At 37.4% G+C, this 72,089-nt stretch overlaps 3 protein-coding genes and 1 long non-coding RNA gene across 4 annotated transcripts; 2 read left to right on the forward strand and 2 right to left on the reverse strand.

Moving 5' to 3' along the window:
* Window positions 1-7,978: 7,978 nt before the first annotated feature.
* LOC110704148 lies at window positions 7,979-10,378 on the forward strand. Its single transcript, XR_002507863.1, has 3 exons — window positions 7,979-8,315; window positions 9,239-9,440; window positions 10,064-10,378. It is a non-coding gene; the product is annotated as an uncharacterized LOC110704148 (long non-coding RNA).
* A 16,081-nt stretch (window positions 10,379-26,459) lies between these two features.
* Window positions 26,460-27,373, forward strand: LOC110704082. Its single transcript, XM_021881863.1, has one exon. It carries the CDS (start codon window positions 26,619-26,621, stop codon window positions 27,111-27,113), a length of 495 nt encoding a protein of 164 aa, XP_021737555.1. The 5' UTR covers window positions 26,460-26,618; the 3' UTR covers window positions 27,114-27,373.
* Window positions 27,374-30,070: 2,697 nt separating this feature from the next.
* On the reverse strand, window positions 30,071-33,320 carry LOC110704115 (glycine-rich protein DOT1-like). The gene is made up of 5 exons (XM_021881893.1): window positions 33,197-33,320; window positions 31,417-31,611; window positions 30,582-30,722; window positions 30,481-30,537; window positions 30,071-30,423 (listed from the first exon to the last, which is right to left on the reverse strand). Exons 1-5 carry the CDS (start codon window positions 33,318-33,320, stop codon window positions 30,071-30,073), a joined length of 870 nt encoding a protein of 289 aa, XP_021737585.1.
* On the reverse strand, window positions 33,084-50,220 carry LOC110704150 (eukaryotic translation initiation factor 3 subunit A-like). Its single transcript, XM_021881931.1, has 14 exons — window positions 49,970-50,220; window positions 49,224-49,291; window positions 47,803-48,287; window positions 46,703-46,918; window positions 45,605-45,973; window positions 45,479-45,508; window positions 45,131-45,358; window positions 44,855-45,016; window positions 43,188-43,409; window positions 42,891-43,088; window positions 42,593-42,799; window positions 35,267-35,347; window positions 33,986-34,187; window positions 33,084-33,846 (listed from the first exon to the last, which is right to left on the reverse strand). The coding sequence occupies exons 2-14, from the start codon at window positions 49,267-49,269 to the stop codon at window positions 33,470-33,472; spliced, it is 2,823 nt and encodes a 940-aa protein (XP_021737623.1). The 5' UTR covers window positions 49,270-49,291; window positions 49,970-50,220; the 3' UTR covers window positions 33,084-33,469.
* Window positions 50,221-72,089: the final 21,869 nt, after the last annotated feature.

Consider the following 72,089-nt stretch of genomic DNA (forward strand, 5'->3'; position numbering starts at 1 on the left):
ATTGAACAAGAATTGCTAGCAAAAACGTCAAGAACAAACCACATTGTTCTTCACGACCTTAAGAGGTCCAACAATGGCAAATTGCTCATTTCTTCACCAAATTGAGTCAAACAAGTCTCAAATTACTCCCAAGGCAATATATAAGCATAAACAAGCAATTTTATGGCATAAAACGTGATAAACGAAGCAAATTGAGCATCATAGAACTCGAATTTTCATGAAATTTGTGAATAAACATGCCAAGAATTCATAAAAATCGGTGTGCGTTTGAGGAAAACTTACATAGATCGGGAAAATAGATGAAAAGAGCTTTGATTTGCAACAAATTTCAGCAAATTCGGTTGAGAAACGAGTGAGCAATGAGAAATTGAAGCTTTCGGTTTCCTCGAGCAGCTTTCGCGACGAACAGAGCCAAGAAATGAACCGAAAACGGGAATTTAAAGAGAATCCCGTGCTGGCGCCAGTCTCTAGGCATTGGCGTCACCATCTGGGCTTGGCGCCTGGCGCTAATGCTATTAGGCTGGCGCTGATGGCTTTTCAGCGACGCCAAAGCACCCAGCCACTTGTTGGGGTGTGCTAGCCTTCTGCAATATATTTTTAGGTTCCTTGGTACGTCAGTTAGCCCCTCCAAGCAATTTGACATGATTAAGTAATCGGCTTGATTACGTAAAGTGATCGACCTGAAAAAGATCGTCTCACTTAGCTTAAAGCGCCTAAGCATTGGCTCATTAGCAAAAGGCACCGACATATAGATTCAAAAGCAAAAGGAACCGACATATAGGTTCAAGAGCAAAGGGCACCGACATACAGGTTCAAAGAAAAAGAGCGCCGACGTACAGGCATAGCAAAGGCAAAGTTCAGGCGAACTTTTAAAGATCGACAGGCGTGGATCTTCGGTAATTTCCTTTGGAAAATTATCGCATCAAATGAGGATGACTTCAAGAGAAGATATCTTCGACATCATTCCCTAGCTTGCGGAAAGTTGTTACAAACAACTGAAGGTAATTTCGGGCGAAGTTGTCTTCGATCATATTCCCTTAGGCATGGAAGATGATCATAATGCGGATGAGAATTATTTCAAGAGAAATAATTTTTGATAGTATTCCCTTGGACGTGGGATATTATCAATGCGGATGAGAATTATTTCAAGAGAAATAATTTTCGATAGTGTTCCCTTGGACGTGGAATATTATCAATGCGGATGGGGATTGTTTCGAGAGAAATAATCTTCGACGATGTTCCCTTGGACGTGGAATGTTATCATAGCGGGGAGGATAGTTTGGAAGCAGTTACAGGCGTAGCGGTTTTCAAGCGGGATGGCATTCTCTAGCTTGTAGGAGGTCATCACAGCAAATCGGTTACTTTCAAAGACGTGTGCTCGACGGTGCAAGATACGCGTTTCTTAACTCTTTTATCTGTTTAACTAACGCTATTTTTGCAGGTATCGGCGTTACAAGATTGATTTAGGATCGCAGAACGTTCAAAATCATTCTCCGTCCCTATCGTTACTTTGACTTTCGTTTTCGAAACTTGCGTTTCTCCAAACTCAGCCAAAGTTATGGCCAATTTACTAAACTGGGCCCGGTTTGAGTTTTATGTACGACCCAATGATCTAGGGGAGGGCCTAATATGATTTATCATTCCTAATGCAATTAGGAATGGTTTTAGTCTTCTAGAAGGTTCTTTTCATTCCTAATTCAATTAGCATTGAAAAGTTGACTTTGTTGATTTTTCAGAGTTTTAATCAAGATCAAATAGCATTTTCGAAGAAATTATATTATTTTATCTTCCAGTACGGGAAATTTATCAGATTTTCGAAAATGCGTTGAAATCCAGTTTGGCGTCCAACCCCAGGCCTTGTCGCCTGGAACTAGGATTGGCGCCAGGCGCTAGCCATTGGCGCCTGGCGCTAGCCACCAGTGCCCTACGCCAGCTAGCCAGGGTTGGCGCCAATCCTGTTTTGCGATCGTCAGACTCTGTTTTGTTAAATTATCTTTTTTGGCTGATTTTCTCTATAAATATTGTGTCGAAAACTCCGTTTTCATTCACCAATTCTCACGAATTCTCTTCATTCGCAAGCTTTCATTCACAATTCATTCATCTACAATCATTCATCATCTACATCTCTCATTCATCAATTCTCAACGAACATTAATTCTTTAGCGTTCTTTTCTTTCTTCAATTCTTTCTTGTTTTTTCATACAAAATTCCGCATTCACAAGATCTGGAAACACCTAGCCATATTCGAAGTTGCCTTCGCCCTAGACGTGAAAGGTTTTAATTTCTGAGGGTTTGGTCCCAAATCTCTCTTTCAATTATTTAATTTAATTGTTTTGTTTATTATTTTCCTTGAAGTTACTAACGTGTGTATTTTGTTATTAGAAAGAGGTACGAGGCATCAAAGTAAGTACTTTAATGGTTTAATTGATATTATGATGTAGACATCATGTTTATATTGTTATTATGATATTCCTAGTATCATGTCTAGGGTATTTTTAATATTAAATATGATTTTTATTATGCTTCTTATCTTCTTTCTAATCTTAATTCATGTTAGTATCATGTTAGGGCTAAAGATTTGATTTTTATTGCTTAGTGACATGCTAGGGTTTGTTATTAATCTTGTTAGTATCATGCCTAGAATCTTACTTTTATTATGCTTTAACATGAATATTATTATAATTATGATTATTATTAATTATGATTGCTATGATTATGATATTCGTTATTGTTCATGATTATGATTATTATTGATTATTATTATGTTGCTTGATATTTATTTTATTGCTTGATCACCTTTTATTGCATGTTAAAGGGAATTTGTACTTGCAATCATGCTTAATAAGATAGTTAATAATCTTGTTAGGTTAATATGATTATAATTCAAGTGATCGCCAATAATAGTTTGTTTGTGCATTAATATTCAACCAACATAGATTAAACAGGTTTAGGGTTAATCCTATTGATTGTATGTTAGTCAGAAAGCGCACATGAATACGAGAAGAATAAAGTAGAGGCCTATTATTAGGGCAGGTTCAATCTCTTTTAGGTTGGATTTGTACCTTCATCCCCGAACCCTTATTTGGTTCATGACCTTATGGAGTTGACGATCTCTTGGATCGTTAAGGGGTGTAACCTTCACCTCGTGAACGGTTTACAAGTTCCTTAAAAACTTGTTCGCGACTCTTTTGCTCTATCTTCTTCCCTTTTGGACGCCACCGTACTTTAGTGTATGATCACAGTGGGGTTCAAGCTAGTGGGATTTTAAAGGCTTGAAATTATTCCCTACACCTTGTAATCCTCAAATTTGTAGTTCAAGTAGCCCAAGGATGTGCTACCCACCGTGCAGGCGTACGGATCCTTGAAGTTGTCAACATTGGCAACATCCTCCTCGGCCGCCTCTTCGCCCTCTGCGGCCGCCGCTCCACCCTCGGCCGCATTTTCTGCTTCATCCTCCTCTCGTTGAGGAGCGCTCGCAAACTCGGAAGACAGCACCCTGTCCAGGTCGGCTGCCTCCGCTGAGTTGCGGCTCCTAGAACTATGGCCGCCTCAAGGAGAGGCAATATCTTCAAGCGGCCTTTTGCCTTTGTCTTTGGCACCGGCCGCCTGACTCCCCGAAGGAGTTGCTCTGGGAGGGGGCAGGTCGGACGGTTCGTTAATTGAAACCCCCGTTCTCGGTCTGTCCGACCTGCCATATCGGAGATAGAGTTCTGAGGGAGTGGGGACGGACGTATCAGCGTTCGCCCGAGAAGAAGAAGGAGGTCCTTCACAGAGTAGCAACTCGGCCCCATCCATGACCGAGCTGGCATATTGGGGGAACCTCAACCCCGGAGTTCGCCCGGACGTTCCCCCTGCAGTAGAAGCGCCTTAGGTTCTTTGACGCTCCTCGAACGAGGAAGTTACCTCCACGACCGAGCAGTGAGTGCCCGTGGAAGCGGTCGTAGGAGTGGTAGAAGGGGTCTCTATGTTAACATTATTTGGGTCATAAAGAGGCCTAGGGTTTACCAGACTTCCGTCTGGATTTCTGGCCGCATGACGATCGTGCGTTTGCATCGTCCGTGCCATGTTCGACTGCAGGGACAGAGAAGAATGGGTGGATGTGAGTTGGTACGCACTAGAAATGGACCCACTCCATGAAGGAGACAACTCGTCTCCGTCCACTCTAGACTCCTCAGTCCCAGGCGAATGGCTGGCCTCATGAGGAGAAACGGACGAAGCCGAGTGTTGAGCCAGCTTTTAAATAAACAAAGAAATAAAAAGGCAAGGAAAAGAAAAACAGGCGGCCTACCTCTGTACGTGTTGAAAACTTGAAAGCCTTGAAGATTGATCGGAAAATTCAACAAATGTCACCGGAAAACTCAAATGCACGGCGGAGCTCTTGAAGATTCAAAGGAAAACGCACTTTCTCTCTCTAGAAGTTCTGACTTCTCTCTAGAAAATGTAAAGTTCCAAAGTACCAAAATGAAGTCAAACCCCTTATATATATAGGGAAAATTTATGGGGGTAAGATAGTAAATTTATCTTTCCCGCTTAACTTAGCTGAACGGTTACAATTTGAAAAAGTGACCTAGAATTTGGAGGGACAAGGAGCAACTCCGTTAAATTAGGCGGAAAGGATGACCTAATAAACGACGCGTCCAAAGGGAAGTTGGCAGAACTAAAGCTCTCTCCGAAATGGCAAGACGGTCGCAAAAATCAGACGGCCTACCTTCGTCCGCGCCATTTGAATAGACAGGCGTTCGCCCTAAAATTGTTAGGCGGACAGAAAGTTGACAAAACTCTAATACATTTGTACGCACCAAGGCTATTCGAGGTCAGAGGAGCCGGCCTATAGGCGTACGAGCCATCCCCTCTGAGGGGCAAATGTTGAGGGTAAAAATACCTCGTATACGTGGACCAATCCCATAGTGACACGTGGCCCAATTATAGGGTGACATGTGTCACCACGGGAAGATGCCACGCGATCCAGAGTCCTTAAGGTCTCAAGCCAATCCCATAGTGACACGTGGCCCAGTTATAGGGTGACACGTGTCACCACGGGAAGATGCCATGCGTTTAGGCAATATGTTCCTTCTTTAAAATTAGCACGCAATAAAGCCCTAACAACGTCAGGGCCCAAATCCCGAAAGATATCAATGAAAGCCGCAAAACGGCGCCCCCAGAGTGGCACGTGGCATTCGCTGATTGCGCAGCCAATCACGTCACGCAAATCTAGGGTATAAACCCTAGAGAGGGGCACGAGTCCCACCCCTATAAATACCCCAATCATTTATGACGGGGGGGGATTCAGACAATTGAAAAACAACAGAGCATTAAATAGCTCCAACTTCTCTCTACTTTCTCTCTCTAGCCTTTTCCGTTCTGATCACTGACTTGATCGTCGGAGGCGAATATTTCGTTGATCGGAATATTCGTTGTTTTGCAGGTTGGACCGACTCATTGCCAGAAGAGCGTGACCAGTATCCCAGGAAATCCAAAAAATACCCGAAACACTTAGGGTTAGGGTTCGAAAATTTTGAACATTATAGGGCTAAATTTCGGTCCTCTTCATGGCTATTTGAGCATATAACTAAATCACATTTAATTATTTTCAAAATTTTAATCACATTAAATATAATAATGGAAAAATTGGTCGCAACAACACCAACTATGATAAAGGTGCGTGTACCACCACAACCTTTTAAGGGTGCGGTCCATAGCACAAACTATGTAATTGGATGAAAATATTAGCATAAATGACACTAATAAACTAAGGTTATATGGTAAAAAGTGGAATCTTTGTTATTTTATAATTGTCTAAACATTTTTGAAACTTACAATGATTTTCCATCACGCGTGACTAAATTAGCCTTCCTTTTTTTTTTTTTTTCTATTTCAGCATTTCTTATCCTCCACCATTTACGCGGATACCTTCAAGCTATTATTTTCCTTTGTTTTCTTCTTCAATTAATTTTTTCTAATATCGATCTCACATGATTGAATTAGTTTCCTTTTCCTCTCTATTTAGTCATATACTAAATTAATATATAAATAAATAAAAATCATTCGAAAATCTTTATTCTACCAGAGTTTAGGATACATAAGTAACTTTCTAACACCAAGCCGCACAAAATGATTCAAATATTTAATTCAAACAACAATTTTATAATTGGGTTTTAGAGTATGCCGAATTGATTTTCTGATTTGATGTACAACACTTTAATTGTGGAGATTGAGAGAGAATAATTTAAAAGGAAAAAAATTAGTTATAATGGAAGAGGAAACTAAGTCAATCACATGAGATGTAATAAATAAATAAAAAAAGTAATTGAAGAAACAAACAATAGAAAATAATGGCGATTTTTTTTCGAAAAATTAAATTTAATGGAGGAAATTGCGTAGTGTTTAAAGTAAAACAATTAACGGAAGAAAAGATTACTTAGTTACGTGAGATAGAAAATTAAGTAGAATGGAATTAAACAAAAATATATAAAAATAAAAAAGCATTAAAAATATTAAAGATTCCACTTTCTGAAGAAATCTAAGTTATTCCAATGTCATTTATGTTGTTGTGTGTAGGGTTGTACAGAGTGCGGTTTAGACCGCACCAAACCGCAATTTTGCGGTTTGGTACGGTTTGCAGTTTTAAAATTGCGGTGCGGGTTTTAAAAATTACCAAACCGCGGTTAGCGGTTTGGTGCGGTTTCCAAAAATATTGAGACCAAACCACACCACAAACCACACTTTAATGCGGTTTGCGATTTTTATACTATATTTTCATTAAAATTATATAAAAGAACTAAAATATATGAGCTAATCTTTAACTATTAGTTAATTAAAGGTTAATAAAAAGAGTTTAATATTTGAATTGTAAAAAAATAATTATAATATAAAATAAAAGTATTGGTGGCGAAATTAGTGGCTAGTAACGATGGTGGGTTAAGGCAGTGGTGGGGGATGGTAGCGATGGTGGCTTCTAGTGGTGAAACTGGTGGCTGGACGCCTTTTTTTTTTTTTGCAGCAATTTCTGACGGAATTCTTGTCGTAAATTTCCGACAGGTTTTGTATTCGTCGGAATTTTCTGACGGATTTTCCTGGTGCCGGAAAATCCCTTTCGACGAAAAATTTCGTTGGAAATCCTTCGTCGGAAATCCCGTCGAAAAATTGTTTCCAACGGAGGAAAAGGTGGTTTTCCTACTAAGTCGTTTCCAACAACCACTTCCGATAGAATTCCGCCGGAAACCCCTTATCCGACGGATTTCAAGGAGTTTCCGACGGAATTTTTTCGTCGAAAATGAGTTGTTTTCTAGTAGTGAGTTTTGTTTTAAAAAGAATAATTACAATTTTAATAAAATACAGTTAAACCGCAAACCGCACCACGTTAAACCGTATTTAGCTGTGCGGTTTGAAAAAATTACAAACCACACTTTTGCGGTTTGGTGCGGTTTATGATCCAAACCGCACTGCGAACACCACTAGTTATGTGCACCCAAGTGTATAGTTTGTAATGTTGAGTGCAACCTTAAAAGGTTGTGCGGCTACACGCACCTTCGTCATAGTTGGTGTTGTTGCAGCTAATATTTCCTATAATAATTGAACCATAATTTAATTAATTTATCCCTCTTAATTGATTATAAAATTAAGAACATGGACTTCAAATAATCGTATTATTATCATCATCAAGCGTGTTCATGCAAGAGGCTAACTGATACCACTGTAGGCAATGGCAGAGCCATAAAGTGTCTTGGTAGGGCACGTGCCCTGCCAGCACTACACCAAAAACTAGATTAGAGATCGCAAGATATAGAACGGTTACTAAAGGTAGGCGTTCTCCGGGAGAATATAGAATGTATTTATATAAGAGACGTTCTGTATGTCAATACATATGGAACGGTTAGCATAGTTAACCGTTCTCTATTTGTTTTTACTCAATTGATTAAAAAATAATAATTTATTATTATAAATGATATAGAGCGGTCATCTTGACAACCGTTTTGTACTGTACAGTAGTATTAATTACAAGTATTTTTTTTCTTTAAATTAAGAGGAAATTATGTACGGAGTACTCCTTACAAAAAAAAAAAAAATTATATATGAGTAATAATGTACTACCATTTACCCAAATTGAAGCATGCGCTCATCACTTTCAATAGAATACCTTGAAAAAAAACAAAGTACTTCAAAAAGTGGAACCTCCACTGTCGACATTCAGTATTCAAAAAACCGCCAGCCGCTTACTATTTCATTCCACCGCCGGACCGCTGCTCCACCGCCGGACCGTTGCTCCACCGTCGCACATCGTCTGCAGCACCACACCTGTTCGCTGAGCCATTGAGGTAGGCTCGAATTTTTTTTTTAAACAAAGGTTCGAATTTTTCTTGTCATAGAGAAATTGGATTTTGATAATTTGTCAATCTTATTGCATGAATCATTCGAATTATGATGGAAATAGAAGTAAATTCGTAGATTTCATCTATTAAAGGAAATTGCAATTCGAATTTTAGGTAACTGAAAAAAACTTCAAAGTTCTAGTTTTAGGGATAAATTCAGTCGATTGTTTTTATGCAAATATTTCAGTCATATTGCAGAAAATTAATCAAATTACCCTTAATTTTGTCAAATTTAAATTTATTTCAGTAGTAATCAAAATTATTTTAGCCAAATTAATCATACCTAAGTTAAAGTTAGAACCCTAATCAGATAAAGAAAAAGGGGTGGGGGGAAATTGATTACCACTGGATTATTGTGCTCTATTAATTTCAAATACTTTGCAAAATATTTAGAAATATTGATTCACTTTGCTTTCCTTTCATAAAAGGGTTGGTTATGAGATATTGTGATAAATATATTTCTAGTAATGTATAAGAGTAGTCATGGTTATTACTATGCTTACAATGATGAGTAAGGAGTGTGTAGTGTTTTTCTGAAATTTTTGAATGTGAAGAGAGAAGAGAAGGGAATCATAAATAGTTGTAGTGGTTAAGATTTAGATGGCTAAAACATTTCACAAGGGCTGGAAATTTTAAGTTTATTTACCATTAGCTTTGGAGGATATTGAGGCAACTAAATTTTAATTCTTTCTCTGTTTTACAAACTGAAAACTGAAATAAACATTTTCCAGCTAACTTTGCTAGCATCTCACACACTCACATTTTTTATGCTTCACATATTTAGACACAAAATAGTTTAAATGACCATTGCATCCAACTTTCTTCATCTCACCTCTCTCTTGCATCTCTTTTCTGACTTTATCTGCAAGGTCTCAATATCCTTCATCAACCAACCCAGCATAGCTGAATGCAGATAATACTGTAATGAAAGTGACTACATCAGGTTTTATACCTGGCCTATACATTTCATGCTAGACCTATTACAAACCTGGTTGCAGTGGTAGTGGATATTACGTTTGTCGCTACATGATTGAGACAATTGAATAAAGGCAAATGATCACCCCCGACAAGGTACGACATTTAGTTTGAATGTATCTTGAGTAGTTAATGTACATGCATCTTGCAAATTTTATATGAAGTTGTATGCAAACCAACTTGTAAATTGGAGCAAATGGGTTAAAGGTATATGTTGTTATGCATTTTCCATCTTTCTCTGAGCCCTGCTACTTGATATTATAAAAGTTAGAAATGCAACAAAAGCAGATTCATCATGCCCATCAAAAACAGCAGCACATTATGACGATGGTGCCTCAATAGCAATAGCAGAACATTTCAATGATGATCTCTTTGTTGTCTTAGCTTAAAAGTATGGGGTTTTTCTTATTAGTCTTAAAAGCAGAATTAAAATTGTTTAATCTGGTGATTAGCAGAAATAGCTATTGGCTAAGTAAAGCCATTAATAGCAGATTTTTTTGTAAAGATGCAGGCATAATTAGAATTGTTTATTATGCTTATTATGCTCTTAGACTGTTTATATATTTTGTTGGGATGGGATGTATTCTATGATGGAGGTTTCTTGTGTACTCAAATTGAAAACTACGGTTTAAAATGTTATATTTTGATATACTTAGTTTTATTTAATAAGATGAAATTATTGTACATTAACAAATAGGCATGTATTTTACATTGTTTAGCAATATTTCAAGCAAGTTCCCCTGCATTTTCTCAACAAATGATCGACGAGCTTAGGGAAAGGTGGATTTCGTATGTTACTGGATACCATCAACCAAATGACGTCGTCAATGATTTATGTGAATTGTAGATCAATATGGTATTGGTATATCTAAGCATAGTCTTTTTTTTTTTAATAACCATTAATTAGAAAGGTGTTTTGATACTTAACTCTCGTATTTGTTGTATAGTACAAATTTCGGGTGAATGATTTAGTTTAATTGTGGTTGGATATTTTAAATTATATATATGAAATATATTTTGATGGTTTTGTTGTATTTGGAAATATATTTGGTTAATTTTATAATATTGGAATTTATATTGTACATACAGGATCATAATTTATTTTATACTGGAACTGTGGAATTTTTCTTACAGGGTATATGTAAGAGATAAAATACAGGAATAATCTCTGTCAAAAAAAAAATACAGGAATACGAAAAATAATACAGGTATACAGGAAAATAAAGGAATAATACAGTAGCAATAAAATGTAATGTATGGCTGGATTTTTTTTTTTATTTAAAAAAAAATTAGAGAACTGTTATCTAACTTGACCGTTCTATAATGTAATGCAATATAGAATGGTTAAGTAGCCTAACCTTTCTTTTTTCCTTCCTTAATTTACGTTTTTAAGAAGGGAAAAGAGAACGGTTGTGACTAACAATCGTTCTCTATTTAGTAGTATATAACACGCCTCACTGACCTGTTCTCTATACTTTATACATCGCTTAGCAGAAGAACGCCTCTAAGGCGACCTATAAAGTCTATTATAACAGTTCTCTAAGGCCTTTTTTGTAGTAGTGCAGGTTTTTTAAAAAAAAATGTTTGTCAAAATTTTGTTTAAATAGATTATAAAGTGCGAGCTTTACCTTTCCAATCAAAGGTCATTGGTTCTAATCTCTTGCCCAACATTTTGTTATTTTTTTCCCTCTCATTGTTTATTCTTCTTAATGTCCCCCCCTTTTTTTTTCCTTTTCTATTAATGTCCTATTTATCCAATTTCCTAAATAACACAAAAACTTACCAACATAAAAGTTTGATCACATTGAACAAGATTACTTTTCAACCTCGAAATTGATCTGATGATATAATAATATGCTTTCAAAACTTGAAAACTAGTCAAGTTTACTTTTAATATTTCTTTTTACATGTATGAGTATACTTGAATTATTAGTTATATAAATTCTTATAATTAGTATTTTGGATAATCCTATTTGATACGAAAGATCTATCTGATTCCAAACCTATTATAAAAGATCTAAGAAAATATGAGCGAGGTTATTATTTAAAGCCTTGAATAGGGGTAGTATTTGATGTATTTTTGAATAATAAAGGTTAAACAAATACGATTGCTAAGTAATTTTGAGTCTTCACATTATGGACATTCTTTGATAAAAAGGTTTTAGATGATACAGTGCCCTACCGTTGTAAAAATCCTGGCTTCGCCAATGACTGTAGGAGTTTATAGGTACTATAAAGCGGAAAAACATGAATCGTATTCATAAAGCACCTAATCCCAAGTTCGCATGCATAACACACAAGACACATAATCATATTTTTGAAGCGTGAATACCAAGTAGCAATTTGAGTGGTAAATCAGGGAGAGAATGGAGCCCCAAGCGTCGCTCCTCTACTTAGTCCACGAAATTCGAATGAGTCGTCCACCAATACTAGCTAGATTGGTCGAGTGAAAGAAGAAAACCACGATCACCACTTTTAATGGACTAAACCGACCACCATGAACCACCACACTGGCGCCGAGGGAGGAGGAGAGAGCCATGAAAGAGAGAGTGAGTGAGTGAGAGAGATAGAGAGAGAGTTTGAGAGGGGTTGGGCTCGTGTTTGCTAATTAGGGTTTGATCAAACTGATCACTCAATTGCACTACTAAAAAACCCTAGGCATTTAGTCTATTTATAATCCTATTCCTCCATATGGCCGATCATACTAGGGGATGAGGCCCGTCATGGGTCTCGTCCTCTCGTGTTCGATCTAGGCCCTTTGTGTGACCTTATAGGATCCGTCCAATTGGGTTTTGGCCTATTTTACTAGCTAGCCCAATGATCGTTAGCACCTCTAGTTATGATATAACGACGACCCAAATGTACAAACTTAATTATCTCAATAATTTGATCCATTTATATATCTAGTAATGCACATGACGAATACATAAATCCTTTAAAGAACATATAGTTATAGCCAAAGTATACAATGATCACACTCAAAGAACATAGGAAAATTTACACGAATAATCCCACCTTTGGGGCGTCCGCTAATAAAAATAATCCCACCTACGAGTTATTTTTTTAATAATCCGACCTTTATACTCAATCTACTCTTAATAGTCTCCAATGATCAGTCATCGTTGAAGAGATAATTTTATTTTTATTAAATTTAATTTACATGTGTCACAATTTGATTTGTCCAAAATAAAAAAATAAAAGTAAACTCAAATAACAAAAAAGTCACAACCACCACCTAAGTTTCAGCAACCATTATCCCTGCCATCGCCCAAACCCAGACCCAGAAGCACTACTACCACCAAACCAAACCCCAGCTAACCCAGGAACCACTGCCACCAGACCTGTAACACCCCAATAATTCTCTCTTAAAACTTGTAAATACCCTGAACAAAATCCAAGAGAATTACTGGCGTGCTACCGCCACGTGTTCAAACGTTAAGGCTTTTTCAGAAAATAGCAGCGGAAAACTAAATCAAGTATATATAAGTTTCAAAACCAACAACCAAAACCAAATTAAATCTTACATCTTGGAACCCTTAAGGCCCTTATTCAAAACCCCACAAAAGTAATAAATAAATAAAACCATAGTTTAAATAAATTCAAACTTATGAAAAGAAATAAACTGTGAATAATAACCAACTCTCTACTCAAAACCCCACAACCATGATGCGAATGCTGCGTATGTAAGAACCTGTGGTTAATCTGCTCCCCAATACTACAAGTGTAAAAATTGGATCGTCACAAGGTCATTGAAAGGCGAAGGCCATGACCAAAGAAAGACACACACAAAAACACGCAATCAGCAAAGCTGAGTACATACAAGCTGCGAAACAAATAATAAATCCATAACATGCTACTAATAATCAATCATCATGCATCATTAAATTATAAACTCAACACATGACTCAACTATTTATATTACTAAGACTCCATTAATTAATAATAGGTAAATCATTATTTTTATTCATTGGATTATGCAATAGACAAGGTTGTCCAACCCATGCTCCATTTGGAACATCAATAAAAGAAAAACCCCATGCCTCCTTTCGGAAACATCAATAAACATCCAACGACCACGGGTGCGACTCCGTGACCGTAGTTAGTACGAGATCTCACCTAACTCCTAGTTTTAGAAAAATAATATTTGAAATAGGAGACTCGTAGATCAGACGGCCTCGATAAAAGTACACGGCTAATACCCCATGTACCCCAACCCCTGATTGTCATTACTCCAGATGTGCACCATTCCAGAGTTTTATTGCTCATCCATCTTGCACTTAACGTGATTTACAGGTTTAGACTTGGTGACGACTCATATACATTACAATACAAACATTCCAAACACAATTCAATCAAACATGACAAATTCTCAATTTAAATTCTTGATTTATTAGTGACAAACAACATTTATTAATTATTCCTTTACTACCTCGGTGTATAAACACCTTGAGTGTATAAGGAACCCCAAAACCTTAACCTTGTCTTATAAGACTTGAATTTTTCCTTTACTCATCCTGTTTGCATAATTATGAATGAGTAATAAATTAACCTTTACACCAATCACATACCTTTGCCTCTAAGCGCACCTTGCATAATTAGAGCACAAATAATACTTGCAATATAAAATAGTGCACATCATATAAAATCCACAATGTATAACCAAACAATTTAACCCATTCATCCTTATACATGATACTAAGTTCTCGATCCGTCCTTAAACAAGCACCTACAAGCAAGGTTTCGTAACTTGTGCGTACCTTGAGCAAACGAATTAGTATGCCACTTTACTAACTAGAAATCACCTTCAATAAACTCCTCTCCTAAACCAAACAATAACATCTCAATCAATACCCAACCAATTAAATTTACAGCAATACTAACTTACTTTAAAACCTTCAAAATCCTAATCAAACAACACTTTAAAACCTTCCCTTTAGTTAAAATTAAAGGCTTATATATAGTTCTTTAAATTTTCATCATAAAAACTTTAAAATACACTCTTATACGTGAAATTACAGCAAGTTTAAAGTTTAATAAAAATCTTAGAGTTATTTTAAAACCCCTAATTACCTCCCTTTTTAATGGGTGATTAAACCCTCTTTATAAAACATCAAAACTAATACTTAGAAACTATTTCCAGCACTTAAAACTTCAATAAAACATATATTTATGCTTAATTAACTTTAAACATAATTAATTTTATTAATCAAACTCAAGGATAATATTTTAAGTATAAAAAAACTTCGTTAAAATCAAAAACTGCCCGAAAATCATATTTAGAGGCTAAATTTTATTAATCAAACTCAAGGATAATATTTCTTAAAACGTTGTTTACACATGAAAAAACTACTTTTTTGTCAAAATAGGATGAGTTCATAATCTGATCGGTATTAAGACGAGATTAATATTAACGTACGAAAATCTAAAAATTAAAACACGAATTTACATGTTCAAAATAATCTGGAATTAAGTTAAACTAATCATTATTTACAATCACCAAAATTACAAAACATCATTACTATAAAAGCCTAAATCAATTGTTCACAAAACCCTAAAATCATGATTTTCAATAATTAAAACCCTAGGTTAATAATTCATAAAATATGAAAATTTAAAACATAAATATAATCTGAAATTTATAATCTTTATACCATCAAAATATAATTTGATACTAAAAATATAATCTTTATACTAAAATCAAAACCCAAAACAATTAAATTAACATTAAGCAAAATAATGAAACAAAGGAGGATGAAAATAAGACTAACCTTTTTGTGTGGGAAATTTTTGGGGATTCATAGGGTATTTATAGGAAACAATTGTAGGGTAAATAGGAATATTGGGCCTCATAAACATAATAGGTCAATTAAGAAAACAAATGGGTTAGGCTTGTTTGTTGGACATAAATTGTAAAATAGAGGTGCATAAAATAATTTGTTCAAATAATTTTCGATCGAAATTAATAATTTAAAACTTTTAAAATTAAATTCCGGAAAATAACAAATAAATAAATAGAATTTGATTTATAAAATATTTAAAAATACGGGGGTTTACAAGACCAGACCTAAAACCAGACCTTAAAACAACCGCCATCAAACCAGACTCCAGCCAAGCCAACCCCAAAACCCACTTCAAATAATCCAAAACCCACCAAACTAGACCCCATATATAAAACTGGTTCGGGAGGCCGGCGCGGCCAGAATCGACGTGGGTGAGGACGACACGGTCCGAATGGAGGACAAGAAAGGTAGGCGTGGCCTATTGAGGGACGGGGGATGATGAGGGGGCTGGGATCGGGACGGGAAGACGGTTTTTTAGTGTAGGGGATGCTGGGTGAGGGAGGGGGTTTGTAGTTCTAGAGAAGGGATCAGTCGCGACGCCGACGCCGTTGTTGTGGTTAGGGGCTGGGTGGCCGGAGCCGCGGGAGGGAATGGGCTCAGGATTTTAATTTTTTTTATTTTCTTTTTTCTTTTATGAAATCTAACTTTTTTTTTTGGGGTAATCAAAGGTCGCCATGTGTCAAGTAATAACTTGTTATAGCAAGTTACATGATCGATTGGGACCATTTAGAGCGAATTGAGTATAAAGTTTGGATTATTTAAAAATAACCCTACAGTGGTATTATTTTGGGAAAACTCCCAAAGGTGGGATTATTCTTGGCAATTTTTTAAAGAACATATCAAAGGTCTGTTCTTTGTTTAACATAGGGTACCCTTTCTCAAACATTGTTTGTTCTTTCCGCCTTTTTTTGTTTATCGAGGTGCACCATGCACATGGTACACCTGGGTGTATTATATTATAAGGTTTTTAAGAGTAATTTTAGTACTCATTTGTGCTACTGATTTAACTCTATTCACCAACTTTAATATTTCCGAAATCTCTCTCCTTCTAATTATCCTATTTTATTCTTCCACCAACCCAACTATATTCATATTCAAAAACTTTTGCATGCCCCCGGTTTACATTAATTTTATTGTACATCGAACATTTTGTGAGAAGTGACCTTTTTTTATTACAAAAGTGACCCCTTTTTCACAAAACTGACCCTTTTTTCACAAAAGTTACCCCTTTTATCCACAAAATGACTCCTTTTTTCACAAAAGTAATTAAGTTACATATGAAAAACAGAGTATCAAAATCAACAAAAATAAACACAAAATTAACAATAGTCATGAAAAAATAGTATAATCACTCAAACAAATCAAAATAATAAAGATCGACATCACATAACAACAAAATTAGAAAAATAAAAGAGAAATTGGATAAACTTACTGAAAAAACTTCATCAGAAATTGTACCTGCATTTAGATAAACTTCATTAGAAATTGGATTAGTCTTCTTCATTGCAGTGTTCACGAATCAAAAATTACCGAAAAACGATAACATCAATCGATATAAAATTTCTACAAATAAAACTACATAATACAAAGAAAAACACAAAAAATTAAGATAACAAACTTGGATAACAAAGGTAGATCACAAATGGAAGAGCGAAAGCTTGAATCGCCAAAGAAATAAAAGCAAATTGAAGAGAGAGAAGCTTTGAGCAATGGCGAGGAGACAGAAAAATGCGAGGAAGATAGAGGAAAGAAAATGAAAGAGAATGAGGAGAAAGAAAACTAAAACTATAAAAAAAGAAGAGGATTTGGAAATTGGCGGCTTAATTTATACCGATTTACATTAGCAATATTGTACATCGGACTTTATTAAACATTTGTCACTCATATTTTATTATCTATTTATCCTAAGCAAGTAATAAAATACATAGGGACTAATAGACCTGTCAATTTAGGTATTCAAGTTGGGTTCGGGTCGGGTCAAATTAGGTTTCTGGTTGAATTAGGATCAGGTCATGTCGGGTCAATCTAGCCTCAGATCAGGTTCAGGTTCAGGTCGAGTCAATTTCAGTTTAGATTGTTCTGGGTCGTTTACCTTTTTGGGTATAGGTGGGGTTCGATTCGAGTCAAATTCAGATTGGGTTCAATTTCAGGTTCAGGTGTTGAGTCGGGTTTGGGCGGGTTAATAGATGGTACATTCGGGTTCGGGTTAGGGTTGGGTTAGATAATTATTTGGTCGGATAATCTTAAAGTTAGATCGTTCTTGGTTTTGGTCCAAATTCAATTCGAATAAATATCGATGTGGTCAAGCTGAACCTATATAATAACGCCTTTTATAATTTGATCAAACATTATCAAGATTTTATTAAGCATATATGCCAAGTAATAGAGAGCAAAAGGTATATAAGCTGAACAAATTATACCAATATATTGTTAAGAATTGAGTGTTTACAGAACTGTACCAGCTGAACGAAAGGTGTTTAAAATTTTATTAAACCTTTCGTAACTCCGGTCAATAACAGGTTGTGTTGGGTTATAATCGTTTTTGAGTTCTAAATGGGTCAGGTACTAATTCGGGTTCGGATTGTTGTTAGGTCGGATTAAATCGATTGACGATTACTATCAGATCGAGTGCAGGTTCGGATTTAGGTCATAAATCATTGGATCAAATTGGTTGTCGGTTAATATCAGGTCGATTCAGGTCAGGTTAAAGGTCACTAGTTTCAACCCATTAATTGGGTACAGATCATTGCCGATTTAGGTTGGGTTCTCGGGTCGGGTCAGTTTTTAACAGCTTTAGGGACTAATATACAACTCTATAACCCTTCTAAAAGCCCCAAGCACCCCTACTGTAGCAATTTTACTGTTCCTTATGAACAAAAGATTGAAGATTTTACCTTCCCTGGCCCTTAGCACCCTTCTATGATTGACCAAGTTGACTGGGCTATTTCGGTCTTTTTCCTTTTACATTGCATGTGCTCTCAGCGGGCTGACACATGGCTATTTCTCTTTCTTTGTCGGTGTTCTTGCAACTTACTCTCTCTCTTTCTTTCCTGCTTTCTTTCTTGATTAGCTATGTCTTCCTTCCTTTCCTTTGTTTTTATAAAGCTAAAGTATTTCCTTTTCGTTTTTCCTTTTTCTTTTTTAGTAGATTAATTGTTGTTTTTTATTGTGTATGGGTGTTGCAGCGGCTGTGTCGATTGCGCAATTTCAAGGAGCTGGTGGTGGTGTAGTTGCGCGATTTCGAGGAGCTGATGGTGGTGTAGTTGCGTACTTAGTATTTAAATACCTATTTTAGGATTATATTTGACGCCCTTGCCCTTAGCCCATGAACTTGATCGGAAAAGAATACATCAGCTTCTGAGGTAAGATTTTTCTTTTTCAAATACCTATTTTAGGGTTCATCATTAATTTTATTGTCAATTTAGTGTTCTTCTAAGCTTGATCATTTCTGATTTTATTTTTGGGGGGATTTTGTAGGAAACCCATATGTTCAAATTGAATTAAAGAAGATATTCTTGATTGAGTTGTCAATGTATGTGCCAAGGTGAGTTCATTCGAATCTAATTTAAATGTTATATTATTTGCTTTTTTCATGTATATATGCGATCTTAAAGTGTTCGATGAATTGCTTAAATGAACATAGATTGTGGGTATTTTCTCATTTAATCTAGGGGTTTTAGTGTTTTCATATGACCCTTAATTATGAATTGCAGGTGATTGATGATATAAATCTAAGGCTCATCGCCAATTTACTTGGTGTTTGAGCTCTCCATTAAATTCTAGCTTCTCCTCCATCGAAGGGTAGTTTTGAGGTAATAACTAGCTTTTTGGTCTAATTATCAGTTCTTTTTAATCACTGAATATGAATTTCACATTTTAGGTTTATTTTGTTTTGGGGAAAAATTCAATTCTGACTTGCTTCTTCTTGCTGCTGCTTTCAATATTGTGCACCAATGTACTAGGTTTGGTACGAAAAAGATTATTTAGTTTTGCTATTTGGTTAATTTAAAGTGATTGTTTTCAGAAGTTTTTACATATCTCAAGAGTAGTAATATTATTTATAACATCTTCTTTGCCAAGATTTTATAGACTTGAATCCTTTTTGGAATGTACAAGTGTAGGATTTGTTATGATGTTCATAAACATTTCTTATATGAGTTTGTTTATTGAATTTTGTATCTGGTATGCAGCAGGTCAGGACACGAGAGATTTATGAACACTTGAAAGTAATCAGAGTAGATAAAGATTGGGGCCTTTTGCTTGAAATCCCATCGTCTCCGACTCCTACACCTCCATATGTGACGGTATGTATTTCTTTTTTCTTATATTTCTAAAAGCTATCTATGTATACATTGGATGCCAAGGATGATTCATTTCTACAGATTTCTGACGTGGCTGATAAAGACGTCCATAAGCTTGAGTAGTCTTATAGAGAAGGAATTGATGTTTGAGTAAGAATACTTGGATTCAGGCACTTAGAAGGGCTTGAGATGGGTGTCTTGAAGGTTTGATTTTATCTTTTTGGCTTACATGCTCTTATCCAAATCAAGAAGAATTCTGGTTGCTTTAATTGATTTTGCTTGTACATTTTTGTTTTTGGGATTTAACCTTGACTGGGATTTAGTTTATGCATATAATTATTTTGGCATCTTTTTGTTTAGTTGGACTTTTTATTCCATTGCTGGCCCCTTCATCCCCACCATACACCCCCTCAAAAAAGAAATTAGTAGTGTGAGTGTGTGAGTCATCAAGTAATGATGTTGTCACAATGATATGAAGGGGTTCTCCTCCTTTAATTGTTCTTTTTCTGAAATCTAAGTGAAATCAATCAGACTTGTCTTTGGATGTTGTAGTAGCAAAGTTGGTATATGTAGCCAAGCATTAACCTATTACTGTTCTGATAATTGTGCAGGTTAACTGGTGGAAATTATAATGGTAGAATCCCTTGCTCTTCAACTTTCTATTAATATTATTGTTTTTTCTTCAAATTTAAAGCACCCATTGGTTTGGAATTTTGCGGCAATTATTAGATTTAAATTTACTACTATTAGTGATTATTAGATGCTTTTAGCTTTTCATTATCATATTTATCTATTAACTCCCTCTTTTTTTTACTCCTAAGGTTTGGTCTTATGTTTTTGGGTTTGGTCTATAGCTCTAGCAGTTTGGGATTGATTAGGTTTGGTATATAGCTCCTAGATATGGGCAAAATTTGCTGATTTTTTAATACTCGTACGATTTCAGTGACAACAGTTGCCCCCATTGACCCTGGTTCGTATTCTCTTCCCGTCTTCCTTCCATTCCATATCACTCTTTCTCCCTTTCTCACTTTCTCTCTGTCCTTTTCTCTATATTCTAAGTTTGCACAAACCAAAATATATCATAACTAATTAACCATATACTTCACCTATGGTAGTCGCTTTGAACTGGTGAGCTAATGAGACAAAATTAGGGTCCTGCTCTGCTTTGTCCATTTCTGAACCACATTGAAACCGTATAATTCAACATCCATCATAGACAAGATACGAAAACTATACCTCTACATATAATATTAAATTAGAATCATACATACACATGTGTTATGTAAAATCATGTTAATAAGTCAGTAAAATCTATTATGGAGATAGAATCTGTTTTTTTTTTTCCTTTTAAATTTTTTTTTTGTTCAAAAAGTATGCAGTTAGGTGATAAACTTATGCTTTCATGTCTTCAGAAACAAAAGACTGGTGGGAAGACAAAAAGTTCTTCAAGAATCTGTCACTGAACACAAACTGGCAGATATATTTGTTGCAAAGTTTTGAAATAAGCTTCGAGGAGCGGCTACGTATGTTGGATTCCATTGATCTTAAAGTTAGGCTATCAAAAGCCATTAAATTGGTTGACAGGCATTTGCAGCCTTGCAGGTATGTCCTATGGTGGTCTGTGTAATCAAGTCATATATATTTTTTAATATTCATGTGCTTATCACCTTATCCTTTGAATGACATTGTCCGATCAAAATTGGATTGAAGTAGGCATCTCATATACAAGATTGGGACTAAGTTTCATGAGAATGTTGTGTGGTTATATAAACTACCACCTCGTGTATGAAGCTTGGCATGTTTGTAACACTTTGCAGCAACCAACCTAGATTTATCGGTTGGAAAGAAAATCTGCTTAACTTAAAATGATGTTATTAGTTGGTTATATCTAATGCATGATTTTGAGTTAGTTTGAGAGAATATGGCGACACTATTCATATTATAACTACCATATGTATTCATTTTTTAGGGAGGAGTTGGAAAAATAGAGAGGGCTCATGAAAGATATAGGAAGCTGCAAGAAGAAGGGAAAACTAAACAAGTAGAGAAAGACTTAAGTAAGTTTTAGGACTATATTCTCACCTTTGATGTCAAATACTTATATTGTTTGTGTGTTTTGTACTGTCTGCACTTCTTATTAAAGCAGGAACCTGATGATTTATAAATCTCATGATGATTTGATGACATCCTTTATCCTTTTGACTGTTCCTTCTTAATTATTGAATTACCTTTTTTTTAGCTGAAATAATAGAGATATAAGATTATCATAATAAGTTGGGTTAATAATAATATGTTTGTGCAGGAAATCAAGATAGTCCCATTTGCTTTTTTCAAGTACCATTAATATCATATTTTTATGAAAATTCCCTCCAATTAAACGATATTTGTGCAAATTTAACTTTCCCATGTAAATTTTGTTTTTCAATATACTTTTATTACTTTCTCTCTCTACTATTTTACATACTATATTTATCTTTTCAATGTAATTTTACTACTTTTATTTAAGTTTCTTAATTCCCGTGATTTTTGCCCATAAGAGACTATCATTTGGGGATGGAGGGAGTATTTGATTATACAAAGGTCACTTATTTTGAGCGGGATTTATTTTCATGTAAAAATCCAATTATGATTGTTTTTTTCAGATGATTTTTTCTTTGTTCGTGAAAAGAATAACCAGGGAAGATGGGAAGTAAATGGAAACTGAGGTAAAAAGGTTCAGAGCTGAAATGAAAAGGCTAACAGCCAGAGAAAAAGCAGCATTAGGCGAGTTTCTTGTTCTTCAGGCCTTCAGTTTTCGGTATCCTTGAATACTTTGAGAGGTATCTTACTTTGTTTATTTATGTTTAGTCCATTAATCTTGTTTTTTTTTTGTATTTATTTTGGTGACTTTGCATTTTGGGATTTGGGTATTGTTAATATATGCACTTAGACCGATGCATTTAATATTTAATGTGAATTCAGCTTAATTTCCATTCAAGGGGTTTCCATTTCATTGAGAGGCGAGGGACGATGTCACGATGGACTACAATTACTAAAAATGTTAAAACCATTAAATAGTACAAGTATTGTTTATTTATGCACTTAGACTGAAATTTTCTGTGCATTTAGCTCAATTTCCATGCCATACACGGGGTTTTCATTTCATTGGGGGGGTGGGGGCGTAGGACTATGATTGCAGAAAAAATGTTAAAACCATTTAAGAGTTTGACAGAGATAGAGAGTGGGCGAGATAGGGGAGGAGAGAAGAATAAGGATCAAGAGAAACAGGAAAGGGAGAGAATGAGAAAGAAATAAGGAAGAGAGCAAAAAAAGAAAAAAAAAAAGAAATTAAAAAAGGTGACTATGTGATGGCTAAGATGTTAAAGAAAGATCGAGGTCCTCAAGGATACTAGGGAGAGAAAAGTTGTGACAATTACAACTTTTTTTGAAGACTGTTATACGACATAATATCTTTTTAATGACATGACAAAAATATAAATTATGAAATTGAATATCTTAATAACCATATAAGATAAATAAGGGGAGCGATGAGGAAGGATGAGAGAGCGATTAAGACAAACTTTAATAACCATGACATATAAAATAAATGAGAGGAGAGATGAAAAAAAGGTGCGAGAAAGGGTGAGGGAGCAACTAGGACGAACTGAATTATCAAGACCACAATAGAAGAGTGAAAAGAGAGAGAAGAATAGGAAGCAAGAGGAGGTAAGGTAGTAGCTGATGATGAGGGAACAAAAGGAGTAGAGGGAGATAAGGCTCAATATGTGATGGTGACAATGTGAGAGATAGAAGACAAAGAGATAAGGAGCACTTGAGGAGGTCAATTATATAACCAAGAAGCAATAAACAAAAGTGTTAAAAGACTTAAAATTTGCAACACCATAAAGACTTGAGTGATAGAAAGAGTACGGGGAAAGAGAAGTAAAGCTAGTAGGGAGAGCAAGTGATATGGAGTGTATATGTGTTCTCTGTGTGTTAGATGAAAGTGGTAGTAACATATAACTTTCTCAAAATCAAGTGATATGGGCGTAGGACTATGATTACAAAAAAAATGTTAAAACCATTTAAGAGTGTGACAGAGATAAAGAGCGGGCGAGAGGGGAGGGGGGGAGAAGAATAAGGATTAAGAGAAACATGAAAGGAAGAGAATGAGAAAGGAATAAGGAAGAGAGCAAAAAAAAAAAAAAAAAAAAAAGGTGTTTCGGGGTTTTCTGATGTCCTGCGGGAGAGTTACAATTCCGAGACTGGAACCGGACGCCTGTACCTGCAAAATAACGGAGACTCCTGAGAGCTCCGCCTCCAACGGTCAAGTTAGTACCTGATTAAGGAGTAATTAATACGGAAATTAAAGTAATAAGATCTCTCTAGGTGAGAGTGCTTAATGTTGATAATCTGCGTCGTTAGCGAGATTAGCCGGTTATTAGTGTTCCGTAATATTTCTGTTCTTCTCTGCTTGATTTCTTGGTCTCCTAATTAATGAGGATTAATTAAGTATTTATAGCCTTGAGAAGCGTGCCACTCTCTAGGTTTAGGGTAAACCTAGAGCTGAGCGGGCCTCTAGACAGGATTGGGCCTTGATGGCCGGTTTTCCCATTTGGCATGGGTGGACACGTGGCGTGTCTCAATTGGTCCGTAGAGGACGTATCTGTGATTGACACGTGGCAGGCTCCTGTTGGCCTTCGTGAAGGACACGTGGCGGAACCTGGTTGGTCCACTTGTCAGACGGTGATTGGTGGATAAAAATCCCCTAATCAAAAGGTGACTATGTGATGGCTAAGATGTTAAAGAAAGTTCGAGGTCGTCAAGGATACTAGGCAGAGAAAAGTCGTGACAATTACAACTTTTTTAGGAGACTGTTATACAATATAATATCTTTTTAATGACATGACAAAAATATAAATTATAAAAGTGAATATCTTAATAACAATATAAGATAAATAAGAGGAGCGATGAGGAAGGATAAGGAAGCAATTAGGACGAACTTTAATAACCACGACATATAAGATAAATGAGAGGGAGATGAAAAAAGGTGCGAGAAAGGGTGAGGGAGCAATTAGGACGAACTCAATTATCAAGACCACAATAGAAGAGAGAAGAATAGGAAGCAAGAGGAGGTAAGGGAGGAGCTGATGATGAGGGAACAAAAGGAGTAGAGGGAGATAAGGCCCAATATGTGACAGTGACAATGTGAGAGAAAGAAGGCAAAGAGATAAGGAGCACTTGAGGAGGTCAATTATATAACCAGGAAGCAATAAACAAAAGTGTTAAAAGACTTAAAATTTGCAACACCATAAAGACTTGAGTGATAGAAAGATTACGGGAAAAGAGAAGTAAAGTTGGTAGGGAGAGCAAGTGATATGGAGTGTATAAGTGTTCTCTGTGTGTTAGATGAAAGTGGTAGTAACATATAGCTTTCTCAAAATCAAGTGATATGGATTCGACACTAATCATACTCACACAGTAAGTAGCAAAGGTCTAAAAATTACCCGTCATCAAATATATATGAAGGTCATCAAATTACCCAATTTTATTCTTTGCTCTCATCTTAGTGGAAGATTATGATGCTATGCTGTTCACTAATGATGAGCCTAACCCTGTACAGACTACAAAGCTCTCATTAAGCCTAATGTTTATGTAAGCAGTTGTTGTGAATTATCAATTTTTCATCGAACATAATGCCTTGCGCGACCTAATTTTAATTTAGATACTTCTGGTTGAAAATATGTGCTCTATAAAAAAAATAAAAATGAAAATAATGATAGTCAAATTGTTTTGTGAATAATGTCCATTTTAATTTTTTTGGCAACACCAGGTATACTTTTTTTTTTTTTTTCTCAAATCCTAGCTTTAGCAAGTACTTAATCTTGATATTGACATGATTTATAAACAATGTGGTTTTGTTCCGAATGATTGGTCCTGTTAATAACTTGTGTATCCTGTTGAATTCAACGTTTTTTTTTCTCTTCAAGCGTGTATTTTTACTACCATAGTTCCTACCTATAATTTATCTAACAATTGTTGCTTATTATAACAGGATGTAATTGAGAAAGAAAGGAAGCAAAGCAGGTAATCCCTTTGCTTTTCTAATAAGAAAAGTTTTTAATGGCCTCATTATTGTCATGAGTTATGATTGTTAGAACTAGAATGCTAAAAAAGGGATGATTTAGCGTAGGCACTGTGTTTTGGGGCAAATTTTGGTGATTTACTCACCTTGTTTAATTTTGGCCAAGGTCATATTCGTTTTTCTAAGTAGATTATTATGATTGGTTATTAATGATATACTTACTAACTTTTAGCTCAAGTTGGGTCATTTTTTGTTCGAGCCATGTAATTTTGGATATTGTTTGAGATTGGTTCAAATAATTCAGTAGGGGTCATTGTTTGGAGCTATTAAAAATTGATCTTTGACAACCAATTCATCGTGTTGTTTTTGTTTGTGGTTGCAGTATCACGAGGAGCAGAATTTACAGGCAGTACTAAGTAGGGCATAGGAAGAAGATAAGCTATGAACAACGAGGAGTCGTTATAGCTGCACCCTTTAGATTAGTATTTAGTAGTAATTATGTAATCTGATTCTCATAGATCAATAATTAAGTAATTATAAAGCAATTACAACATTGTAAATATATTAATAGCTAATAGACAAAGTTGTACTAGAGATTGTGCTGCACCTAATTTTCCTTCTGTTGGGAGTCGAATATCTATTCTTTTAGTTTGCTTTTGGAGCCAACTCAATGCTCCATGATTAACCAATGCACATAAACTTACTAACATGTGCATATGCCTTATGCAAGCCTTCTAATAATCCCCACTCTAACTTCTATACCTACACATTATATACTATAACTCTATAAGCAAATTCACTTACATTAATAAATACACTACGACTAATTACACACTAATTACCTAAACAAAATCACGTTGGGGGACCGCGCCCGTATTGCGCGGGCCAACAACTAGTTTACGCAAATACGCAATATCTTTTACTGTAGTTAAAATCTGTGTATTGTATGGACACTAACCAAGTCATCTTATGAATTAGGTATCTTCCCCCAAAAAAAATGAATTAGGTCATCTTCCTCCCTTAGTTCTTTACTTCTCTTTTGCACCCAAAACTTTGAATTCAAAAAATCATGCATAAAAAATCATCGATTTCAATCTACAACCTACTTCGCAAAAACCCCTTTACCCAATGTACAAAACCAAAAAATTCTCTTTTCAAATCAATTGCACCAATTTCTACCCACAAATGTTCTCTCTCAAAACCCCCAATTTCTTCCAAACCCACTTCAAATTTCCCCCATTTCAACCACCCATCATCCTTAATTTCTCAATTGAGGAGTTACAGTGGAGATTCAGCTGAAAATTTTGACAAAAACACGATAGTGGATGAAATTAATTTGAAATTTGCTGAAGCAAGGGAGGAAATTGAGGCAGCTATGGAGTCTAAAGAGACTGTTTATTTCAATGAGGAAGCTGAGTGTGCTAGAGCTGCTGTTAAGGAAGTGTTGGACATGTTTCAGGGCTTGTTGGGGAGGTTGAAGGATCAGGAGAGAGAAGCTTTGCAAAGGTCTATGGGACTCAAGATTGAGCAGCTTAAGGCTGAGCTTCAGCAGTTGGATGATTGATTTCGATTCGATTTTTGAGGTTCGAGTTTTTATTTTTTTAAAAATTATCAATGACAGTCTTAATTTTGTTGAGATAATCACTTTAGTGTTAGTTATATTGAGTATAATACCGCAAGGAGTTACTTCAGTAGCTGAGGAAATTGTAGTATGATTCTCATCTCTTATGTTGCAGTTTTAATAAGGAATGTTGTGGAACATAAACAGTTTTGTGTTGTATATCATTGATTAAGAATTAATGACGTTTAATTTAACAGAGTTTACTGATTTTTTTTTTGTTGTGTACTTGTTTAATTGATGTTGGTATATCATTGGTTTCAATGACTGGTTCGATTAGATTAAAGTCTTGAGTGCTCGTGTTTGTTTATAGTCTTAACACGCTCTTGGGATTGATAATTTCGTCATTTGAGGGAAGACATCATGAATTTTTGTTGAATGTGTTCTAATTCGAGCTTATGCTTTCGGATAATTTGTCATGTCTATATGACATCTGAAGTTTCCATAATTTTTTATGCTTGGATTTACTATTAGCGGTTTTCTCTGATTGTCACCATAGTCATGAATTGAAGTAGCAAATCCTAGTACGTTTTTCTGCTGAAATTTGATGGGATCCTCAAGAGCTCCCTCAGTTTAAGTTCATCTGAATTCAAAGTTAACTTTAATTTAGACTGTAGTTACCAGTTAAGATGATAAATTGAGTAATAATTTATCACAGTGCTTATGATCCAAATTAAAGTTAGTCATCTGATATGTAGTGGCAAGTGCCATTGTATTTTTGAAAATAAATAATATCTTCTCCAGCCAATAATACTTTGTATCTCTGAAGTTATCTTGCATTCCAATATCATCTTGAAGGTTTACCTGCCTCTAATATATAGACATCACTCTTTGCTAGTCTTTGCTACTTACTGATGCCTGATGGGCTGAAATGATCATGTTATTCTTTAGTTGTTCAAGATTGGACAATTCTGATAAGTGTACTGCAGTATGAATAAAACCGGTAGATTCTATATTCTCGAGGTAAATATTTCTCTTCCATCAATATAACTTCCTGATATGATCTAGGAAACATTATACGACTAATTGATCACTTGCTTGTCGATATGAGCGGAATTGTTTGGATAAAAATGCAACCATCTTATGTAACTCTTTGCAGAAGAAATAATTATATATACATAGCTTGAATTGTTTAGATCCAGTGACAACATTATCTTCTAGTGGAAATGCTGTTGATATTTTTTTGTGTTCCTGATACTGTTGGAAACAGGGTACTTGATAAGTATGTAATGTATCATATATTCTGCGAAATTTATTTGCCTAATCCACCATCTCTTCATAGCCTATAATGTTTTTGAGCTTTCTACCTGGAAGGTTCCTTCTTGGATTTTCAGTTTTGTAATTGAGTTTGATGAAAACAAGGGTTATGCTTTATTGATGGAGGAAAAGAGAGGGAGTGAAGATAAAAGACAACTACCAGTGAAAAGCTGTTATTTTGGATTATAGGATAAGAAACACTCTTCCTCTTGTTTTTCCTTTCTATCTGTGCTCCATAACCACCACCTCCTTGATCTAAACTGTCAACCAGCTACTCTTATTAGTCCCTCCTCATTAAGTTCCCTTAGCTTACCATATTGGTGTCTCAGCTTAAGTGACTTCATTTGCCACACGATGGATTTAAAGCCATAATAGCAAAGTTATTAATCTGAATATGGTGACATTGCTAGATTAGGTCATTAGGACATTCTCCGTGTAGCTTTTTGTTTTTTTTTTTTGGTTTTTTTTTTTTTTTTTTTTTTTTTTTTTTTTTTTTTTTTTGTCATAGTTGGGGTACATCAAGGGCCGTTCGGGGATTTCCTGATCAATTAAGAGGCAGATTAGGAATACACGCCTGATCTCCGATCAGATCATCCATTCCTGGAGAGTGGTCAAGATTTCTGTCATCAACAGTAATTTCCTTCTCCCTCAGAATCCTATTTGTGAAGTGTGAATTCCCTTAGAATCCTATTTGTGAATTCTGAAGGGATGTAAGTTTAATAAGCATAAAGTAGGGATTGTTAACGAACTATGGAGTATATATTGCCAATGACTGGTGACATCAATGGTATATAGATATCCTTAGGAAGAAATGTGCTGAACTGAGCTCATTCTCAGTTAGGGCTTAGCTTGAAATTCACTAAACCTCAATAGCTTTAACCGAGACTCAGACTAGTCACTTGTAACTCAGCTGGAATCGTTAAGGGATCTATTAAGTCGGTCTTTTCTGACTTCTCTGGCTAGTCATCTACATATTAGGTTGACAGTTTGGCTCAGCTTGAGGCTAGGGTTGGCTCAGGCTTTGGTCAATCTGAGAATTTTTCTTTTGTAAGTACAGTTCCTGGATCATTTTTGGCAACCTATCCTTATCCTTTACCACCTATCAAATTAGCTTTTTGGATCTCACTGGCACCATTTTCAAGTTCTTTAATTATTTCCTTTTTTTCCTATAAATTGCAAAATATGACTTTTTATTATTCATATACAAGTACTAAAATTTAATTTGACCCACGTATTCTTACTAAAAACAATGGTCTTTCTGCAAAATATGTTGAATTCATCTCTATTTTTACTTTCAATGTATTCATTTTTTTTAATTTTTATTAAGTAATCTTGGTCAAAAAAGTTGTGCATTGACAAATATGTTGGTGAAGCTATTGTATTTTTAAGAAATTGGAGGAAATTATAAATCAACACAAATTTGAGTAAATCCCATGCAGGATGCTCAAAATCTTAATCCAAAATCTTGAAAAATGATTACCACAATTTAACATGTAAAACAAGTTTTTCCTGTCTTTTTTTTTACTTAAAAATCACAACTTCCATTATTCAGTAGATGAGAGTGAGATGCAACAACCGTTTGAAGTTTACCTCTCCCCTTTCACCAAGTCCTTTCCATCTCTTAAAAGTCGATCTTTACTTGGTATTTAAACCCATCTACATAGCTTTGAGATCCTAACCAGAATAAAAATGGCTAATAGGTGTGTTTGCATGTTATATGGCATGTTTCTTGCCGTAGCATTAGCTAAAGCACAAGCGCCAGCAATGTCACCAACAAATGCATCACCAGCACCACCCATACCTCCGTCAAACCCGACAACTACAACAGCTCCAATACCCTTGTCTACTCCACCAGTGTCGAATCCAACTTCCCCACCACCTCCCAAATCTCCTCCAGTTAGTCCGCCACCTGCACCAGTATCGCAGTCACCACCACCATCTGCACCAGTAACCCAGTCACCGCCACCACCTGCACCAGTAGCCCAGTCACCGCCACCACCTGCACCAGTAAATCAGTCACCGCCACCACCTGCACCAGTAAATCAGTCACCACCACCTGCACCAGTATCCCAGTCACCGCCACCATCTTCCCCAGTAACCATGTCACCACCACCTGCACCAGTAATCCAATCACCACCCAGTCACCACCACCTGCACCAGTAATCCAATCACCACCACCTGCACTAGTATCGCAGTTACCGCCACCACCTGCACCAGTAACCCAGCCTCCACCACCACCTGCACCAGTAACCCAGCCTCCACCACCACCACCAGTAACCCAGCCTCCACCACCTTCCCCTGTAACCCAGTCACCACCACCAGTACAACAGGCAACTCAACCACCAGTACAACAGGCAACTCAACCACCTGTACAACAAGCAACTCAACCACCAGCCCAATCGCCAGCTCAGGGATGAAAGATTCAAAGGACTCATTAGCTGCTCTGCTTTTTGTATTGTAATCTCCACCTCGGTTTATAAAAATAAACAATAGATTCTTTTTCCTTTGACTTATTTACTGGCCTTTTGTTACGAGATGAGAGTTTTGAGGAAATTTTTGTTATCGTGTAGGAAAGATGATATGAATGAATCTCATGAACTGTTCTAGTTCAATAGCCGTCCTTTCCTAGCATGTTTTATAACCATTTTTGCTACATTCTGATCTATATCTGCTATTTTCGATGTTTCTTTCGCGCTGTATTTTCTCACTCTTTTGTTATATTGGAATTATGACCTTCTGGTCCTATTAGGTTTAAACCTTATGTAATATATGCTCCTTTCTTGTGTTAAAATAGAATATACTAGTAGTTGAGTACTTTTTTTTTTGTTGATAGTTGAGTACTTTAACGCACGAAACAATATTCCAATTACATGCAAAAACAATCTTATCATGAATTCAATTACATACAAAAACATTCATCCTAATCTTCTTAGTATCATTCCGGAAGTCATACTCAAGCAAAAGACCCAGGTTGTCAACTAGTTTGTGATACTGGAGACATCCTGCACACTGATTAAAGCAGGTCTAGTTGACGAATCAGCAAAAAAATGCAGGAACATTTGACATATACAGCTTATACTCTGATTTTGCGAAGCTTTCTGAAAGGTGAAATCATGCAGCTTACAAGGTTGATCAAGGCACAACGCGTAACTAGATGACAATGTAGAAACTGAATACTTACTGAAACCTTTCACAATTACCATTACAGACATTACTAAAAGTATATATCTCACTAAACACAAGTTCAAATAATGAAGAAAAAGACACCTACGTATTGTTGTAGCATTGAATGAAATTTGATATAATTTTAAGCAAATTATGTTCACACAGAAATCCTCAACTAAATACACAGAAGTCTTGGGAAAATAAATTTGTTCAAGATAACTGGACGAATACAGTTCCTTCTTCATAGACTCTTCTATTTACCAGTCGTTTTGTTCTTTCACCATAAGCATCACCTAGGGCGCTGTATGCATACTTGGTTTACATCAAAGAGATGACCTTGATCATAAGAACATAAGTAGACCTAGTAATGGTTCATGGTTGTGAATGAACGACAGTCTACCAAAAGATGAACCACTGGTATCATTTTCATTCAATAAGAAATGAGATCACGACAGTAAACCTTTATGACCGATGTCGAAATCAAATCAAGTGCTCCGTCTTCCTCCTTGATCAGTTCCAACTTACAGACCAAAGTGGATAGCTACATTTGAGAAGCAACCAATTTATAGCCATGTCTAATGACTGTTAAAACATTCTCCCTGGTTAGATTTTAAAGCTTCCTTGTAAGAGCATGTACAATCTTATCGCATTATTCAATAATGAAACCAGCTCGTCACTGGGATGGCTATCAAGAAACTGTCAAAACTTCCTTCATAGAAGTGCTTATATACACCACACGAGATGAACACATTGACATACATCCGGAAGTCAAATTACAGAACCATACTTCATTCACAAAACCATATTTCATATTATCTAGTATAGACTTGGCGTTTATTATGTAAAGCGATTTTGAAATGGCTTGAAGAGATATAGGCTTGTCCTTTTTTGTAATTATTGGCTTGGATATGTGAAGTATTCCGTATAAAAGCCTTTGTTCCAGCCTAAGATAGCTTGAGTTTTGAGAGAAACTGAGAGAAGATCATGGTTAGGATTAAGTAAATATGGAAGACTTAGGGATAATAGTTTCCTAATAGTTTCGAGTTCTATTTAGTTTGATTGACAATAAGTTCACTTAACTCGAATAAAAATTGGAAGAACCATATGATAATACGGTTAATACCTTCATACTAATGATAAGTCTAGATAGGCAAGAATTTGCTAATACTCCCTCCGTCCCCTTTTGATAGTCCCTTATGGCTATTTTTCACGGGAATTAATAAACACAAATAAAAATAGTTAAAGTACATTGAAAAGGTAAATTGACATTGGATATGCAAAAAGGTAGAGAGATAAAGTAATAAAAGTACATGGAAAAACAAATTTTACATAAAAAAACTTAAATTTACAAAAATATTGTTGCACATTAGAGGGAATTTTGGTAAAAAAATAATATTAATGGTTGTTGGAAATAGCAAATGGGGTGAACATTTTGGGATTAAAATTTGTCCATAAGGGACGGAGGGAGTAGTTTGAAGAAAAAAAATGTTCAAATATCCGAAAAAAAAAGTTCTCCATCCTCCAAAAAGGTAGGCATCAAAAAGCTCAATAATAAAAGAAAGCACGTCAAAGTCGTCTAATTGTCTGAAGAAGTTTTACAAAAATACATTTCATAGTCTTAACACTAGCAACATCCCTCTTAATACTCTGCTGCTCGTTAATACAGTATAAAGCAGCATAAATACGAACATTGAAAACAAAATTGAAAGAGTAAACTCTGAGAATGGCCATTTGCCACAAAGAAGTTTCAAAGGAACAAAACCATGCACTGTCTGGCCTGTCTAATTGCAACAGAAGTGGTCAGAGAGCTTAAGAACCTTGAGCACGAATTGATGACCAAATGGGCCTTGAAAAACCCACACTCTAAGCCACACGGATCATCACCAAGTGGGCCTTGAGCTGCCCCCACCTGAACCACGGCGATCAGTACTTCGCCACCTGTCAGCAGTTGGAGCTGGGGCTGGCACAGCAGCTTTCTCCCGCAAGTGTCTCGGAACATATTTCGTAGGTGCTGGAGCAGCAGCAGCAGCAGCAGCAGCCGGAGCAGCAGAAGCTGCTGCTGCAGCAGGTACCGCCTCTGCCTGAGGCCTGGCAAGAGGAGAAGCCTCAGAAGACCGAGCAGCCTCACCAGCAAGGATCTGCTGTCTTCTTAGCCTCTCCTTTTCTTCAAGTTCCCGCTCTCGTTGCCTTTGCTTCTCTGCAATTTCATCCAGCTTAGCTTGGCGCTCAGCATCTTCCTTTCTTCTTCTCTCAGCCTCTGCAGGTTTAAATGCATAAAATGGTATATAAGCAACAAGTGTTCAGTACATATATATCAACAAGGTACTAGGTTAGCAAAAAAATTAAAAAGGTTGTAAGCTGAGAGAAAATTGTTGTGCCATAAAAGCTGTTCAGACCTTCACGCTTCCGTGCTTCCTCCTCTTCACGCAGCCTGTTCAATCTTTCCTCTTCTGATCTCAAATAGAAAAGCATCTTCCGCTGAGCTACCCTTTCCTGTTTACGTGCCTCACGAATTTGACGGAAATGCTCCTCCCGTTCTTGTCTCAATCTTTCGAATTCAGACTGGCGGCGACCCACCACTCTTTCTTGGAAAATTTTCTGAGGATAAGAGGGATGATGAGAAACAATCATTAACCTCATATAATATAAATGACAATATAAGACAAGTACATCTCATTTACTTCAATAATACTTCCTCCTTTTTATTTAGTAGCCACGGTTTTAACTTCTGCATTATTCACAATCCATTTTGACTCTATAACTCTATTAATGGTTATAACTTTAGAAAAAATATAATCACGTGGGGTCTTGAAAGATTCAATTTGTAACTCTCATAATATCAAATTTTATGATTTCCACACACCGAAAATTAGAGATATACTCCCTCTGTATTTTATTAATTGCTCCACTTTCCTTTCGCGGCTGTATTTTATTACTTGTTCTATTTCCCTTTTTAGAAAATTTTTGACAACATTTTACTATTTCCCTCCCCACTAGTGACCCCCCTCAAATCATATTTTAATATTTTTCATATTATCTCTCCTCCTCATTTACACTCACTTTTTCTTTTTTAGATTTTTTTTTTTCTTCAACAAACCCCACTTCAATCATATTTTATTACTTTCTACAATTCCTTTAAAACTCCACGGCTCCACGCATGGACAAATGGAGCACGTAATAAAACACAGAGTTACTCCCCTCCGTTTCATAATTAGAAGCCTGTTTTCCTTTTTTGGGTATTCAAAATTAGAAGTCTGTTTCTATTTATAGATAGTACTTTTTGACAATAATACCCTCTTTTTTATGATTTGTCATTCCTTTTTTTTTCTTTTTTTTTTTGTTTTTTTGTATTTTTGGCATCAATTCCCAACAATTTCTCTTTCCATCTCTTCAATAATTCTCAATCACTTTTTCTTTTTCTCCATCTCTCTCTAACCACACATGCATATTTGTACTCCCAACCAACTTCCTTAATTCCCGTGAAAAATGGGAAATAGACTTCTACTTATGAAACGGAGGAAGTATTAAAATTAAGCATTGGAAAACATGAAATGTGAAACCTTGCAATTAAAAAAAGAGGAACTGAGGAGTATCTAAGGGCAAAAACCAAGTTTGCCTGACAAGTGATAACAAGCACATAAATAAATCAATAGCATTTATTATGATGAGCTGCTAACCTTGTTTTCCATTACACGAGCAAGTCTGTTCTTTTCCTGAAGGTCGCCATCATGACGCTGCCTGCTGAGCTCAACCTCAAGCTGTAACATTATATTCAAGACTAATTAGATTATCTGAAACTGGCCAAAATAGCATACGCCCTTTGAGCAGTAAAGAAGAATTAAATATAGTAAGGCCACTAAGTAATTTTTTGGGCATCTTAGCATACAGATATCATAAGTCTCCAAGACTGGTGTGGCACACTAACTAAAATTGAAGATATGGACTGAAAGAACACAGTCGAATGTCTGTCCCATACTAAACAACATATATTCCCACAATCCTTTTTTTTAACCAAAGGAAGATAAAAACTAAGCACCAAAAGACCTGTGTTTCCCAGGATTAAAGAGAGCATAAGCACTTCATAACTTTGACTATGACAAACACATGATATATCTATACAGTTATATACATGTCTGCTGAGCGCATAATTAGACATAGCAAAACAGACTCATACCTGACCCAAGACCCAAACTTTACCCGAAATTACTGTTTCACCCTGACCTATACCCAATCCAACCTGCTAATGAATGTTTCTAAAAATAATTACTATATTAAAATAAGCATATCGGCAATAGAACCGAAAATGACCTGACCCGAACCTGAAATCTACCGGAAAGTCATATCAAAGAAAATCACCCAACCTGAATTAGACCCAAATGCCACATAAACTCATCGTTCAGTGTAAATCTTAGCTTCGCCCACCCCCCCCCCCCCCCAAAAAAAAAAAAAAAAAAAAAAAAAAAACCACCCACTACCGCCATATGACAAACAGGTACAAGGCCTACATGCTCCCCAAAATGTTTGTTGCCTACACGCCAACTATTAAACTGCTTGCAATCTCTTGAATTCTTCGGAAAAAATAAAGGTTTAACAGTAATTATATGAGAATTTAAATAAAATTAATAATAATAATAATAATAATCAAAAAGAGAATAATTATATTGAAGATCAAGATTGACAGAGTTGGTGGCCCCCAAAAGATAATTTAACCCCCGACACAGGTGAAAGGACTTGCAATACAATATCTAAATTTATGTTAGCACAGGATAGGCAGGCCCCTATGTCCAGACTTGAGTGTCCAAATTGAAAAGCCAGAGTTTGTTCAAATTCAAAAGATACTTGATGCTAAACATGTACATACATATTCCAAATCTTATTTAAAAGTAGTTTAAGGAAACACTGCTTTCATAACTTTGAATTATTAAATAAAAATGAGAAACTCAAATCCAGAAACATTTCATAAATTGATTTCTCATACTATGTTTCATGTCATGGTAATTTTCGAAAGGAAAATATGTTAGCTTCTAGGCAGTTAATTCTAAATAGGGGGTGAGCTATAGGCCTGCGAGAATTCAAAATTCTGATAATCCGATCCGATTTTTTGGATATCCGTTCCAAAATTTCAGATCGGATCGAAAATCTGATATGTAAAAAGGATATCGGATGCAGATTCGGATATTGATTTTCAAATTTTCGGATATCCGGTATCCGGAAAAAAATTGGATATCGAATATCCGAACCAATACCCAAAAAATTAAGCCTGGAATTTATAAAATTTTCAATAGAATAGTCATTTGATGATTGAACTTAGGACTTTATTATGTATTATCCACTGCCTACTAGACTTCATGTGACAATTGGATGGTCATTTGATAATTATTTTTTTTATTGCAAAAAGACTATTTTTTTGCTAAAATATAATGTGCAACTTAGCGATAAAAAAGTGAAAAAATTAGTGAGAAGTATTAAGTTATTAACCAACTGTGATTATGTAACACACTAACTCAATATAACAGATTTATGGAAAGAAAGCAATAAAAGCAGCAATTTTTGAGGGAAGAAGGCAGTAGATTGATTGATAAGAACTTAAAAAATGGAGTCTTGGATCTGAGTGACTTCAGGCCACCACTCTCTAGGGAGCACCTTTAGGGTACAAATCTCCTTAACCTAGGAATTACAAAATGATTGCCTACCTACACACTCCCCCTTCCCCTTTCTTATATTTACACAACAAGCCAAGAACAGAAAGGACAAAAAAGCAGCTGTCACTGATTGTTAGGAAAATTCCCCTGCTCCTGCTGTGCTTGAGGTATTTGGTGTGCTTGTGTCAGTCCTCTCCTTCCCTTACGCTTGTAAGTGATCCATTCCCTGTGCTTGCTCTTCCTAGCATACCCAGCACTCGTTACACCTCCCCCTCCTTCAAAATTCACCTTGTCCTCAGGGTGAAATGAGGGAAACCTTTCGTGAATTACTGCTGCTTCTTCCCAGGTTGCATCAATTAGGGGCAACCCGTGCCATTTAATGAGTACCTCCAAAATGTCAGGGTCTCCCTTGGCAGCTCTCGAATCCAGCACACTCTCAGGTTCTGTCTTGAACTCCAGCTCTTCTGTCAGCTGCACAGGAATGGTAGGACTAGCCACTTGCTCCCCTAAGGCGCGCTTAAGCTGAGACACATGAAACACGGGGTGAACCTTACAAGTCTCTGGCAGCTCGAGCTTGTAAGCCACCTGACCAACCCGTTGAATCACCCTGAAGGGTCCGTAGTAGCGCGGAGACAACTTCTCATTGGGTCTTCTTGCAAGGGATTTTTGACGGTAAGGTTGAAGCTTTAAATAGACTGAGTCCCCAATTTGAAACTCTTCTTCCCTCCTTCTCACATCCGCGTGATATTTCATCCTTTGCTGTGCTCGAACCAGATTCAAGTGTAGTTCATCCAACACCCAATCTCTTTCTTGTAACCATTCCTCTAACTTGTCCACTGGGGTCTCGGCCTACCTTGACAGCTTGGGTGGATCTCTCCCATACACTACCCGAAAAGGTGTAAAACAAGTAGAAGCATGATAGGATGTATTATAAGCGTATTCTGCCCAATGTAGCCACTTACTCCATGACTTGGGCTTGCCATTAACAAAGCAGCACAAGTATGTTTCCAAGGTTTTGTTAACAACCTTGGTTTGCCCGTCGGTTTGGGGATGGTAAGCGGTGCTTCTCTTAAGGTCCGTACCTTGTAATCTAAACAACTCCTTCCAAAATATGCTTAGGAATATACGATCCCTATCCGACACAATTGATGTGGGCATCCCATGTAAACGTACAACTTCCTTGGTAAACACTTCCACAATTGTCAAAGCACTAAAAGGATGCTTTAACCCGATGAAATGTGCGTACTTGGATAGCCTATCCACAACTACTAAGATCGAATCAGCCCCTTTTGAATTTGGAAGTCCCTCCACGAAGTCCATTGAGATATCTTCCCAAATAGTCTCAGGAATTGGTATTGGTAAGGGCTGCAACAACCCAGCCGGTTGCAATTGCGAGTGTTTGGCTTGTTGGCAGACGGCACACTGTTTCACATACGCTGCTACCTCTTTCCGCATTCCCTTCCAATACCACTCGGCAGCCAACCTTAAGTAAGTCTTCGTCTCTCCTTGGTGTCCACCCACCGGGCTGTCATGATACTCTCTCAACAATTTAGAGATCATGTAGGATCCCTTAGGAAGCACTGCTCTTCCCTTAAAGAGTAATCTTCCTCCCTCGAGTGAAAACCCTCCTTGCGGCTCTTGCCCCGCTGACAGCTCTGCCATTAATTTACCAAGATCCGAGTCTGCCTTTACTTCCTTTTCCACCTCCTCCCAGTCAACTCTCGAGGTAGTGATCATGGCTGTGAGTTCCCCCAGCCTTTCTCCCTTCCGAGACAAGGCATCTGCTACTCGGCTACTCGCTCCGGGTTTGAATTGAATTTCGAAATCAAACCCCAATAATTTTCAAACCCATTTTTGATAGTCGTCGCCCACCTCCCTTTACTCCATGATATACTTTAAACTTTGTTGATCGATTCTCACCACGAAACGGCGCCCAAGCAAATAATGCCGCCATTTCACCACGGCCAAACAAATGGCCATTAACTCTTTCTCGTAGATGGCTTTGGCTTGTGATTTCGGCCCTAGCAACTTACTATAGAAGGCCACAGGCCTAGAGTCTTGCATTAATACCGCACCTAGCCCATAGCCGGAAGCATCGGCCTCCACTATGAACATCCTGCTGAAATTAGGCATGGTGAGAACAGGGGCAGAGGTCATGGCTCCTTTCAACCTCTCAAAGGCTGCCGTGGCCTCCAATGACCACCCAAAATTATCTTTGCGTAGCTGCTCGGTCAGGGGACGTGCTATCTGAGCATAGCCTTTAATAAACCCCGCAACTCCTTCAACGTCCGAGGAATAGGCCATTCCACCATTGCTCTAACTTTTTCTAAGTCCACTGCCACTCCTTCCTTCGACACAATGTGGCCCAAATAGGCTACTCTCGGTTGGCCGAACTCACATTTTTTGAAATTCGCCACCAGTTGATGCTCCTCCAATGTCGAGAGCACCCTTTTCATGTGCCCCAAATGACTCTCCTTATCGGGGCTGTAAATTAAAATATCATCGAAAAACACGAGCACGAACTTTCTTAAGAACGGCCTAAACACCTCGTTCATAAGTGCTTGAAATGTGGCTGGTGCGTTAGTGAGCCCGAAGGGCATTACCAGAAATTCGTAGTGCCCTTCGTGGGTCCTAAAGGCTGTCTTATGTGTGTCCTCCCGTACCAAAATCTGGTGATATCCCGACTTAAGGTCGAGTTTCGAGAAAACAGCAGCCCCGTGAAGCTCATTGAGCAATTCCTCGATTATGGGAATGGGGTATTTGCCTGGTATTGTCTCTCGATTTAAAGCACGATAATCCACACAAAATCTCCACGAATTATCCTTTTTTTTAACCAACAAAACAGGGCTGGAAAATGGACTAACAGACGGTTTGATTATTCCCGCCTCAAGCATCTCCTTGATTAATCTCTCAATTTCATCTTTCTGAAATTGGGGGTATCGATATGGCCTCACGCTCACCGGATTGCTGCCCTCCTTCAATATTATAGCGTGCTCATGCCCCCGCTTTGGTGGCAATCCTTTCGGAGCTGCGAAAATCTTCGTGTTGCAGGGTGCGAAGCATGGCTTTGAGGGAGATCTTAGTCCGCTCTAAGGCTGGATTTCCCTTCAAAGTTATCCTTTCCTCTCCCATCATGAAACTCATAACGTGAGTCTTCCCGTTATGCACCACCGAACCCAATTTCTCCAGCCACTCGATCCCCAAAATTAAGTCAGCATTCCCCAAACGGAGTGGTAAGAAATTTTCCACCACCACATAGCCTTCACGCAAAACAACTCTAACTCCTAGGCACCTCCCTCTTCCCCGTATGACATCCCCGCTCCCTAGAGACACACTGAATTCTCGAGCACCATCCACGGGCACCCCCACCTCCGCCACCAACCCTTCCGAAATGAAATTATGGGCGGCTCCCGGATCTACTAAAATCACCACCGATTTAGGCCCAACCTTGCCCTCGAGTTTCATGGTGCGAGGACTAGAAAGGCCCACTAGAGAGCAGAGCTCCGGGCGTTATCTCTTCGTCGCTAGAGCCGCCGTTGGGTGGCTTGGAGGGCCTAGCGTCTTCATCGTTTGCGTCGCCGAGGAGCAGCACGCTGAGCTCACGGTTCTTACACCGGTGGCCGGCACTCCATCGCTCGTCGCAGCGAAAGCAGAGGCCCTTTGTTTTCGTCGAAGAGGAGCCGGTGGTTTTTGGGAAATTAACAAAGGCTTGGGATTCTGATGGGGCTTTAGGCCAACCCTTGAAAGAAGCCGAGCCTTGGGTCGGAGTCCCATATGTGCTTATGAGTCCTGGCCCAGTCGAAGTCGGCCCACTTGCAAACTTAAGCCCACTTTGGGCTCCAGTGGTCTTGCCCAATCCAAGAAATCCGGACCCCCTTCTATATCCACTTACCCGATTCCTTTCTTCGACCCGACCCGCAATCTCCATGGCTTGCTCCAGATTAAACGGGTTCAAGATCCTTACTTCAGCCTTAATCTCCTCCTTTAGGCCTTGAATAAAGTGGCCCATCATTAGTGTTTCTGGTATATCCTCTAGAGCAGAGAGTTCAATGAATCTTTTGCGATACTCGAGGACGGTGGTCTCCTGGGTTGTCGCCAGCCACTGCTCGTGGAGGCTTCCGGCGTGGGTCGGCCGGAATTGGCGCAAGACACGGACTTTTATGTTCTCCCAGTTCGGTATGGGTCGGCGCCGATTCTCCCATTGGAACCACCTCAACGCGTCGCCTTCCATGGCGGAGATGGCGGATTGCAGCTTCTGGTCCTCCGTGAGTTGGTAATGTTGGAAGTACTTTTCCGCCTTCAAGATCCACCCATCGGGATCCGTACCTTTTCCAGCGGTGGTCGCCGCCACCATTGGTGTCATTGAAGTTACGCATTCCAAAGTTGCTACCTTGCCCTTGCTCGTGATTCCTCTGATTCACCAGGTTGCGCAACTCCTCGCTGAGCTTGAGTGTTTGTATTCGCCGTCATTTGAGCCTCTTGCTGCTGTCGGAACAGCTCGAAACGGTGGTCCAACCGTTGAACCGCATCCTCCATCGACTTCTTTAGGGTGTCCTCCTGAGCCTTCATGGCCGTCTCTAGGGCTCCCAACTGATTTTGTACTCCGGTCATCTGCTCTTCTAAGGTGTCGCACCTCTGAGTTGCCGAGAGAACCATGTTTTTTTTTTTTTTTTTTATCGGAGTTGGTGCAGGGGTTGGTGGTTACCGGCTCTGGTGGTCGCAAGACCGCCGCTCTGATACCACTTGTAACACACTAACTCAACATAACAGATTTATGGAAAGAAAGCAATAAAAGCAGCAATTTTTGAGGGAAGAAGGCAGTAGATTGATTGATAAGAACTTAAAAAATGGAGTCTTGGATCTGAGTGACTTCAGGCCACCACTCTCTAGGGAGCACCTTTAGGGTATAAATCTCCTTCACCTAGGAATTACAAAATGATTGCCTACCTACACACTCCCCCTTCCCCTTTCTTATATTTACACAACAAGCCAGAAAGGACCAAAAAGCAGTTGTCACTGATTGTTAGGAAAATTCCCATGCTCCTGCTGTGCTTGAGGTATTTGGTGTGCTTATGTCAGTCCTCTCCTTCCCTTACGCTTGTAAGTGATCCATTCCCTCTGCTTGCTCTTCCTAGCATACCCAGCACTCGTTACAGATTAATATCAATATCCAATCTGAAAATTTTCGGATATCCAAAATTTTCTGATTGCAGTTTTTGTCTTTCTGATATCCAAGGATTAGGATATTCAAACTAAAATCAAATTTTGATTCGAATATTCGATCCATGCACAGACCTAGTGAGCTATGTATCTACATAATACAGTGCCAAGTACGAAGAAAGAATTCAAGTTAAAATCTACCTGTTGCTCACGCTCATGAAGAAGCTGCTCCTCAACCAAGCGTTGTTGATATGCAGATTCAATTAGTGGAGCTGCCTCCTCTCTCTTAGCTCTCTCAAAATAATCCATCTGCTTGCTCAACTTCTGCAACTTTTTCTCCATTTCTTGTTTCTCCTTCAGCTGCTCATTGAGAGCCAACTCCATCAATTGTTGCTTTGTCAAATTATCCTGAAATAAAGTACATAAAACACAAATTAAACACCAATTTGCACACAACATCATGAAGTCTTATCAGGGGAGGGCGGGGAGGGGGACTCACCCCTTCAATAAGTGGTTTCTTCTTATTTTTGGAGAATTTTTCCTGAATCAGAGCTTTTGTTTCTTCCTTCTCACGTTCTTCGATTTCCTTTTGGATTCGCTGAATCTTCCTCTTCTCCAATTCAATAGCAAGCCTTTTCTGTTCAGCTTCCTCGTTATTTTTTAGCTGCTGTAGTCTCTTCAACTCTTCCTCACGCTCCTATTAAGACACCAAAGATATCAGTTCTAAACAGGACTGCATAAAACAAGGTACAACAATCAATTTCCTCAAGAAAGGTACACCAATTTATGATCATACCTTCTCCAAAAGCTGGCGTTCTTGTTCCTCTTTGCGCTGCTCAATGATTGTTTTACGAGCAAGAAGCTTCTTATGTTCCTTCTCCACAACCTCAGCTAAACCAGATAAAGAATCTCCAATTTTTGATGCTTTATTAAGGGGAGGATATATCATGGACCTTGCCTTATTCAATGATTCAGCAAGCACTGTAAGGTGATTTCTCAAGGTATCAGATTCAAGATCCTGCATTAAACATCATGATTGGTCAAACGATTTACAAGGTGACCCTACATATATGGACACCAAAATCTCAACTGAGGCAAAAGGCCTAAAAGAATAATAAAAAATCTGAATGTTCAACAACTCAAAAGCCCTCAACAAGTAATCAATCAAAAAGTAGGATAAAGGTTCATAGTTTACCCGAGATAGGAATACCTGAACTGGCTATGCACAACATACGTAGATCCTATTCAGCTAAGTCACACAAATCAATCAACTTAGGGTCAAATTCAGATCTAAATTCAGAGCAAGGACAACAGTAGTTCTGAACATCCTGAACTACATTTCTTAAAAATATATCTTATGGTAACATGATATCATATGAAAACCGATCAGACAGAAATGAACTCCACCTAATAGTTATTTATTCAGCTTAATCAGACATAAAGCAACTTAGGGTCAAGATCAGATTAAAAATTAAGAGTACAAAATTCGTTTCAAATTTCTAGACCTGATTGTTAACAAACCCCCATTTTATATTTCATTTTTGGGGTTCTACTTAGTTACTACAGATAATTAGATACCCCTCCCCATCCGCACATTAATTTTTAACTTGCCTTTTGCATATGTTTTTAAGAGTATGAATAAAACATATGTGAGGTTTGGTTGATTAAAAGGTGAATATAATAGCAAGATAGTGGGGTTTAAAAACTGAATAAAAAAAGAGAGATTGGGTTTGGTTAATTAAAAGTAAATAAATATCTAAAGGTAAAATGGGAATTATAGTTATGATTTTTTTAATTTTGCAACTTCCTACACTAGTTTCCAATTTCTTAATTTTAAAATTTCAATTGAATTCTATATAAATTTAATTTACTTTTAATACTCAATTTCTAAATGATAGTCATGTTTCACTTTTTATACAATCTCAATGCAACATTTAAGCATATATATCTTCAAATATGTATTATAAAAAATTATAAAAAGTTGATGATGTGAAACTACCTATCGAGATGAAAATAAGATCCCACGTGATAACGTGAATATACTTTTACTAATAAATTTATCAAGAGATTATTAGATTCCATGTTTATAAAGACAATCAATTAGAAAGTGAGTGTGTTAACTTCTCTCTACTTAAATAACATAATAAACAAAAAAATCTTATCTGAAACAATTTTATATCAAAGGGAATTAAAAGTTTCTTGTTAATGTTGATATTTAATGATTATCAATGTGTTTTTCTTCTTTAAAGTCTATAATTCAAGCATAGAGAGTTGTCTAATTGGATTGGATATTTACTTTTGGATCAATTCATTTACTTTAATTTAATTTTGTTTAACCTATGGGGGACAAAATCAGTTCTCAATTCACAGTTCTCATTCTAGAATTGGTTCTCATTGCACGCACACACACAGTTTATAAAAACTAATGGACATAACGCATAGATGCTAGACATGAGAGCTTACCAGAATATTAAACGAAACAGCACCATTCATATGGTCAACCTTCATATTTATAAACCTATGTTTGACAGCATCTACAGAGATCTTTTCCACAGCAGAAAAATCAAAAAAAGGAATCATCTGGGATAAACTCCTAATAGTCATTGTCTGGTAAACTTGGGAAGCCTGCGATGTCAAAAGTAGGATATCAATGACACTGAAGGCAGCTATGGCACAGTGTACTATGGCACATTTGCAAAATACACTTGGTAGAGATGCAAAATATTATAAATGGTGCACCTGCTGTAGCAACCTCAGAGTTGCTAGCTTTTCTAAGGCAAGACTATACTTTGACAATTGCACTTCTGGTACAGAAGAAGCTGAGGCAAGTTTCCCACCAAGCTTAGAAATTTTGTTCAACAAGGGCTGAACTTTTAGAGACAAATCCAAGGGGAGAAACTCATGCTCTAGAAGATGATAAAGATCTTTCACTTCTGGCAGTACACAAGACATAACTCCTTTGGAAACCTGCCAATTACATAAAAAAACCAAGATAAGATGATGTAAAAAAGACTACATTTCTGCCACAAAATCTCTTTGGTTTTCAATACTAAAAATCTGAAACAATGAGCAGTTGGGGGGTCATACCAGTTCCAAAAGAAGAGCTGAGCGTGAGAGCTGTCAAAGTTTAAAACAATAGAACTATTAGAGGCAAAAAGTAGATTACACATATTAAGATAAACAAAACAAGCTAATGGATAAGCAATCAATTACCACTTCTCTGCTCTCAGGTTTGGAATCAAGATTAAAATTAATAAGATTAGACATCCTCATATTACGCTCTTTCTCATTTTCAAGTTCCATATGAGATGCACCACGCTTATGGTCATAAGGAGGAACAGAGAGGGCAGCCAAAACCACAGATGATGCTATCGTCTGCAAATCCTTCTGGCTCAAGTTCTTGTTAAAGTTCTTCTGAAGCAAGAAAAGCTTGAGCCAAGCATATGCATGATACAGATGGCTACCAGAAATCCAAAATATTTCAGTGAGCTTGGCATAGTAAACAACCATCAACGAAGGCTTAGGTGTCTTCTTAACCATACACATCAAGCCATGGATATCTTCAACCGAGCGAAATGCTTCCTAAAGGAGAAACAAATGCTTTATTAAATATTAAATAAATAAAATAATTTGACTTACAATAGAAGATCAGTATAAAATGAGAGCACAAAAATTTTAACCACACATGCAGTAACTACTAATTAGAAAATAAAGGAAAATGACTCTAAAACTGTGCTGTGAAATTAACCTAATGAAAACAAATCTATCCAATATTGTAGGTCTAAGGTTGAATACAACTCAACCTTGTTGCCTCACCCATAGTACCAACCCCAACAAAGGCAGTGCTCTGATGTTTATGATATGCAAAATCATCAACTGTCTTTCCGCTTTATCAATAATTAGTAAATGATCTGGAAAAAGGTGACAAAAAAATCTCATTTTTCAATTAGTAAAACCATCAAATATGAGTCAAAATCTATGTTATTTAGACTCCACATTTTACCTCAAGTACCTATGTCAAATCCTTGAAACTCGAACATGGGTATGAAACTTCAACCCTTCATTTTAGGATAAATCATGGAAAATTTTCAGAAATAGCCGAGTTTAACAACATAAAACTAAAGTTAAGCTTTCTTTTAAAATTCACCAGCAATCACATAGGGAGACAGTATTTAGAGAGACAACCAGCTGTTCTTGTTTAACATTAAAGATAGGATATCGTGACTCAAAAACCAGGCATATTATTCTAAACAAGTTTGGTAGCTAAAAAAAGTAATGCTGCCACAGGAAATTCCTTGGCCATTGCCTCACCTGCCAAAGTTCAAGTTCAGTGGCAATCTTTAGTTGCTCAAATCTCGTGTCGAGATACAACTGCAGGCTTTCTGGAGCTGTCAGATCAGGCCTGTCTCGTTGGTCTTTGTATTTATTCAAATTTGACAAATGGTTTCTGATTATTTCACACAGTCTGCGAAATTCTGTGGTCCGTTTGTATTGCTTGCAGAATTGAAAAGCGCGATGTGCTGTCATCTGCAAAACAATAGAGCAAAATATAAGTTCCTAAGTAGTTCATGTAAAACACGCATACAAAAATATAGCTATCATTACTGCGGCATCATAAGACAGAGCAAAGCCCGAGATTAGTACTTATAAGCAAAACTCAAATTTAATAATTATGGATCAAGAGAAGACATCCTTGTTATTTTATAGGATTAAAAATTCCTTTAATGAAAGAAATCAAAGAATACATTGCATGGAATACAGCAAGTGTGATATATACACCTTCACAGAAAAGTGAAGTGCCAACACTAACAAAAACAATTTTCAACACATACACACCTTATGAGGCAAACTGTTATAGCATACTATCATCGAATACCCTGGTCAGTAACAGTTATAGCACACTATCATGAATATTAGTCACTTAGCCCTCCCTTCAATCAATAGATGTAATTTTGTTCTAAAGCAAGAAAAAAGCCATACCATAAAAAAGGATTAGAACCATATGACCTCGTGTAAAGACCTTTTCCTAAGATTTTTCACAAGTTGGACCCAACCTAAGCTAACCCCATAATTCAAAGAGCTTCACATCTGTACTATATAGCATGAATAAAGAAAAGAAAAAGGTAAAAATGGGAAGAGAGGGAACTGCAAGTATGTTCAACAGTTATAGACGATATAATTAAACTCTACGTAGTTTGCATTGCGGTCATATAGTTTCAAGTATACATCAAAATACTCAAGGAAAAAAATAAAAAAACAAAACAAAAATCACAAAACATTATTCAGAATTATATATCTACAAAGAGGACTCGTATACTTCCATCCCAAGATAGCATTGTTATGCTTCGCAAATAAAACAAGGCAAGCATAATACAATGTTTAAAAAAAAATTGAAATAAATAGATACTTACAGCATAAAGATTCTCCAATTTTGAATTATTACGTAATATTTCCAAAACAGTTCTGTATGTCTCCCACAAAAATTTGAACCAAGGTGTAACAAGTTCACGATCAGACCTGTCTTTTCCCTTCTCTCCGCTAACATAACTTAGCATTAGATCCTCAGGACGCTTATCTGCCTCAAGATCTTCAACATCAAGTGCTTCTTCTAATGCTTCTTGAGCTTGATTACGAGCAAGCTCAGCTTTCTCAGTTGATAAGTGCATGAAATGCTTAATTACTTCCTCTAAAGAATTCACATTCACTTGTTGGCATACAATTCGATATTGGATTAAACCGTCTTTGGCATACCTACCCTTCCTCATTTCAACACAGAGATCTATGTATTTGAACATGATCTTTTCCAACGTTTTCTGCCATGCCCTGTATCTTTTGGAGGTAATAACGTCATGAAGGGCCTGCAGGGCATCTTGCTTCTGACCAACATTGATCAGCTCTACAATAAATGAAAGTAAAAACTTGACATGAGAACCAAGAAAAACAGCATAATACACCAGATAAACAAAACACAGTTTTCCCATTACGGGAATGAAATAATAACAAAGAATCAAAGGATGCATGCACATGTGCCAAAGAAAGAAGGAAGGGAAGCCAATAAAAGGATAAATCTAACAGCGATTAGTTAATTAGATAAAAAAAAAAAAAATCCAAACTCAAGAAATATATTATATTATAATACAGTATAAGATAGAGATAATAAATATAAAGCCATACGAATTGATGATAGGTAATCTCAGATAGCTGAAATGGCCTTACATTCAGTGATGGAAGAACGAAAGGGTTATCATAAGAAACTAAAGAGTTGTAGAACAACTAACGCAATAAATTATATCCCTAGGGTAACAAAAAAAATATAATAAATACCCTGTACATCCTTAAACTTAAAACCAACACCATAGCAACTGCAGGTTCTATCAAAACAAATCAGATCCAACGAAGAAGGCTGATAGTTCAAGTAATAACTATTGTAAGTGCTTGTTTAGTTACATCTTAGTGGTGGAAAGTATTGCTTCCTATGAAGTTGTAATGCCCCATGAAGTTTAACTTACTAAGCAACTGCCAGATTTTGTTTAGCTTAACATAGGAAGTTCTAATTCCCATGGGATATGTGGGGACTAATTGAGTGAATTCCTCTATTTTGTGGGGGAGTAGAACTTCCAAGGATGTTCCACTTCCTATGTTAGTGTCAACCAAACAATTGCACATATATTTAAATCCTAAGAAATCATCATAAATTAAGCGTACAAGTTATAAGGAAGCATCTTGAGTAATGGAAACATCTAGAAGTGGGTCAAGAGGCACACATCAAAGCAAACAAACAGAGGCAAAAGGGAAGAGGCACAAAGAAAACAATAATATTTAAGTTACCAACCTTCTGCTCGCTTCAAAGCATTTTCTGGTTTCGCAAAGGTAGACATGTTGATCGACGGATGCCAGCCTCTACACAAGAAATGATTCGCTATGAATACAACAGGTAAATAATACGGTGATAGGTTATGTAAACTCCTACTTATGATCATGTATATTCACAAAAAAGCTAAGTTAACAACCACAATGTTAACCATAAGCTCTTAACATAATGTCGCTCGGTCTCTCGTGCATTTTGTTTGGCACAATTTTATTTCAGGCCCGTCACCGAACCAGGGAACGAAGTACGCCCGGAGAAGATCCAATTTCATAGCCCCATCTTAACATTAGAGGTAAATTTGTTCAATTGTCAACTTAGCCACGAAAAATCACAAATTTTAGGGAGAAAGGTCAAATTTCATAGTCCCATCTTAACATTACAGATAAATTAGATTCACTTATCAATTTAGCCCCGAAAATTCACAACTTTTAGGGAGAAAAGGTCAAATATCATAGTTCCATTCTAAGATTTCTAACATTAACGGCAAACTTGATTCAATCATCAAATTAGGATTGAAATTTCACATAAATTTCTTCTCTATCGACAAATTCGCTGCTTATAATCTTTAATAACCTCAGTGTTATAACCCCAAGAGTTCAATGATCGACTTCAGATGAACCCTAAATTGAGCATACTGAGAATTAATTTAACGATAAACCCTAGATTGTAAAATTGATATTCGATGACTACAAAAAGAAACAACATCTTACCTCAGAAAGCTGCTTCAATGGAGGATGGAAATCACAGGAATCGCCTCAATGGAATGAAATTAGGGAGTGAATAACAGAATAAATGAAAGAATATCAAAAAGTTTGAGTCTTTGATAATCAACGACTCAAATTGTAGGGTTTGTGATTTCGAGTGAAGAAATGAGAGTTGATGTTTTTTTTATTGTTTTTTTTTTTTTTTACTTGTACCACTTTTACAGTATTATTTTTAGTGAAACGCTAAACATCGCCCGCAATTTACCATATAAAGCCCACAAATATGTTATGATTTGACCATTATGCCCTTTTGCTAAAATTGAGATAATCTCGGTGTAAAAAATGTGGAGCCGTACTGGCTCGTCGGGGGAGACCGGATGGCAGGCCGGAGATGCGGGGGACGCCGGAGGTACGTCGTCGTCGACGGAAAACGAGGTAAGTGACCGCTAAAATTCACGGTTTACCGTCGTAGTGGCTCCGGCGCCTAGGGTGGACGCCCAAACCGTAGCCTGGACGTCCAAGCCGGACGCCAAAACCACTAGAGTGGCGTCCAGGCTAGACGCCCAGACCACCAGAGTGGCGTCCAGCCCAGACGCCCGTCCTGGGCAGACGCCACTCCACTGGGTGAGGCGGCCCTGCCAGGCGCCAGTCCAGTGGGTGTGGCAGCCCTGGCAGACGCCACCTTTAATAATTAATTTTTATTTTTTCCTTTTTGATTTTGTTGTTGTTTTTTATTTAATTTTTTTGTGAAAATAAAAAATCGAAAATGATTTTTTAAAAAAATTCGAAATGGGTTTTTTGTAAATTAAATTTGAAAATTCGAAATAGGTTTTTTTAAAATTAAATTTGAAAATTCGAAATGGTATATTTTTAAATTTAGTTTGAAAATTCGAATTGGGTTTTTATAAAAATTAAGTTTGATTATATATAATTATGTTTTTTTTTGTGTTAATTATGTGGAAATATAGAAATTAAATGTATTATCCGTTAAATGTATTTATTGTAATATATAATTGATGCAGGAATATGGTGGAGACGAAAATGATTACAGTGAGATATTTGGACATGATGGTCCATTCGAAGAAGCTCAACAGGCGATTGATTGGGCAAAACAGGTTGCAATTGCAGCTGGATTTTGCTTGGTAGTAGCAACTCATAAATCTCAACGGGATGGTAGAATGGATCGCATTTTGAGATGTGACCGTTATCGCAAAAGAGAAGAAAGAGATTTTCGTACAGCCACTCGGTTTGACACAAAGCGGAAAGGTTGTGGGTGTGAGTTCAGAGTAAAGGTTCGACAACTACGGAGTCGTGACGGTTGGGAAGTGATAGGTTACTCTAAATGGGGGTATCACAACCATGAGATGATAGTATATGAAGAGGTCGTGGTCGTTCTCGTGGTCGGACATCGTCATCTAGTCGTAGTCAATCTTCATCGTCTGTGAATATGCCCCTGAGAACTGGTACGTTTTGGTTGTTTTTATTGCACATAGTTTTAAAGTGTTACTCCTGTCTTCTTAACTGTCTATAATTAATTATTTGGTGAATAGGAAGAAACGATGTTGATCAGTTTCCGTACAAGGAAAGGATACCTGCGATCATCATGTCGTACGTGGAAGGGTGGAATGATGTAATCGGAGATGGTAACTGCGGATTCCGGGTCGTGGCTGATGTTTTTCAAATGGGCGAAGACAACTACGGTTTGGTGCGTGAGTTGATGTACAGCGAAATTGCCTCTAACCGAAATGTTTATCGTCATGTGTACCAGGATGACTTGGATGGCGCTCTCCGGCGTATCCGGTGGGGAGGTGGACCTTGCGGCGAAAATCATTATTTTGACGCGCCCCTAGATCTGTTTGCCGTTGCAAACATTTACAAATGCGCAGTCATGCATTTCGGCCTGGGAGTGCATAGTCAAGCTTATTATCCTTGTACCACGGTTCTCCCTTGGCGGTCGCGTGAGACTGTCACCACACCGGTCAGAGAGCTAGCTATTGCGTTTCTTGGGTCGTCATACAGACATTTCATCCGACTAGACATGTCAACCGATTTTCCGGTGCCACCGATTATACCTCGGTGGTACAACATTCGCACAGCGAGCGTAGAGGGTTGGGATGCGCTATATAATGACCGGATCCACGAATGGAACACCCTAGCTGCATTTTAGTTTTTCTTGTTTACATTCTTTATTTGTAATCTGAATCAACCCTTTGACTAAATGGACCGTAATCATCATACGGTCCACTGCCATCGTCCACATCCTCATCCTCATCTGCGCCCTCCTCCTGCTCCTCCTCCTGGTCACCCTCCTCAGCATCATCATCGTCATCGTCATCCTCATCCCGACGGTGGATCCGTTCTCTACGAACTGAGGCCGAAATACCACGGGATCTGACATGTCTATGCCCCGACCTCTCCACTGAATAACTTCTACTAAGAAGCTCTATATTCTTCCCCCCACCATGACGACCCTACACAAAATTTTAAAATATATAAACATACAAAAATTTATACGATAAATAATCATCATCGCAAATCAAATACACTAAAAACATACAAATAATAGTAAACAAAATATAAACGTAGAAAAAATACAACGAAATTGAAAAAATTTATAAAAATAAACAACAAAATATAAAAACAATTCAAAATTATATTACAAAAAAAAAAAAAAAATTAAAAACAATTTTTTAAAAAAATTAAAAAAAAAAAAATGGGGGGGGGGGGGGGGGGGGCGCCCTGGCTGGACGCCCAGCCGGCGGTGGTGGCGCCAGATGCAGACGCCGCCACCAGTTGGCTGGCGCCTGGGCTGGACGCCACAGCCACGGCTGCGGCGCTTAGACTAAACGCCCAACCGTGGCGGTGGCGTCCAGCCCAGGCGCTAGCCAACTGGTGGCGGCGTCTGCATCTGGCGCCACCACTGCCGGCTGGGCGTCCAGCCAGGGCGCCCCACCGCGTTCACGGCGGTTTTCCCCTTTTTTTTTTTTTTTTTTTTAAACAAAATATACCTTTCCTTCTTGGGACATCCTTCCCTCCGCCGCCGCCGCCACTTCCTTTCCTTGCCGCCTCGACATTGCCGTTATTTTGATTTTTTTTTTAGAGAGGTTGAAAGAAGATGAGCAATGAGAGTGTGAGTGATGAGAGTGTGAGTGTTTTTTTTTTTAAGGTCAAGGGCAATTTTGGGAAACCAAGTGAATTTTGTGGGCTTTATGTAGTAATTTGTGGGCGATGTTTAACAAATCCCTATTTATAAGGAAAATTTGTCAAGAAAATCCTTTTAAAGTGACCTTTTTGTCCAAAAAAACCTTTTAAAAATTTTTTGGCCAAAAAATACCTTTTAAAAAAAAAAATTTGTTTTCCGAAAAAAATAAAAAAAAAAATTTGTTCAAGACAGCCAAAACCCACTTTCTGACGTTAACTCACCATTCTCCGGCGTTGACCACGTGTTTTATAACATGTGCCACGCACATGACCCCTATTTTCCTAATTACACCCCACTTTGCCTAATTTCACACCCTTTTCCCTCCAATAAACACTCTCTCTCCTACTCTCTCTCTCTCCTACTCTCTGTATTCTATTTCATCTCCTTCTTTCCTTTGTGTTCTCAATTCTCACGCCATTGTGGAGTGCAGCAAAATCGAAGCAGTAGAAGGCTTTATCACCAATTTTCGACATCATGTAAGTGATTAATTTGTGTAACTCTGAATTTTTCGATTCTTGATTGAGAATTAGGGGTTTTTTCCCCTTTTTAATTTTTCTCAATTATGCAGCGACTATGGGTCGAGGAGGTGTTACGAAATGTGGTTGTGGTTTTCCTGTTGCGAAGAGGACTTCATGGACCCATGATAATCCTTGGAGAAAATTCATTGCATGCAAATTTTATGACCATGAAAACTGGGCAAAGGGGTTGTGACAAATCCGAGTGGGTTGATGATGGCATTCTATACTGGCAAAGAGATGTGACTAATGTCCTCATAGCAGAGAAGCACGGGCTTACTACATATCTTTGCATTATCAGGGCAAGGCTTGAATGTTATGAGCATGAGAAGGAAAGGTTTATCCAAAGAAGTTGAGAAGTTGAACAAGAAGCTATGGAGAAGGAACAATGAGTATGGTGTAGGAAAGTATGATGCTATAAAGTATAGGCAGATGGGGTGTGTGTGTGTGTTGTATCGGTTTTTTTCAGTTTCATATTTGTGAAACTATTTGGTTAGAATTGGTTACAATGTAAGCTAGATATGTAAGGTTAGGGGTGTACATAAACAGGACCGGACCTGAAAACCGACCTGATCCGGACCTGTTGGGACCGGACCTGACCCGGACCTGTAGATTCAGGTCCGGTCCCGGTCCTTAAAATTCAAGGTTCCCGGTCCCGGTCCGGATCAGGTCCAAACCCGGGGTTTTCAGGTCTGGACCTGAAACCCGGTAAAATTGTATTTTTAAAAAAAAAAAACTTTTTTTCCCAAATATCAAAACAAGAAGTCAGTTCATTTCTAACCCTAACTTAATCACTCACTCCCTAACCCACTCAGCCGACACAAGTCACACAACACACTTACAAACCCACTCCCTCACACTGCACACTCCTCTAGCGACCACTGGATCGCGCGACTCTAGCAACCCCAGCCACTAGAACGTGCGACTTTAGCAACCGCAACCACCACATTGCGCGACTCCAGCGACTGCAGCCACCAGAACGCGCGACACTAGAGGCCGCAACCACCAGATCGCGCGATTCCAGCGAACGCAGCCACCAGAACGCTCGACTCCGGCGACCGCATCCACCAGATCGCGCGACTCCAGCGACTGCAGCCACCCAATCATACACCAATCGCCCTCTTACTCGCTTCACGATCTACCCCGACCTTCCTTTGCGACCATCTACTTTGAAGGTGGTAGATCTGGTGGTTGCTGTTGTCTAGTATTTTTGGTGTTTGGGAATTGGGACTTTAGTCAATTTATACAATTTATGTAGTATTCATGATTGATAATATCAGATTTTATGTTATTATTTATTTTATTTTTTAAATAAAAAATCAAAAAATAAATAAAAAAACAGGTCTATTCAGGTCCGAACCCGGACCGGACCTGATTTTTCAGGTCTAACCCGGAACCGGACCTGTTGAATCAGGTCCGGTCTCCGGTCCTCAAAATTCCCTGATTCAGGTCCCGGTCCCAACAGGTCCGGTCTAGGTCCGGTCCGGTTTTGGACCAGTGTACAGCCCTATGTAAGGTTGATGTTTGATATCAATTGAGAAATTACTATCTCAATGATGTCCTGTAATAATTGTCAAGCCAATTGAATGAAATTTGGAAAGAAATTTATAAATTTGGTTTGGTTTGTGCAATATTTGACTTGTTATGCATTCACAAAAAAAGTTGATCCCAATGAAAACAAAATAATTTGAGGCTTGTTGAGCACATACCAATAACAAACACTACATCAAATAGAATTCAACTGTCAAATAGCAACACCATTGTTTGATAAAAACCACAAAAACATCAAAAGGGTGATGCTTTCCTTGAGACTGTGACTAAGTCACTAAAAACAACAAAACAAATTGTTTGACCAACACTAATTAACTAAAAATAGGAAAACTAATTTCCTTAATATTGTGACAGTGGTGGAGGACAAGTAGCAGAGGCTTGTGATGCTTGCAAGTCAACAATTTGATGGTGGACTTGAGATGTGCTACTTTTCTTCTGTTTTGCACCACCCTTTCTAGAAACACTTTTTTTCCTCTTTGAAGTGGTAGTAGAGGCTGCACCATTTGGAGTTGGGACAACAACATTAGAGCCAGCAGCAGCAGAGCTAGCACCTGCAGCAACAGATGCACCAACATCACTTAAATCCGCACCAATGGTAGTTTGTTGAGCCATTCTAGCTTCAGGGTTCCTTCTTTTGGGCTTCAAAACTTTCTGTTGTATAGGGTTGAAGCATTTTGTCTTGTAATGCCTAAGACCTCCACGCCTGCTGCACCTATTAGTCTTCTTTGCCCTTTGCACATTTATCCTCTCCCTGTCTTCCCCTGGTTCCTTAACCCTTTTCTTTTTGCTAGGCCTACCAGGCATAGTCCTATGGGGTGGTGGTAAAGGTTTTGGGTAAGGTGTGATCTCCCACTATGACTAACCAGGCATGGCTCTAAAAGCAGGTGAGTATTCTTTGGCAAAAGTTTCAACATGATAAGCAGGGTGAATGTAATCTTCGTAGTTCAACCTCCTAAGTTGGATGCAAGCTAGGGAATGCCAACATGGTATACCCATAAGACTCCATCTATAGCAACCACAAGTCCTTGTTTCTAAGTTAACCACAAAAGTGTCATCATCTTGGTCAACTTCAAACTCATTCAAATCAGCCTGATTAACTCTCAATGAACTAGCTTCTTGCAGACCCCTTTGAACCATCTTAACTACACTAGGCATAATGACACCATCAAAATTCCTAAGACCCTGTCTTTTAGATAAATATCTCAACATAACATACCTCCTAATCCATTCCATTAGCTGAAGTATGGGCTTAGACCTTGCCTCTCTCAACACATTATTGAAACTCTCACAACAATTGTTAAGTAGCATACCAGATTTGCATGTAGAAGGAAAAGCATGCCTTAACCACTGCATTGTTGGGATCTTATTCAAGTAATTGTAGGCCTCAACATTTATTTTCTTAATAGCTTCCATGTTTGTGTCAAAATGGTGCTGCAATGACGAAAACAAGAATGAACAAAAAAAAAGTACCACAAAACCAATAAAGTCTCTGGAAAAGGGGTGGTGGATGTTCAACCCCTGTGACCTTCACTTTTGCTATTGAACCATGATTGTACTTAATGATAGTGGCTGCATAGTCCCACACCCTTCCATATTCCAAGTTTGCATCTCCAAAAATCATTTTAAATGCCTTGGCTCTTGAATAATATGCAAGGTGTAGGCGTCGTTCGAAGTGCGCCTACGTAAAAAGAATGTTGTGAATATGCTTGGCACTCATAGGAAGTGGGAATTGACATAATACGATTAGGGACAAATAAAGTAGGGAGCCGCCAACAAGTTTTTAAGGAACTTGTAAACCGTTCACGGATCATAAAAAGGCAACCACGAATAAGGGACAACAAAGGCAACAACGATTGACCCGTGAAGGTTACACCCCATTCATAATCCATGAGATTACTAACTCCATATGGTTTGGAACCACGAAAGGAGGATCGGGGATGATGGTACGAAGTGAGTCATGGAGTCACATTCGCCCGTATTGGCCTCTACTCGATTCTTATAGTGAAAAGCATTCCTGCGATCTCAAAGGTATGCAAACAAAATATTCAATTTGCTCCAAACTATTATTATGCTAAATTGGTTGAATATTAATGCAACACATAATTCTAAAATATTGTGATCACTTGATTAAACAATAAGATTAAAAAGGATCCTAAACCGGTTGTCCAAATTATCTTATTAGGCGTGATTTTCAATTACATATTCCCTTTAAACATGCAATATAGTGATCAATAAAAAATAATAGAATTACCATTAATATTGGAAGAAATTTAACAATAAATTGTTAGTCAAATCAAATAATAATAATTACATAATCATGATGCTAGAAATATTAAAATAAAATAAGAGTAATTAAATTAATTAATTACTCACATTCCGCGCGTTCCTTTAAATTGCTACATCATGAATAAACTGTCAGTAACTTCAATAAAAATATAAATTAAATTGAAACACTTAAATTAAATAAAAAGTAGATTTGATTTAGTCCAAACCCTCAGTCAACTTTACCTTTCACGCCTTGGTTTAAGGACGGAACCTCGGGTATTATATGGACTCCTTGGAGTGCTTAAAGGAAAGGAGTAGTGAAAGAATGGGGAGGCTAGTGTTTAGGCTAGAGAGGGAGAAGAGAATTATTTTGATGATCAAGCTTGTTGATTATTGGAAAAGGGGTGATATGACCTCTATTTATAGAGAAAAAAAGAAGGGGCGAAGAATTAAGATAAGATCCGAATTAAATCGGAATAAAACTCGATAGACTGCAGTTTTTGCGGTTTTGTTTTTATCATATCTTTTGATACAAAAAGCGGAATGAGATGAATAATATATCGTTGGAAAGATCTTAAAGTCTAATTTCTAACCCAATTAGAATCAGATTAAAATATATTATAGAATAAAAGATATGGCTGAAATAGTGAGACGGTATCAGTTTTGGATAGAGTTTGACATTTTATTCATATCTTTTCCGTTATAGCTCGGAATTGATATTATAATATATCATTGGAAAGATAATTTCAAGGGCTATCCAACCATATAAAGTTTGGATAAAAACTATGAGGCACGAAAATAATATCTGTCTATCTTTGAATGTCTTTCAATTCGGATAGAAATAGGACTTTCAAAAAAAGGAGTTTTATTCAATTTTAAACTCTTTAATTTTATCTTTTCAAAAAGGATAATTAAGATCTTTTAGAAACTTGTAGAAGCTTCTAATTAATCCTAACTGTTTTAGGAATTGGATTAAATAATTTGGACCCTCCACATGATCATTGAGTCGTAGATAAGGTGGGCTTAAGTTCGGTTTGGGCTCAGTTTAATATTTTGGCCATAACTTATTCGTTATAACTCGGATTTGGGCTTATAATACATCGTTGGAAAGCTCTTTAAAGCCCCATCAAACTATTCAATCATTGGACCCAGATTATGGACCAAAATAAACTGAAATAAACATTTTTATAAAAAGGACACGAAATGAATGATTTTAAAGGACACGAAATGAATTATTTTGGGTTTAAAGGCACGAAAAGAGGAAAATAAGTTATGGTTTGGGGAACTGGGCTATAAGTTGGGTTGTTTTATGAAATGGAAATATGGATTTAAGCACTCCAAGATTAAATACTCAACCCGACCAATAATGGCGGTGAAAGGTTGTTCATCATCGGGTTTGGTTTTGGGGAGACATTTTTAGGTGTCTACACAAGGTAATAACCCATTTCAACCCCAATCTCTCTTCTTTCTCTCTTATTTCTCTCTTCATAAAAGCTTTCAACCTCATAGAGGGGTCATCCCTCCAATCCTCAAGATATCTCTCTGCAAGATAGTCTGAAGAAATATTTGTGTTATGAATTTGATGGCTACAAATATGCTTCAACCTTAACTTCTTGATTTGCCAGGTGTCTTCATCTTTGAGCTTACAGCAATACACCTTAAACTTGCACCTCCTCTTCTATTTGCATGTGCACTCTAACATCCTTTCTCTCTTCCAAGGACAGTTGCATCTCTAGCATAGAACACTGTTACTCAACTCATATTATTATGTAAGTAATAATAGTCATAACCATTCTTAATAGCATGGTGTCTAAGAGCCTTTCTGAAGATTTTGTTGGATGGAAACTTCAAGCCTTTACATAATTCAATTTTCCTCCTAAAGTCAGTGTCAGGATTGAGCACTGGGAAATTTGGATTCTCATCATTATCTGAACCAACATTGCTAAGATTCTCATCATCACTGTCATTTATCTCCACATCCTCAGGCAATTGCAAGTCATTGTCTTCATCTTGTTGTTCCGGCTGAAGGAGTTGTGTCTTCGATAAGTGCAATTACTAGATATATCAAGGATCACTATTATGGAGATAATAAGTTCGTTCTCTTGGGGCGTCATCATCTATTGCTAGACTATGAGAGATGATCTTTGGGCTAGTCAAATAGTCCAAAGCCCGCTAGAATGGATCCTATGAGGTCACACACAAGGGTATTGGGTTAAGCAAGTTAGAGGCCCATTAATGGGCCTCATGAGCAATTAACTAATCATGAAATGGATTGGGCTAGCATAGTTAGATTGGAATTAAGTTTTGGGCTTTTGACATGGGCTCTTATTTAGAGATGAGATCTATAAATAAGATCCATGCCTAGGGTTGCATGCAAGCAAGCAGGTAGTCATAATTCACACACGGTGAGTTTTGACATCAAGGCAACCAATTCCAAAACCCTTATTCCCTCTCTAATTCACGGCTCCCTCTCCTTCCCCTTTGGACTCACGGCCGGCCACCTTGGTGGCGCGTGTGGTGGTTCGTGGTGGTTCATGGTGGTTCGTTGCTCGCACTTCTCCATAAAAGGTCAATTGAAGGGTTCAATTGCAACTAACTAGCATTAGTGGAGGTCTTAATCTGTGCCCGTGGACCAAGTAGAGGAATCACGCTTGAGGTTCTTTATCTCCCATTGTTCTTGCTCGATCGCACGTGGAATCACGCTTCAAAGGTACGATTATAAGTTCTTTATGTGTTATGCATTAGATCTTGGGATTAGGTACTGTATGAATATGATTCATGTTTATCTCTGCTGCTTAGTACCTATAAACCCCTACACCGGCTCCTCAATCACTTCACCCCTCACACCACCTAAGCTCCTAGTGACTCTTTCTGAAATATCATGGTCAACATACTGTTGAAATAAATCATCATCATCATCATAGTCCTCCTCACTCAAATCTACACTTTTGCTCTTTATTGAAGAAGACGCAACACTTGTGTTGATGGTAACGATCCCCCACTTCCAGTTCCTTGAATTTGAGGCTGTATGCTTTGAATTGTCCTTACCCATGGCAGAGCAAAAGAGAAAATTTTCAATGCTATGTGTTGCAGAAATGAAAAAAGAAATGATCTTTAATTTAAAACTTACTGTTTTGGGTTGGTGAGAAATCAATATCGTTTCATATCCTCATTGATGATTTCGCAGCCATGGTAGAGAAGATTAATTAATGGCCTCGATGTATTCATATAGAGTAGGAGAGAGAGAGAGGGTAGGAGAGAGAGGGTGTTTAATTGGAGGGAAAAGGGTGTTCAAAGCACGTTGGAATGACCCGAATCCAAAACTTTGGGCAAGGGTTGAACAATTCTTGACTCGTAACCTGAAGTGACCCAATCCGAGATGTTTCATGACCCAACCCTAATTGACAGGTATCCATTTTATTAGATTGTGAAGTACATAATTTTAACCGATTAGTATATATTATAAATGGGTGTTTTACGCTTTGAACTACTTCCTTCGCTCCAAAAAATATTATGATATAAAAAATAAATTTATATGATAATTTTTTAGAATTATAATCTTATAATTTTTTTTGAATAAAATTATAATTCAATTGTACATTTGAAATATTGGTATTTTATCAATAATAAAACTGTAAAATAACAATTTTATCCTAAAATTCTATCCAAATTCTTTACTTTTTTTTTTTTTAAATTTTATGAAGTCCATTTAAATTTATCCAACATGGCACGACACTTGGCGAAAAGTTGGAACGCCAAGTGTTGCAATGTCATGACCTGGATTTAGCTTTATATATTAGTTATATGATTATTGAGTATTATTATTGTTAGGATTTTATTTTACTTTTACCAATAATAAAAACACGAAACTGTGGGTTTCGGAAAGTTCGACTTCCACGGAAACAAAACCCGACCCCAAGACCCGCTCACAAATACTCCCTCCGTCCCCCATTGATAGTCACTTTTGCTAAAAAAATCACAGGAATTAAGGAGAAATAAAGAAAGTACATTGAAAAATAAATTTACATTGGGTATGCAAAAAAGTAGAGAGAGAAAATAATTAAAATACATGGGAAAGTAAAATTTACATGGGAAAGTTAAATTTGCATAAATATTTTTGCAAATGTTAGAGAATTTTGGTAAAAAAATAATATTAATTGTAGGGAATATGTCAAGCCATCCCACACTTGAGCCCCACTGTGATCATACACTTAAGCATGCTGGCGTCCAAAGGAAAGGAAGCTAGAGTAAAAGAGTCGCCAACAAGTTTTAGGAACTTGTAAACCGTTCACAAGGTGAAGGTTACACCCCTTAACGATCTAGGAGATCGTTGACTCCAACAGGTCTGGAACTAAGACTGAAAGTTCGGGGATGAAGGTACAAATCCAACCTAAAAGAAATTGAATTTGCCCTAATAATAGGCCTCTACTTTATTCTTCTCGTATTCATGTGCGCTTTCTGACTAACATGCAATCAATAGATTTACCCTAAACCTGTTTAATCTATGTTGGTTGAATATTAATGCACAAATAAATCTATTATTGGCGATCACTTGAATTATAATCAAATTAACCCTAAACAAGATTATTAATTATCTAATTAAGCGTGATTACAAGTATCAATTCCCTTTAAACATGCATAAAAGGCGTGATCAAGCAATAACAATAAATATCAAGCAACATAACATTAATAACAATAATAATCATAAATAATAGTCAAAATTAAAGCTTTAACCCTAACATGATACTAATATGATATTAAGAAAGAAATAAGAAACATTATTTTCATCATACCTGATATTAGAAATATTAATTAACCCTAAACATGATACAAGGAAGCAATAAAACATCATAACATGATACTAGGGATCAAAACAATATTCTAAACATGATTTCTATATCAATAATGCAATTAAAGTACTTACTTCGATGCCTCGTACCTCTCTCTAATAACAAAATACACACATTAGTAACTTCAAGGAAAATAATAAATCAAACAATTAAATTAAATCATTGAAATAGAAATTAGGGACGAAACCCTCAGAAATATCAAACCTTTCATGTCTAGGGCGAAGGCAACTTCGAATTTGGCTAGGTGTTTCTAAAGCTAATGTATGAGGAATTTTGTGAGGGAAGGTTTAGAAAAAGAAAAGAGAGAGAGAAAGCTTCTAGCTTTTAAAGAGAGAGAATATGTAGATTGTGATTGTAGATGATTTGAAAACAGGGAGATATGATCCCTATTTATAAGAAAAATAGCACGGGATCGAAGAAAATCATATTCGGAATAAAATTCCTCCTGTCGCAAACGACGAGCTCGTTGCCAGGTGACGAAGGTCAGTCGTCTCACGTTGGTCCAAAAGTCAGCGCGCTTTTCCACGCGTATTACCTTTAACACCGGTTGCAGGTAATTAAGCGTCCGGGAAGTTTTCAAAATCAGATAAAATATTTTTTTCTAAATAAAACAGTATTTTAAAATAATAGGCCCTCCTCTAGATCATCGGGCCGCCTTTGAAAGTCATGGGGCTAATCTAATTTAATCCATAACTTCCTCATAAGTCATCGAAATTGGGCCTATATTATATCATTGGAAAGCTCTTTCGAGCCCAATCCAACTACACTATTATTAGACCTTCATTATGTACCAAATCAAATTAGACTGGCTACTTTTCATAAATAGGAGTGAGAAAAGAAATATTTTAGAAAAGAGAAAGAAAAATATTTTAATAAAAACATCTTCATCGTTAGACTTTCCACACTTTCACTTCGTTCGATAATCAAATGACGTGAAAGGTATTCATCACTAGGTTTGGTTTTAGGGAGACACATTTGGGTGTCTACAGAAGCCCCCACTTGGACTGAGTTTAAAAAAACGCAAGTTTCGAAAACAAAAGTCAAAGTAACGATAGGGACGGAGAATGATTCAGAGCATTCAACAATCCTAAATCATTCTTGTAACGCCGATACCTGCAAACTAGCGTTAGTTAAAACAGATAAAAGAGTTAAGAAACGCGTATCTTGAACCATCGAGCACACGTCTCTGGAGTAACCGATTTTTTGCTGCATTTGTTATTGTGACAACCTTTCACAAGCTAGGAAACGCCATCTTGTTGTTTTATTAATGTTCAAATAATGGAGCTTTTTGATATTGTAGGGTATAATTTCAAGCCTTTAAAATCCCGCTAGCTTGAACCCCACTGTGATCATACACTAAAGTACGGTGGCGTCCAAAAGGGAAGAAGATAGAGCAAAAGAGTCGCCAACAAGTTTTTAAGGAACTTGTAAACCGTTCATAGGATGAAGGTTACACCGCTTAACGATCCAAGGGATCGTCAACTCCATAAGGTCATGAACCAAATAAGGGTTCGGGGATGATGGTACAAATCCAACCTAAAAGAGATTGAACCTGCCCTAATAATAGGCCTCTACTTTATTCTGATCGTATTCATGTGCTCTTTCTGACTAACATACAATCAATAGGTTTAACCCTAAACCTGTTTAATCTATGTTGGTTGAATTTAATGCACAAACAAATCTATTATTGGCGATCACTTGAATTAATAATCATATTAACCCTAATAAGATTATTAAATATCTTATTAAGCGTTATTGCAAATACCAATTCCCTTTAAACATGCATAAAAAGGTGATCAAGCAATAAATAATAAGCAAGCAACATAAAAATAATCATGAAGAATAATAATAATCATGTTAATCATCATAATAAATAATCAATCATTGGAATAAACATGAATAATAATATCAATCATAATTAATAATAATCATGTTAAAGCATAGCAAGATCCTGGGCATGATACTAACAAGATTAATAACCAACCCTAGCATGTCACTAAGCAATAAAAACCAAATCTTTAACCCTAACATGATACTAAAAATCATAAACATTAGGAAGAATATAGGAAGCATCGCAACGATCATATTTAATATTAAAAAGATCCTAGACTTGATACTAGGAATATCATAACAACAACGTAAACATGATTTCTACATCATAATATCAATAAATCAATTAAAGTACTTACTTTGATGCCTCGTACCTCTTTCTAATTACAAAATACACACGTTAGTAACTTCAAGGAAAATAATAATCAAAACAATTAAATTAAATAATTGAAAGAGAGATTTGGGACCAAACCCTCAGAAATTAAAACCTTTCACGTCTAGGGCGAAGGCAACTTTGAATATGGCTAGGTGTTTCTAGATCTTGTGAATGCGGAATTTTGTATGAAAAAGTAAAGTTTAGAAAAGAATACTAAAGAATTAATATTATTGAGAATTGATGAAAGAAAGATGATGAATGAATGAATTGCGAAGAATTAGATGAATGATAATTGGTGAATGATGAAGACTTAAGAATAAGGAGAATTGGTGAATGTTGGTGATTGAAAAAGGGGAGATATGACCTCTATTTATAGGAAGAAAGAGGGTCGAAGAATTAAGAAAAGAATCAAAATTCGAATCGAAATATAACTCGTAGACAGCAGTTTTTGCGGATTTTGTTTTTATCATATCTTTTGATCCAGGAATCGGAATAAGATGAATAAGATGTCGTTGGAAAGATCTTGAAGTCTACTTTCTAACCCAATTAGAATCAGATTAAAATATGTTGTAGAATAAAAGATATGAACGAAATAGTGAGACGGTGTCAGTTTTGGATAAAGTTTGATATCTTATTCATATCTTTTCCGTTATAGCTCGGAATTATTATTATAATATATCATTGGAAAGATAATTTCAAGATCTATCCAACCATATAAAATTTGGATAAAAAATATGAGGCACGAAAACAATATCTGACTGTCTTTGAACATGTTTAAATCCGAATAGAATTAGGACTTTAAAAAAGGAAAGTTTTATAAAAAAGGAAAGTTTATATTTAAATCAAATTCCTTAATCTTATCTTTTCAAAAAAGGATAATTAAGATATTTTAGAAACTTATAGAAGATTCTAATCAATCCTAATTAGTTTAGGAATAGGATTAAACCTTTGGACCCTCCTCATGATCATTGAGTCGTAGGTAAAATCCGGTTTGGGCCCAGTTTAGTAAATTGGCCATAATTTCCTCAATATTCATCGGAATTGGGCTTATAATATATCGTTGGAAAGGTCTTTTCAATCCCCATCCAACTACACCATTATTGGACCCTTATCATGGACCAAAATAAACTGGAATGGACGTTTTCATAAAATAGAGTGGGTTTTCGAAAACATAAAGAAAGAATTTTAACAAAAACTAACTGCAACACTAGACTTTTCACACTTTCACCTCATTCGATTATGGTTCGACGTGAAAGGCACTCATCACCGGGTTTGGTTTTGGGGAGACACAAATGGGTGTCTACAGATATGTCCACGCGTCTCTGAACAAAGAGCTTTTGTATGATATGTTTGACGATCTCCTTCAAGCTAAGGGATACCGCCTGAAGACTGCTACGCCCGTAATTGCCTCCAATTTCCGCTATGATAATCTTCCGCAAGCCAGGGAAAACTATCGAAGATTGCTTCGCTCGAAACGATCTTCTATCGCCTTGTGACCATCTTCCACAAGCTAGGGAGCATGATCGAAGATTGCTTCACCCGAAACGATCTTCTACCGCCTTGTGACCATCTTCCGCAAGCCAGGGAACATGATCGAAGATTACTTCGCCTGAAGCCATCCTTAGTTGTTGTGATAATATTCCGAAGACCGAAGATCAACGCCCGTCGATCCTTAAAGCTCTCTCGAATTTTGCTTCCGTGATATTTGCTGAATTTTCCGCAGTGCCAGTATGTCGGCGCTTTTTTTGCTTGTGAACCATTATGTCGGTGCCTTTGTGATGAGTCAATGTTTAGGTGCTTTAAGCTAACTGAGACGATCTTTCATCATATCGATCAATTAATGAGATCGTAATCGAGCCGATTACTTAATCATGTCAAATTGCTTATAGGGGCTAACTAGGGTACCAAGGAACTCGAAATTGCCACATAAGGTCCATATAATCATTTATGAGGTCTACGTGTTATGTTGACACACCAGTGCAAGATGGAAAGCATTGTCGTCGCATTTTCGCTCCATCGCCTAGCGACGAATACCAGCGTCTGACGATGAAATTTCCGTCTGGCGACGGAGTCGGGTTCTCGAAATAAAACCCCTTTCTTCCCCATTTGCCGTGAATGCTGCTGTTGCTATTCGTTTTCGCTCGGAACTTCAAAACATCCGTTCTCGCTCGTTTGTGCACTAAATTCACTTAAAGTTGTTGGAAATCAAATCTCGTCTCATCTATTTTTCGGATTTATGTAAGTTTTTCTCAAATTTAAATCAATTTTGGCTGAATTCGGATGTGTTCTTGCGCGGGTATTCGAAAAATTCAAACCCACTTTTGCTTAATTCGCTTCATTCATCAAATTTTATGCCTTGAAATTGCTGGATTATGTTTGTATATCATATTTAGAGCGTTTTGAGACTTGTTTCACTCAATTTGGTGAAGAAACGAGCAATTTGCCATTGTTGACCCTCTTGAGTACGTGAGAATAACGTGACTCGTTCCTTGTGTTTTTGCTTGCCATCTTTGTCAAAATTTGTCACAATATTTATCATAAGAAATTATTTGATTGCTGAAATTTGCTATTTATGCTCGAATTGAAATTGTGCTCTATTTTAGTACCACGTACTCTGTTTTTGCGAACATAGTATCATGCGGCTAGGCGAACCTTAGATACCATAGAACTTTAATATTCTGGTATTTTGCATAATATAGCATGGCTAGACAACGAGGCTCGAGTTCTCATTCTCGTTCTAGGGAGACTCGTCGGGAAGACGACCCCGTAGGCACCTCCCCTTCTCTAGGGAGGTTTCAAGAGTGAGATGAGCACACTTTGTATTTCACACCGGAGTTCCACATCTAGAGCGCGTTCATCGAGGGATTCTCAATGGGAGGGTCTGTAGTCATGGTTCTGGAAACACGACCATTGACTCTTTGTACGACACTTACTTTCGCGACCACATCGGTTTGCGCCTTCTGTGGGAGTCATGTGGCTGAACTCCTTTGATGCGAGCCACCTGGGCTATGTACTCTTTCGGACAGAGCCACTATGTAGTCCGAGCTTTGGTGGAGTTCTATTAGGACACCTGTAGGGAATATTTCAAGCATTACCCCAAACTTGAACCCCACTGTGATCATACACTTAAGTACGATGGCGTCCAAAGGGAAGAAGCATAGAGCTAAAGAGTCGCCAACAAGTTTTAGGAACTTGTAAACCGTTCACGAGGTGAAGGTTACACCCCATAACAATCCATGAGTTCGTCAACTCTAATAGGTCTGGAACCATGACTAGTAATTTGGGGATAAAGGTACAAATCCAACCTAAAAGAGATTGAACCTGCCCTAATAATAGGCCTCCACTTTATTCTGATCGTATTCATGTGCGCTTTCTGACTAACATGCAATCAATAGGTTTACCCTAAACCTGTTTAATCTATGTTGGTTGAATATTAATGCACAAATAAATCTATTATTGGCAATCACTTTAATTATAATCAAATTAACCCTAAACAAGATTATTAATTATCTTATTAAGCGTGATTACAAGTACCAATTCCCTTTAAACATGCATAAAAGGCGTGATCAAGCAATAACAATAAATATCAAGCAACATAACATTAATAACAATAATAATCATAAATAATAGTCAAAATTATAATCATAATCATAATTATAAAAAATAATCATAATCATATCAACGCTAAAGCATAATAATAGAAAGATCCTAGGCATGATACTAACAAGATTAATAACCAACCCTAGCATGTCACTAAGAAATAAAAATCAAAGCTTTAGCCCTAACATGATACTGACATGAATATTAGGAAGAGAATTGGAAGCATCACAAGAATCACAATTGTCATATTTGATATTAGAAATTATAGTTGTTACCCTAAACATGATACTAGGAAGATCAAAACGCCCTAACATGACACTAGGAATTATAATAACAACCTAGACATGACTTCTAGGAATCATAATAACAATGTAAACAATTAAAGCACTTACTTGGATGCCTCGTATCTCTTTCTAATAACAAAATACACGCGTTAGTAACTTCAAGGGAAATAATAAACAAACAACTTAAATAAAATAATTGAAATAGAGAGTTGGGACCAAACCATCAGAAATTAAAACCTTTCACGTCTAGGGCGAAGACAACTTCAAATTTGACTAGGTGTGTCTAGATTTTGTGAATGCGGAATTTTGTGTGCAAAAGGCTAGTTTAGAAAAGAGAGAGAGAGAGTAATCAAGAGATTCTTGATGAGAATTGGTGATTGAAAACGGGAGTTTTAGGAGGCTATTTATAGAGAAAATCAGCCGAATATGATAAAAAACGAATTATAGTTTCGAAAAGAATAAAACACGACCGCAACGTGAAACACTCGCCTGTCGCCAAACGACAGACCTGTCGCCAGACGCTGCGCATATCGCCAGGCGACAGAGTTGTCGTATGGCACTAGAAATAAATTCCCACGCATTTTCTTATTTTGATAAAATTTAACTGTACAAGAGGACAAAGTTGTATTTTCTTTAAAAACACTTCTTTTATTATGATTAAAACTGTTAAAAGTTAACTAAAGTCAATTTATCAATGCTAATTAAATTAGAATTCAAAAGAACCTTCTAGAAGATTCTAGAAGACTATAATCAATCTTAATCTCATTAGGAATGATAAATCAATAATACGCCCTCCTCTAGATCATTGGGCCGCATATAAAGATCAAACCGGGCCCAGTTTAGTAATTTGGCCATAACTTCCTCTTTATTCATAAGAATTGGGCTTATAATATATCGTTGGAATGCTCTTTTCGAACCCGACCCAACTACACCATTATTGTACCCTTTCTATGGACGAAACCAAACTAGATTGACTGTTTTCTTAAAATAGGTTTTCAAAAACAAAGTGAAAGAAAAGAAATAAAAACTAACCGCAACACTAGACTTTCCACACTTTCACTTCATTTGATTATGATTCGACGCGAAAGGTACTCATCACTGGGTTTGGTTTTGTGGAGACACAAATGGGTGTCTACAAAAGCCCCCCCTTTGACTGAGTTTGGAGAAACGCAAGTTTCGAAAATAAAAGTCAAAGTAGCGATAGGGACGGAGAATGATTCAGAACGTTCTGCGATCCTAAATCATTCTTGTAACGCCGATACCTGAAAAACTAGCGTTAGTCAAACAGATAAAAGAGTTAAGAAACGCGTATCTTGCATCGTCGAGCACACGTCTCTGGAGGTAACCGATTTGTGTTGATGTTGTATTGTTATTGTTGTGACAACCTTTCATAAGCTAGGGAACGCCATCCTGCTGTTTCTTTTGACGATCTTTCGCAAGCTAGAGAATACCGCCCAAAGACTGCTACGCCTGTAACCGCCTCCAATTCCGTTGTGATAGACTTCTACAAGCTAGAGAACCCCATCGAAGATTGCTTCGTCTGAAACGACCTTCTAGCGCTTCGTGACCATCTTCCGCAAGCCAAGGAACACCATTGAAGATTGCTTCGCCTGAAACTATCCTCATTTGTTGCGACAATACCCTGAAGAATATCACCGAAGACCAACGCCTGTCGATCCTTTGATTTTGCTATGCTTGTGCGTCGGCGCTTCTGCTGCTTTTGAACGAGTATGTCGGTGCTTCTGAATTGTGAACCAGTATATCGGTGCCTTTGCTGTATTGAACCATTATGTCGGTGCTTTTGTATATGTATGAACCATTATGTCGGTGCCTTTGTAGTGAGCCAATGTTTAGGCGCTTTAAGCTAAGTGAGACAATCATTTATCATGTCGATCACTTAATGTGATTGTAACCAAGCCGATTACTTAATCATTTTAAATTGCTTACAGGGGCTAACTGGCGTACCAAGGAACCCAAAATTGCTATACGAGGTTGAAATAACCGCTCTGAGTAGCTTAGAGTTCTGTCGTCGCTGAAACGTCTCTAGCGCTAAGATTTGGCTCTGTCACCAGACGCTAAACTCTGTCGCTTGGCAACAGAGCTGTCATTTGGCGCCAGAATCGGGATTCTGTATAAATTTCCTTTTCTTTTTCATTTTTGCTGCTGCTGCTCTCTGCCTTCGAAAATCGCCGCGGAAATTCATTTTGCTCTAACTTGTTCGTTTCTCAACCAAATTTGCTTAAATTTGTTGCAAATCAAAGCTTTATTCATCTACTTTCCCGATCTTTGTAATTTTTCTTCAAACTCACCCCGGTTTTTGCTGAATTTGTGCGTTTTGTTCACGAATTTTTGAAAAATCTGAAACTTCTCTTGCTTAATTCGCTTTGTTTGTTAAATTTTATGCCATGAAATTGCTTAATTATGTTTGTATATTACCTTGGGAGTGTTTTGAGACTTGTTTGACTCAATTTGGTGAAGAAACAAACAATTCACCATTGTTGGACCTCTTGAGGTCGGGAAGACAATGTGGCTTGTTCTTGATGTTTTTCTAGAAATTCTTGTCCAATTTGTCACAATAATTATCATAGTATTGCAAGAAATTGTTTGGATGCTTGAAAAACGTCATATATGCATGAATTGAAATCGTGCTTTGTTTTAGTACTACGTACTCTTTTTTTTTTGCGAACATAGTATCATACGGCTAGGCGAACCTTAGATACTATAGAACCTTAATTTATGTCAATTTTGCACAATGTAGCATGGTTGGACAACGAGGTTCGGGTTCATGGTCCCGAGACACACGACGAGAGCATGAGCCCGTAAAGGAGGACGTCGACCCGTCCACTTCTCTTGGTCCCTTACCTGAGTGGGATGAGCGGACTTTGTACTTTGTCCCCGGCCACCACATTTCTAAGAGGGTGCATTGTGGGATCACCGCTGGTAGGACGCGTTGCCATGGCTAGAGCAACGACACTCTAGGCAAGTTGTATAGGACGTTCTTCAGTGTTGATGGGGAGTTGAGACTTCTCTAGGAGTCTTGTGGGATGACTGCCCTGTTTGAGGCCACGTAGGCTATGAGCTCTTTCGACGGAGGTCACCGCGTGGTTCGTTCTGTGGTGGAGTTCTTCTGGGACACCACCAACACTTTTCACTTTCCTTGGGGTGAGATGATGGTCACCCCAGCCGACTTCAGTCTCATCTCGGGACTGGAGTTCAGTTCTACTGCGCTCCCGTTCGATAGCAACATCAGCCTCTACTCTCCCGAGGTTGATGAGCTTCTGGGTCTGATTGCTGTTTAGGCCCGTGATGAGGTGGAGTCATCACAGTTCAGCGCCAAGTGTATTCGCCGGTCGACTCTGGCAGCAGCTTTCAAGGATTATGCGACTACTTGAGAGCAGCAGGTGTGCATATTTGCGCTTATCTTGCTGTCAGGGACGTTTTCTTCTAACAAGGGTAGTAGGGCGCTTCTTTACTACCTTCTTGCTGTCCGCGATCTTCATCTGATCGGGACTTACGACTGGGCCAGCTTGGCCTATGCTGACTTTCTACGTGCCCTACGAGACTCGTGTCGACACCGGTCTTACATAGGGGACATCACTCTGTCCGGCTTCTGGAGAGTCGTAGAGGTATACTTTATCTCATATAAAGTTAGA

Source organism: Chenopodium quinoa, unplaced genomic scaffold (genome assembly GCF_001683475.1).
Source record: "Chenopodium quinoa cultivar QQ74 unplaced genomic scaffold, ASM168347v1, whole genome shotgun sequence".
Taxonomy (NCBI): domain Eukaryota; kingdom Viridiplantae; phylum Streptophyta; class Magnoliopsida; order Caryophyllales; family Amaranthaceae; genus Chenopodium; species Chenopodium quinoa.

Bases quoted from the DNA above. Each gene is read 5' to 3' on its own strand.
- LOC110704082 (XM_021881863.1), top strand. From the start codon at position 26,619: ATGCATAAAAAATCATCGATTTCAATCTACAACCTACTTCGCAAAAAC.
- LOC110704115 (XM_021881893.1), bottom strand. From the start codon at position 33,320: ATGGCCATTCTCAGAGTTTACTCTTTCAATTTTGTTTTCAATGTTCGT. The intron at 30,723-31,416 runs GTATCACAAACT...ACTGGGTTACAG, and splicing joins CAGTGTGCAGGATGTCTCCA to GGGAAGGTGGTGGAGGCTGG. The intron at 30,424-30,480 runs GTGGTGGTGACT...TTACTGGTGCAG, and splicing joins TGACTGGGATACTGGTGCAG to GTGGTGGCGGTGACTGGGCT.
- LOC110704150 (XM_021881931.1), bottom strand. From the start codon at position 49,269: ATGTCTACCTTTGCGAAACCAGAAAATGCTTTGAAGCGAGCAGAAG. The intron at 46,919-47,802 runs GTAAGTATCTAT...ATTGTTTTGCAG, and splicing joins AATTGGAGAATCTTTATGCT to ATGACAGCACATCGCGCTTT. The intron at 45,509-45,604 runs GTAATTGATTGC...AAACTTTGACAG, and splicing joins AACCTGAGAGCAGAGAAGTG to CTCTCACGCTCAGCTCTTCT.